The following is a 72,089-nucleotide window of genomic DNA, read 5'->3' as shown; positions in this document are numbered from 1 at the left end:
TACCAACGTGAAACCAAGTTCATCAACTTTAATACCGTTATTATTCTCAACTCAATTACATTTAAACATTGGAACTTGAAAATTGTGATAATCGAGTTCCCAAATTTCTTGTATAACTCCACAAAAAGTCATGTCCGACACAATCGGATTTTTGTCCTTTGCACTAGCAACTTGCATTGTTTTTGCGACTAAGCTTACTCCAGAGTTTTGAACAACTCGTGTATCATCGCTCTCTTTTGTATGATAAGTAACTCCATCAATCAAATAACTAGAGTACTTTAACACTTGATTGCTAGGTCCACGCACTATCCACTTCAATCTTTCTGATATTTGAAAAGTGGAATTGCCTACTGCTCGCACACGATCACGTAACCAGACAATAAATGTCCGGTTATGCTCATCTTGTAACCATTTTTTGGACTTAGCTTTATTAGGAAAGCTTGAGTTCAAAAACTCCATGTGCTCCCTAATGAAATGATCATGAATAAATTAACTATTAGACTACTATTACTTAATTGGTAGAACATAAGAACAATGCAATAAAATATCAATAAGTAAGAGAAATTACTCGATATAAGGGTCAACGTCAACATCATTCTCCAAAACATAAAGATGTGCTTGATGCAACTCATCATGACAAGTTGAGTGTACTACTGAGCTAGAAAGAGGCCTAGTAAGTTGTACTTGTTGATCTCTTGATGGGATCCCAATTGTATGCACACTAGACATGTAATCAGAGCAAAATTCCACAGCCTCTTCAGCAATATAACATTCGGCTATACACCCTTCAGGACGATTGTGATTTCGAACATACCCTTTCAAGATCTTCATGAATCTTTCAAATGGGTACATTTGCTTATACCAAACCGGTCCACACAATTTGACCTCTTGCACAAGATAGACCGTTAAATGAACCATTATATCAAAAAAAGATGGGGAAAAATATTTTTCAAGCAAACACAACAGTGTCACAATCTCTCTTTGCAGATCATTCAACTTCGAGACATCTATCACTTTATTACATAACACGTTGAAGAAGCCACACAACCGAGTGATGGTGTATCTAACATGTTTAGGCAAGATACCACGGATGGCGACTGGAAGCAATTGTTGCATCAAAGTGTGATAGTCGTGTGACTTAAGGCCAACAAATTTCAAGTCTTTCATCGACACCAGATTTTTAACATTGGATGAATAACCTATAGGGACCTTTATTCCAGACAAACAATTGCAAACTTTTTTTTTCTCATCCCTACTTAGTGTATAACAGGCCGCTGGCAAAAAAGTTTTCTTCTCCCCCATCTTTGGTTCCAAATCAATCCTCAAATTCATCTCCACAAGGTCTAGTCTTGCAGCTACTCCATCTTTTGATTTTCCAGGAATGTCAAGCAAAGTACCAATCAGACTCTCACACACATTTTTTTCAATGTGCATCACATCAAGAACATGCCAAACATGTAGATGTTTCCAATACTCAAGTTCAAAGAATATAGATTTCTTTTTCCAGCATGATACAACTTCACCTTGCATTGTTTGCTTCCTACTCGCTTTTCCAGAACAATAATTAATTCTTTCAACTCGCTCCAAAATTTCATGCCCAGTTAAAGGTTTCGGTGCGGGATTAAGCTCAAGTTTCCCATTGAATGCTTTTTTTTGCCTTCGATAAGGATGATTTGTAGGAAGAAATCTTCTATGCCCTGTATAACTAATTTTTCTACTATGCTTTAACCTTGTCGAATATGTTTCTTCACCACAAATAGGACATGCACAATATCCTTTAACAACACAACCTGACAGGTTCCCGTATGCAGGAAAATCATTAATTGTCCATAGCAAGACAGCCCTAAGCAAGAAATTTTCTTCTCGACGTGCATCATATGCATCAACACCTATATCCCATAATTTTTTCAAGTCATCGATCAAAGGTGCTAAGTAAACGTCAATATCATTTCCTGGTTGTTTAGGACCAGAAATCAACAATGTCAGCATCATAAATTTTCTCTTCATACAAAACCATGGAGGAAGGTTGTAAGTGATCATCACAACTGGCCAACAACTATATGCAGAACTCATCAAACTATGAGGATTGATCCCGTCTGCTGATAAGGCCAATCTAAGATTTTTGGGTTCAGCAGCAAAATCTGGCCACTTGTGATCCACTACTTTCCAAGCGGGCGCATCAGCCGGATGACGCAAGTATCCGTCAAGTACTCTTTTATCAGCATGCCAAGTTAACTCCTTACATATCTCCTTATTCCGAAACAATCTTTGAAATCTTGGAATAGGTGGGAAGTACCAAAGGACCTTTGCAAGAACTCCATTTAATGTAGCTTTTTTACCCAACTTCCACCTTGATGTCCCACAAACAGGACAATTAGTCAAATTCTCGTACTCTTTTCGATATAAGATGCAATCATTAGGGCAAGCATGAATTTTCACAAAATTCATCCCTAATGCACATAAGCTTTTCTTTGCATCATACAACGATGAAGGTAATTCATTCTCATTAGGAAGCATTTCTCCAAGCAAACTTAGTAAGTCTGTGAAACTTTTATCACTCTAACTATATCTTGCCTTCAAGTTATACAATTTCACAAGTGCAGATAATTTGGTAAATTTGGAACACGCAGGATATAAAGGTTTATCAGCATCTTCAAGTACCTTATGAAATTGGTTTGGATTCTCTGCATAACTATCAAATGCATCATGTACCTTATCAATAGGTTCCTCGGCAAAAGATTTTTGTTCATCTCTCATTGAGTTATTGATCGTATATCCTTCACCATGCCAAATCCATTTATGGTATGTTAAATCTATACCATTAAAACACAAATGTGCCCTTATAATGTCAACATTTCTCTTCTGCAGATTACCATATCTTGTACATGGGCAAGGTATTTTATTCGGATCAGTAGCGTTCCGCAATGCAAACTGCAAGAAAGACTCTACCCCAACCTCATATTCATGTGACAACCTATTCTTTGACATCCAGTCTTTGTCCATTTTTTAATATCAGCCCAAAACGCATCAAAATCTACCTTCAAAAAATTATACATTAGGCAACAAGTTCAAAACATTGATTTCATTTGGTTCACAACAGAAAGTTCGAAAGTAATATAATGAAATATTATTCAAGTGACTTTTTTAAGTCATTTTATAATGAAATATCATATGAAATTTGACCAGTTAGATAACTAAAATCATGACTAGGGGATGACCATTTTTTTTCTTAATAACATGGTATTGATTAAGTGCATGCAATCTTATTAATTAAATTAAATTATTTAAATGCATCAAATCACATCGAAGGAATTCCTTGGCTGGCTTTCATTGAATTCCCATAAAACTATTATAAAGCAAACTCAAAGTTAGTTCAAGTTAGTAATTTTTTATGTCGACATTTTTTTATTATATTTAGCGTTTTAATGATAAATTAACATTTTATATGACCGAAGCAAGAAAAAATCAAATTCAGTTAACAAAAACAAAATATTAATGAAAACTTCATTAGTTTACAAAAAATCGGAGATAGGAAAGGTTTGTCTACTCTGAACTTGAAAGTGATGTACAAATATATAATAGTTTTGCATTATTTTTTTATGATGATGGCTGTAATATATCATAATTTATTGGACATTGTATGTTGAATGCTTTTGAATATAATTTTCAAAACCAGTGGAACAAAAAAGATTAATTTGTCAATTAATTAGGAACTACTATATGGCCGAAGTTGTTGACCCTGTGGCGTTGGAAACCGTTGACACAAGAAGAAGGATTTATTCAAAGACTCGTCGATCTGTTTGGGCACTTTCACACAAATTAAGTTGGTTCTGAAATAGAAAGAATCAAATCACCATAAACGTTTTGTGTTGGATGGATCAAGAGGAGCTTGAACATTTCGTAGGGATGGAAGAAGACATTAAAAAAACTCGTTTCTCTTTTCGTTTCTGATCAAGAAAGTGGCAGCCATGGAGTTTTTGGTGTATGAGGGATGGGCGACTTTTAAATCAAATGTGACATCAGGAGTTTCACATTCAAATGGGCTAAAGCTTATAAAAGTGAGAAGATATAAAAGCTCATAATGATTAAATAGTAGATACCACTAGCTAGAGACAGTGGTCCATGGAATATATTTCTTAGTCCCACGCTGCACATAAAATAGGCGAACACTTGACTTGTCTATTGCATAGAATAATGGTAGCAAGAAAACAATAGTAAATGGAGGACAAGTCACGGAATCAAAACCATTAGAAATATGTGATTTTCAGTCCCCACTATATAAAATCACACAAGACGATAAAATCCCACAAGATGTGGGTCTAAGCATTAATTCCACTTGAATACAATAATAAAACCAGTAGGTACATGCACCTATCAGGAAATCAGAAAATTCAAACAAGAACAAGTGAAGATCAAACCAAAAAGAAGAATATCTATAAACCCAAAATAGCAGAAAAGAAAACTAACCCGATAAGAGGCAAAAACACTGAGAGAAGGAATCACAATCAAGCGAAGGGAACAATGGGACGACCCATAGCAGTGATTATCTTCAACAGTCCAAAGCCCACTCTTTATGCCTGTAAAGAAAATCGGGAGTACGGAAAAAAAAAGCTTAAACACAACGGACTAAATTGCAGCCACATTCGGGAGTTAGGAAAATCGGGGACTAAACACTACACAAAGATACTTACGGCTGCAATCAGGAGTAAGGAAAATCGGCTCTTCCACTTGGACACACGCTTGGATTTTGAGGAGTAATATCGGCAGCTAGCTGAAGAATACCGACAGCCGAGTACATAAAAGCGTAAGTGTGTCCCGACTAAGCCTCGTGAACCAACCCTTCAACCAATAATGAACGTACTCGTCACTACAGCCTCCTTACAACAGCCTACCATCCAAGCTCAAAGCCAGAGTCTTAACAGGGGAATGCTTTGCGGGAAGGGTTACGGTAACTGAAGATCTACGATCAACCTAATTGGAGCCATTCTTGGATCGATTGATCGATCTAAGAACTAGGGCACGCCATCAAGAGATGAGAGATGAGAGGAGAGAAAGAAGTCGTTGTGGGTCTTTTTTATAATAGAGAAAACACAAGGGATTTATAATCCGTTGTGTTATGTGTTTTTTTTTGTTTTTTTTTTATTTTTTTAAAAAATAAACAACGGTTTAAAAATCCGTTGTCTAATGGTCGGAAGTCCGTTGTCTATTCGATTCCAAGAAACGCACAACGACAACGATTTAAAATTATCGTTTTCTTTAATTTAAAAAAAAAGCGCTCATAGACAACGGTTAATATAATCCGTTGTCGTAGAGCACCAATTACAACAGTTTTCTTAAATCCGTTGTCTTAAACTAAAAAAAACGCACATCCACAATGATTTTAGTACAAACCGTTGTCAAAAGCAAAAAATCAACAGTTTTTCTACAAATCCGTTGTCTTTTTAGTGTTGTTAATTAGCATGTTTGTTGTAGTGACATGAAAAATAAGGTACGATATTCGCTTTAATTTTGCAATGTCTAGATAATTGTATGGAAGATCAAATAATACCACTGTACTAGAAGTTGATTTTAATTGCGACACATCTATTTCATCATATGCAAAATATAGCTCTTGAATGCATGTATAAAAAATAATATAAACTTTTCTTATGTAGTATTTGAGATTGCTTCTAGAAGACATTTGTGAAGGAAATTCTCAAAAACAATTTAAAAAACGATCTCAAACACTACCTTATTGTAAACTAACCGTGGCATCCATAAATTGCATAAAGCAATACGCATGTTTGTGATTCCATATGTTTCATCATTAATTTTCCCTTCAAGTAAAGCTAATAAGCTATAACATCCCAAACGGTAATTAAAGTTGTGCCATCATTTAAATAGACAAGTTTATTTTTAGCCATATTATATATATTCCGTTTGTGACACAAAAATTGTAGCATGAACACTTACGTCGTATTTTTAATAAATTTAATATTTTAATCATATTTTTAATTTTTAATATTTTAAAAGAAACAAAAAAACACCCAAAAAAAATCATATTTTTAATATTCTAAAATATAGCAATGATAATATTCATTAAATTGAAAATATTAAACTAAACAATCTTAATGATGAAAAAAGAAAAAAAGTAAGAAGTAAGTGAAAACAAATTTTTTTTTGAAACTGAGACGAGTGATCAATTTATTTAATTTGGCAATTATATATATATATATATATATATATATATATATATTATATAAATTTCTGTTTTTAATGAGATACCATCCGCTTCATGCTAGTAAGAAGAAAGCCAACAATTAGATTAGATATTATTTTCTTGTATACGTATAGCATTCAAAACTGAAAATTTTACACCATTATGTAATAGATGATGCCCTAAGGCCTCCAACCAAATTGACCAACTAACAAAACTTATGCGTCACAACGTAACCACAAGAAACACAGGTTCCTTTCTCTATGAATGATCCAATTGCCGAATATATCTGTCGTCTCTACTCGAGTGCACCTGATGCTATTTTGAATCATTGTAGAAGATCTGCAAACCAAGTGGCCCATGTTTTAGGCTAGCTTTTAGCTACTAATAGCTAGTTTGTATACCGAAAGAATTAAACATGGTGTTTGTTATTGCGGTCCATAGATTTTTAGGCAAAGTTGTAACCAGTGATTTGGTGTTTTCTAACTAAAATGTTTCTTAACGATAAAAAAATCATGTTGTTCACATGAGCTGTCGAAAGATATCTTCTTGATTTTACTTTCAACTCAAACTACTGAATTTCTCTTGTCCGAACATTATAAGCCGCACAAAGTATTCTTATAACCAAAGAGAAACACTTCCCCACCATCTAACACACCAAAAGGTTTGATTGATTTCAAGCTTTTGAATCGGTCACTCAGAGGTTTCAAATAGGAGCTATGCAACTTCGTCCACTATCCATATTATGGATTCATTTCGATGACTTCCATCAGATATTCGCCTGAGTATTGTGGTTGTGTAGTAATTCAGTCTTATTTTACAAGATTAAATGATTAAAAATAATTAAGGGTTGATTACGGGCTTAATTGGGATTTAAAATATTAATTTTGAATATTTTATCTCGGGTGAGTTCGGAAGGTCTGAACCCAATTCGGAGGGTCCGAACACTTCAGAAGCTAGAATGGAGTTCAGAAGGCTAAGGTGCGATCGAACGATCCAAACCCAAGATCGGAGCGTCTGAACTCCAACATTGAGGTATCTGATGTGTTGTCAACATGAGATTAACACATGGCTAAGATCCGAGCATCCAAATTGTTGATCGGAGCGTCCAAAGATGTGGCACTACAGATGTCGTAGATTTGACACATGGTACTGCATGTGAGAGATCGGAAGATCCGATCCCCTTGTCAGATCATCCGATTAGTGAAACATGCACAAGGCCATGCATTCAGGATCAAAATGTCCAAACTCGAGTTCAGATGTTCCGATCTTCGTCTACAAATAGAGCATCCAAGAATCAGGTTTTCACAGCAATTTGATAGATTCTCTCTCATTTCTTGAGTGTCTTTGTGGATTTTTGAAAGAGTGGGTGCCCGGTTAGCCAACTTGTGGCTAAGGGATTTTGTGACTCTATGTGTAAACAATCTTTGTTTAATATAATTTACACTTTTATATTGGCATTTACTTTATCTTCTATCATATTATTATGTTGTGACGTACTATACGATGTTTAGATAAAGACCTTGAATATACTAGAGTGCATGTAAGATGTGATAGTAGAATTGAATGACTATCATGAAACACATCTTATAATCACTGTATATTCTAAACAGTTCCTAGTCAATTGAGTCGTCCGCTAATAAGGATAAGGATCATTCGAGATTGAGACTAGCATTTGCGATACCTAGTACCACGTTTCATTGATATAGAACATAGAGAAAGGAACCTGATGTTGCTAGCCGCTCTTACCATGATTCGATAGGTAAGTCGAAAATTGTTGTTCCGAGTCACAAGGAGTTGTGAGCCCACGGCTAGCTGTATCCCTGAACCATTGAGGGTTACACAAGTAATGGATTACTAATCCCCGTTGAGATAGTTAAATTTAAAGAGTTAAATTTAGCGAAAGAGAAGTTGGAATTCTTAAGTAAAGGGAGTGGAATTTCCTAAAATGACATAGGGATGGGCATTTTTGGAAATCACTGAATTCGGATTCAGAAAAATTATCTTGGCTTTAAAAGGTGCAAAAATGATTTTTGTGCACATTAGTGAAATCGGTTTATCAATCGGAGTCAAGATGAATTTTATATTAATTTCTATAATAACATGCTTGGCTTGTTGGGCTTAAGTTATGACTAATGGGCCCTAAGGAGTTAGTGTCCTATTAGACATATAATTAATCCAGTACAGAAATTATATATAGTAGATGTAAGGGATTTCGAAAAATACAAATGATTCCAAGTTGGAATTTTCGAAAATACTGCTACACACATATCTACAGTTTTCGGAAAAATCCTAGAACAGTTCTAAGGAGATTTTCAAATTCTCTCTCCCTTTTGAGAGAATTCGGTCTGTGATTTTTCTGAAAAATTACATTTTGAATTGACAGATCAAATTTGTAAATCTCTTCGATAAACATCTGATTGATTTCTAGTGCAATCAATCAGAGGGTTTTTGTTTTCTATTCGTGGACCTAATTCCGGAGTTGATCGAGCAAGTCATCAGTTCCTGGGATTTACAAGAAGAGCAGATTTAATCTGTTGGAGTCCATTAATCAAGTCACAGCTTGAAGAGGTAAAATATTAATTGTTATTATTATTTTACTTGTAGATTTTAATCGTAAGGATTTGATACCCATGATGTGGAATCGTTCCATATCAGAAAAGAAAAATTTTTAAACTTTCGCTGCTCGGGGTATCAGATCTGACTGATCTGAAAACGTGTTCCAACAATTTTTAGTCATAAATATCGAGGGTCGGGAGATAGTGAGGCGCTATCAGAGTTGTAGCAGAACTGTGCCTATGAGTTATATGAAAAAATACTGATGTTTTTTTATCAGGGAAATACTGATTTTTTTTATCAGGGAAAAAAATGTGACAAATGAACATTTCAAATCAGGCAAAGAAGTCACTCAAGGCCATACATCTTCATTTGGAGTGCCCATAATTCTAAGTATTTGTGCAAATGTTTAAATTAGAATACAAAAGAGCTTTGAGAATGTTTTTTATTGCTTTCAACTTGGTGATTTACAAATAAAGGAATCTACTCTTTTATAGTGGTGACTTCCTACAAAGAATGGCTAAGATCTATTCGATCTGACAGTGAAGATTAACTCTCTAAAAGCTTCTAACATCTACACAATTTTAGATGTTTTTTTCTACTTGATTATATACAAGTCTTCTATATAGAAGTCTAGAGTGCTCTATACAAGTTTAGAGCATGAATAATCTAGAGAGTTCTAGAATATATGCAACCTCTACATTGCATCATATTTTAGATAATTTTGGAATGCGAAGGTGTCGATATGTGACATTCTCCCTTACCTATTTGACCCATGCCCTTGTCGCCTCAAATTTGTCGAGTAATTCTTTGAATTGCCTTGGGTCATCTTTTGTTTCCCAAGTTCTTTGACAATTGGGATTCTGACAAGATATTTGTTTTGGACCTAATGAAATAATTCAATCTCATTAAGGTAGATTTACCCACGTCAATCATCTCAATTAATTTTAATGGGTCTAACAGCGTGCAAGAAAGAAGAAATCATGAGTGGTGATCAAAATAAAGAATTGATAGAAGAAAGGTGTTGCAAATGTTATCACTTATATTTACTTCAATCGAGAACTCACTCAGCTACAGATTAGATCTCAATACACTCAACAAGAATTCAAAAATCAGCAATCACTTTAGCTCAATGAAGCTCAAACACACTTTCTGAAACACCTCATGCAATCGAATGAATCACAAAGAACAAATAACATGAAAACTTAATTTACATGATTCGATCAAAATGATCTAAATCCACGGATGAACTGAAACATCCCAAAACTCCTACTGAATATTTTTTTTTAAAACTCTCTAACTATAAAATAATGAATATAAATATATATATATATATATATATATATGCCCATACATATATATATCGTACTTAAAAATAACTTTACTTAATTTAAAATACATATACACAATAAATATAATAAAAGTACACGCATGCAATTAAATACTTAAAATTAATTACTAAATATTCATTTATAAAAATTCCATAATGAAATTTCTAAATAATAATTCTACACCAAAATCCATGCAAACATTAAAATAAATAATTAAATCTAACATCCATGAAAATATTAAAAATCTAAAGTACTAAAATATGTGCGGAAATAAGTGTTCTAAATCTCAACGTAAAAATAATCATAGAGCAATGGTCACGGGTTCTAGCCACCTGGAAACTCATACGCCCTCGCCGCCAGTCGGAAACACATTCTCTTCATTAATAACTTGCTCACATGCACCATTTAAATCTAATGAGCCTAGAGGCTCAACACGTTCTTTCCTTATATAACAAAATGAAACCACACACAGGCACACATCATATAAAATACATGCATAATAATTATACGTGCATGATCTTAAAATAATATGCGTATAAACATGAAATAAAATTATACTGCTTAATCATCATGCTATAACATATATCATCATACTTAATAAATCTCATAAAATGACTTATCATGATTTCTTAGTTCTCAACAGGTCGTATCCATGTCGGTGGCCTCATACTAAGCGATTGATCAATCTTAAAACCAACGTACGTGGCGTGGGATTTCCACCTCTGTGATGCCACTTCACCAGCCCTCTCAGCTGGATCCATAAGCTCATCATAATATAAACATCATTAGGAAGGTCACCGGGCCCAGGTATCCCGGCCTCCAACCACGATGACTTTCCACCTTCACTTCAACATCCATAAAAATATATTTTTCTTAACATGCATTTAAACTTATCATAAAAATTCTTACATGATGCATGAACTTAAAAATTCTCATTTATTTCTTTATTTCATGAAAATTTGTTCGTAAATATATTTAATTTATTTTCTTAAAAATCATGCTTATATATCTAATAAAAATGCATGCATGAATTAAATATATATTTACGGGTATTTATTTTTTTCAAAGACTTGTTCGAGCTGCTGACCACTTAACTTAAACCCATAAATTCCTAGACTGACTCAAAAATCCAAAAACCCAACCTGACTTGGCCCATTAAGTTTCATGGGCCCTGGGCCCATGGAAAACTAATGGGCTCACTTAAAACATAATTTAGGCCCATCAACTTATTAACTTAAAGTTAAATTAATAAAATTATTAACTAATCATTAACTTATAAATTTGACCGATAAAATTACTAAACCCGACACAACTTGGCTCAATAATTCTCATGGATCACACGGGCTCACCTCAATAATTATTAAAGCTTATTAAATTAGTCAAATTAATTAATTTAATCAAGCACAACCCATTAATTTACTATCTTAAACTCTTAATTAATTAAAATAAAATACCCAAGACTAATTAATAAAAATCTAGACCCGGACTAAAATTAATTTGACCCATCAAGACGTGACCCCACCCGGACCCGGACCCAAGACCCAAGCCCGGCCCGCCTAAAAAATCCATAGCCCGAAATAAATAAAAAAGAAACCCAATTCCCAAACCCATCACCTACAGACTTAATTCCCCCCATGTTCTTTCCTCTCGGACATGTAGCAGCAGGCTTTATGGCCTGCTGCTGGCCAGATCCGGTCGTCGACTGGCCAGAGCTCCACCGCCCAGACGTTGCCCACGTCTGGCCGATTCCAACGAACCAAGCCTCGACTTGAACCGATCCCTACACCACCCTAGCGACCCACGATTCGGGAATCTCAAAATTGTCGTAATCTACTTTGCAGGAAGAAGGCTTCGGTCCTAGCCATCTCCAGCCCCTTTCCACCCACCAAACCTGACCCCAAGTGACCCTTCTAGACCCATGAAACATAGTACAGTAGGCTCGAACTCTCCATGGCCAGAAACATGAATCAAATCAATCCAACAAGTGTAAAAACGTGAGTGCATGCATGAACTTGAGTATTTTCATTTCAATTCACATACACATGCATTATCAGATCATTCATGCATAAAAAACTTTGTAATTTGATCTAAATGGTGTTTAAGAATGGAATCAAACGTGCCTTGATGAATATTTGCAAGAAACGACGTCTAAATCGCGGTACAACTTTCCGGGACGAACGGATCTCCAAAACAATAGGAAAAATCTTACAAGTCGGCTATGGGGCTGAGTTCTCTGCTGGGGAACGTGGAGATGGGGAAGAAGGGATGAGGAGGCGGCTAGGTGAATTTACGATAGGTTTAAGGGGTAGGATTAGGTTAAATCTTTAATAAAACAAGCTTAAGATATTAAGTAATTATTAAATAAAATAAAATAAACTTAAAACTCTTAAATAAAAAATAATTAAATCTGATATTTAACTTAAATCCCGAAATATAAAAATAGGGGATTTTTAAAAGTTATTAAAAGTCATTAAAATGACTTATTTTGGATAAAAATGGACACACATATATATATATATCCCCTAGTTATGCATGCGGATTTACCTGACGAATTTCTGGGCGTTCCTCGAAATTTTCTTTAACTTAGTCTTCTAATAACATATGACTAAACTATTTCAAAATAAATTTTCAAACTTAAATCCCAAAAACATAACTTAATTTGCAAATCTAAAATTCAACTTAAATCTCAAAAATTCTAACTTGTCAAACTTAAATATAAAAATCATAACTTAATCTACAAATCTAAATGTCAAACTTACATCTCATAATTATCAACTTAGTTTTCTCTAAACGTATATCATTCTATTCATCCTCGTGTGTAACACGTCTCAGAGGCATAATCTAATTTCCATAAATTACCCCTCGTAATCGCATTGCATAACTAAGTGCTTTTAAGTTTAAGACTGTCATAACTTGAAATTCTCATTTCATAAATCATTAAAACATAAGTCATGTGTTCCATGCACAAAACATAATTTAAATCATTTAAATCTTACAGGCTGGCAGGGCGGCTTTTGAGCTCCGAGAAGCAGGCTATAGTCACCCTTCAAGGACCATGGCTCTGATACCAAATGAAACATCCCAAAACACCTACTGAAATATATTTTTTTTAAAACTCTCTAACTATAAAATAATGAATATAAATATATATATGACCATACATATATATATCGTACTTAAAAATAACTTTACTTAATTTAAAATACATATACACAATAAATACAATAAAAGTACACACATGCAATTAAATAATTAAAATTAATTACTAAATATTCATTTATAAAAATTCCATAATGAAATTTCTAAATAATAATTCTACACCAAAATCTATGCAAACATTAAAATAAATAATTAAATCTAACATCCATGCATATACTAAAAATCTAAAATACTAAAACATGTGCGGAAATAAGTGTTCTAAATCTCAACGTAAAAATAATCATAGAGCAATGGTCACGGGTTTTAGCCGCCTGGAAACTCATATGCCCTCGCCGCCAGTCGGGAACACATTCTCTTCATTAATAACTTTCTCACTTGCACCATTTAAATCTAATGAGCCTAGAGACTCAACATGTTCTATCCTTATATAACAACATGAAATCACACACAGGCACACATCATATAAAATATGTGCATAATAATTATACGTGGATGATCTTAAAATAATATGCGTATAAACATGAAATAAAATTATACTGCTTAATCATCATGCTATAACATATATCATCATACTTAATAAATCTCATAAAATGACTTATCATGATTTCTTAGTTCTCAACAAGTCGTATCCATGTCGGTGGCCTCATACTAAGCGATTGATCAATCTTAAAACCAACGTACGTGGCGTGGGGTTTCCACCTCTGTGCTGCCACTTCACCAACCCTCTCAGTTGGATCCATAAGCTCATCATAACATAAACATCATTAGGAAGGTCACCGGGCCCAGGTATCCCGGCCTCCAACCACATCACTTTCCACCTTCACTTCAACTTTCATAAAAATATTTTTTTCTTAACATGCATTTAAACTTATCATAAAAATTTTTACATGATGCATGAACTTAAAAATTCTCATTTATTTCTTTATTTCATGAAAATTTGTCCGTAAATATATATTTAATTTATTTTCTTAAAAATCATACTTATATATCTATAAAAATGAATGCATGAATTAAATATATATTTACGGACATTTATTTTTTCCAAGGATTTGTTCGAGTTGCTGACCACTTAACTTAAACCCATAAATTCCTAGACTGACTCAAAAACCCAAAAGCCCAACCTGACCTGGCCCATTAAGTTTCATGAGTCCGGGGCCCATGGAAAACTAATGGGCTCACTTAAAACATAATTTAGGTCCATCAACTTATTAACTTAAAGTTAAATTAATAAAATTATTAAATAACTATTAACTTATAAATTTGACCGATAATATTACTAAACCCGACACAACTTGGCTCAATAATTTTCATGGATCACATGGCCCATGACAAATTAGTGAGCTCACCTCAATAATTATTAAAGTCCATTAAATTAGTTCAATCAATTAATTTAATCAAGCTCAACCCATTAATTTACTATCTTAAACTCTTAAATAATTAAAATAAAATACCCAAGACTAATTAATAAAAATCTAGACACGAACTAAAATTAATTTGATCCATCAAGACGTGACCCGACCCGGACCCAAACCCAAGACCCAAGCCCGGCCCGCCTAAAAAATCCATAGCCCAAAATTAAAAAAAAAAAAAAAAAAAAAACCCAATTCCCAAACCCATCACGTACAGACTTAATTCCCCCCATGTTCTTTCCTCTCGGACATGGCAGCAGGCTTTATGGCCTGCTGCCGGCCAGATCTGGCCGCCGACTGGCCGGAGCTCCACCGCCCAAACGTTGCCCACGTCTAGGCGGTTCCAATGAACCAAGCCTCGCCTTGAACCGATCCCTACACCGCCCTAGCGACCCACGATTCGGGAATCTCAAAACTGCCGTAATCTACTTTGCAACCAAGGAAGAAGGCTTCGGTCCTAGCCATCTCCAGCCCCTTTCCACCCACCAAACCTGACCCCAAGTGACCCTTCTAGACCCATGAAAAATAGGACAGCAGGCTCGAACTCTCCATGGGATGCACTCACTTGAGTATTTTCATTTCAATTCACATACACGTGCATTATCATATCATTCATGCATAAAAAACTTTGTAATTTGATCTAAATGATGTTTAAGAATGGAATCAAACGTGCCTTGATGAATTTTTGCAAAAAACGACGTCTAAATTGCGGTACGGCTTTCCGGGACGAACGGACCTCCCAAACAATAGGAAAAATCTTACAAGTCGGCTATGGGGCTGAGTTCTCTGCTAGGGAACGTGGAGATGGGGAATAAGGGATGAGGAGGCGGCTAGGTGAATTTACGGTAGGTTTAAGGGGTAGGATTAGGTTAAATCTTTAATAAAACAAGCTTAAGATATTAAGTAATTATTAAATAAAATAAAATAAACTTAAAACTATTAAATACAAAATAATTAAATCTGATATTTAACTTAAATCCCGAAATATAAAAATAGGGGATTTTTAAAAGTTATTAAAAGTCATTAAAATGACTTATTTTGGATAAAAATGGACACACACACATATATACTAATGAATGCTACAATTTTCATTAAATAATATCTTAAAATAATATTGTAGGGCTCCTAAAAATCTCATAAAATATTTTGGATAAAAAACTAATATTTCGTTCGTCCATGGTCCCGTCTACGCGATCATAAAATAACCTTTCTCAAATAATTTCATAAATTACCACTTAGCGGTTTAAATGCCGCAATAATATATAAAACATGCAAATAAATCACATAATTTACATAATAATTCATAAAAACAATTTAACACATTTTCACATTATTTTAAATTATTAAATCGCCTAGTTATGCATGCAGATTTACGTGACGAATTTCTGGGCGTTACACGAACACCCCACCATTTTTATTGAATCACAATCAGAAAGTTTACATATTACAGAGCTTTGATCTTCAGAAAGTAAAATACAATCTAAGATACTTCAAATCTACAGCACTTATCTCTTGTATCCCTTGATCTCCTTTACTTCCTCTGGTTTCTGATATATCAGCTTCAAGAACAAGATTAGGGAGACCGATATGTATGTGTTTTTCTTATCTGCTCTATGTACTACATCAATCCCTCACTTCCCCCTTTTAAGTAACTAACTTTCTTGCCCTTAGAACAAGTTAATTGGGATTCTTAGTTTAAGCCCAAAGATAATAGATGGCCAGTCCAATATCTCGAGCCCAAGCTGCAAGGTTGAAGGATAGATCCGCCTTTTAGTTTAAAACATATGTTCACAAAAGAAAACAAGTCAACACTATAAAAAAACTTGCAAATTTCAAATTTTTATTTTTCACATCATTGCAGTAGTTTTTTTCTTAGGTTTTTTGCAATTTCATTTCATTTTCCAGCAAAGTTTAGCATTAATTTCATGTTTATTAGGATTTTTCTTGATTTTATATTTACATAAATCACGTTAGGAATTTATCTTCAATTTTCTATATTATTTTCATTATTATATATATTTTTTTCGTGCATATGAGCTTAGGAGAGCTTAATTAATGATCAAATCGGGAATTCATATTCGTTATGTTTTTAGAAATGTCTAACCGACCGAATAACTAAACCATAATAAAATGGTTTGATTCGATTTTGTTTACATGATCTTTAATTTCGTATAGTCTTAAAAACAAATTCAATCGATTCATCATATATTATTCATTTGGTTTTTCAATTTTAGAATCGTATACTTAAATAATTGAGTTGTCTTATTTCAATTTAATTCTATTTAGTAAATTTAAATTAATTTTTTATTGTTGTGCGAATAACGAGAATTATAAATCATATTATTTTAAAATATACATGGATATTTTTGAAACAATTTTATGCAAAATTATAGTTATTTACACAAATTTAAAGAATCAAAAAATATATTAATAGAAATACAATAAGTCGTATTTGAATTAATAAAATTATATATAGTAACTAACAAGTAACAATCTAAACATGAATATGAATAAAATATTTGTTTTATTTAAAAAAAAACGGTTATAATCAGACACTCTAGCTTTAGGCTTCAATTTTAAGCATAGTAAAATTTCATCTGTCAAAAATAGTTTAATTTAATAAAATATTGTTTAATATTTATGTATGTATGCCTCCATTTGCAAAATTGTTCAAGTTGATGAAGTAAATGAACTCTTGGCCAGAGGTCTGTAGTTCAATTTTTCCTACCAACATTTTTTTGGACTAGCCTGTCAGGCTGTCACACAAGGATTTGTCTATTATGCTTTACCTGACTAACGTAGTTGCAGGTTATTGCGCTAGTCCGGTGGTTTACTCAATGTGTACCGAAAGGTAGCGCATGCGGGTTCGTCACGTTATTAAAAAAAGATGAAAAAGAGTGTTTATTTAATCACTTGATTGTAAATATTTTCATATCTCACATAATTGGATTTAGTTTTACATCTATAGAAGTCTCTCCAGATAACTTGTGGACTTATCTTATTCCACATGTCAAATCCCACCACTTGTGTCTGCCTTTGTTCTGGAGAAACATCCAACAAAAAATCGTTATGTTACAAGTTAAAAATGGACTGAATCCAACCAAAGATTATGGGAGGTCGAACTCTCTCTCCAACACTAAATCCATCCTAAAAGATGAAAAAAAATCATAACGAAGTTCCATGAAAACTTACTTGTGATCCGAAGTATTTGGCATGAGTTCGTAGACGATTGTTGCGACCACATTTCTCTTCAGCTGCAAAAAAATGGGAAAGAGAAATGGATATGATATGGACCTTTTTTTTGCATGAAAAAGTACCTGAGTTGCTTCTCCTTTCAATCCAATGTAATGTATTTGAGTTGTATCACCACAAAAAATATCTGGGAAATGTAAAGTGATGTTTCCCACGCCTAGAAATCTTAAATATCTACTTCGATGCATCAATACAACAACGAAAAGTCAAAATTGATGAAAATGATTTTCATTGTACTTTAGGATTATGATTACACACTACAATAGAAATGCAAAAGTTAATGAGTTAGATAAAAAAATATCAACGAGTTGCCCCTGAAAAGCATAAGTAAAATTTACCTTGCCTGATACTATAAAACTCCTTGCAAGTTTTCTGCCAAGTCCCACTCCTAAGGATGAGCAAATAATTAAGTTATTCAAGTAAACTACTATGAGTACATTCCACTCAAAAAAGTAAAATGAAAGCACACCTGCACAGGTTGCATGCTTTGAGCATCTGAAAAATCAATATCATCCCGATTGATAAATCTGCATTTAAAAGAACATTAAGGTGTCAAAAAAGTGGGTCAGGTCCAGGTACATCAATGTGTAAGTGTTAAAAAGTAACTAGTGAAGCCATGATCCCACGATTCTATACTATCGTAGATCATAACATTACTTGGAAGCTCAAGATACTACGTCACATTTATTTATGACTCAAGCAAAAAATTTTGGGTTTATTTTCTGTAAAATAAATCCGATGTTTATGAGACCTCTAAAATATAGAAAGCCATGGTTGAAAATGAGACCAACTTGAAAGTGAAGTGCTTACAGTCTGATAATGGTGAAGAATATGAATGTAGTAACCCGTATCCCAATTAACGAGATTAAATGGTTAAAAATGATTAAGTTATTTAATTGGATAAATCAAGAACTTAATTGAGATCAAGGAATAAATTCTGGACTTCGAGTATTTGGCAAGTTCAGACGATCCAAACCTGAGATCGACCATCTGAACTGCCCGATCGCAAGCTATGTTGGAGTTCGGAGGCAGAGGGAGAGATCAGACAATTCGATCGAGGAATCGGGAAATCCGAGCGTGCCCAGACAGGTGTCCAAGTGTGGTCTTGGATATGTTGCCACGTTGCAGAGATCGGATGATCAAAAGTATGAAATCGGACCGTCCGAAGTGTTGCCAGGACAGATGTCAAGGATTGGTTACACGTGGAGAGCAAGCGAGATCGGACGATCCGAACTCAAAGATTGAACCGTCCGATCGTGGGCTTTATGTAGAGGGTCCGAGAGCTCACTTTGTGCTCACTTCCAATTCCTTTCCCTCCACTTCTCTAGTATTTTTAGGGGTTTTCTAACCACCTAGGTGGAGTCCGGGAGTTGTCGAGGCATCCCAATAGTCGTAGCGGAGTATCCAATAGCTTAGTTAAGGAGTGTCTAATAGCTTAGTTAAAATTTTTAGAGCAATAATAGTAATGTGGTAATTATTGGAATTGTAAGCTTGGAACCTAGAGTGGGACTACTAAGACTGCCTATAAAAAAGTACGTAAGTACTGACTGATATAGCTAACAGATATACATGCTTATATGTTTCATTTATTTGTTGCATGATACATGATTTACTTATGATTCATGTGCATATTCATGTCGAGTCTGTATTTCCTTCGAGATAAGCCCCGTGATTATGGTCGCTCAGCCCTACTTGTTTTGATTTATGTCCATCATCGGGAGACACCGTTTTGAGGGGGACTAACGCTATGGTGAGGTAGACGAGTCTGTGGATATACCCAATGGCTGGAGTCCCATAAGATACTACATACTCATTGACGCCCAGACTAAGCATGATACTTGTATATACCAAGAAGCCAGTCATGTGCATGCATCATCTAGGTTTGTATATTTGTGTTTACTAGACAAATGCACGTGCGTTGCACGTGTGTAAGTATAATTATCCGAAATTTGTGATTTTAATTCCAATAATAATAATAATAATATTTATAAAATTGTCATAATAATTTTTGCAATAGCAATAATAGCTATAATGTTTAATAGACAAGTAACTAATTATTTGGTTTTAAATTAATAGATCACATTTTTTCTTCTTTTATTTTAAGAAGATCTCGAGAGATACTTTTGTATTTGGGATTTTTTTTAGCTCTTTTGTTATAAACATCAATTATTTCTTCATTTTTTATCTCTATTTTATTTCTGTCATCATGGATTTTCTTGTTTTTCTTGACGTTTGATTCAAGTGCTTTTTTTTTTTTACATTAGCTATTTGTGTAGGTTGCTTGAGAATATTTAGATTTTTCCTTTTTTTTTTTTGATATTAACGTTTGCTGTCGTAGAATCTTCAGGCATATCAACAGCTTCTGCTACAATATTTAATACACCCTCCCGTTTTTCCACCAAGTTATCCAACTTGAACAAAAATGTGTGGAGCTTAGAGTTTTGTTTATTTAGCAACTTTTTATATCTGTTGTTTGGTAAATTTTGCATTGAAAATTTTAATATTAGATACTATATTACGATATGTTATTTAGTTAGTTGGAAAAACTCTTGTTTATTTTATTTTATTTATACCTTGTCTTGAAGTTCAATGAAATCTTCAACATAGCATCTTACAAAAGTTGCTACAAATTTCCCAAATAATGTTATTCTTGTTGTCTCGTTTTCGTCTTCAATAATGAATGTTATTCTGTACCTATAAGACAAGAAGTAAAGTTGACAATTCTAGTTTGATTTAAACTTAAATTTGACATGGCCATGGATTTTTTTTCGTATACCTTGGTATGATCGTATTTGGGTATTTGATGCAATCTGGACAATTTGCGTTGTTATCTATCTTTTTAGCTGCTTAATTGGAGGCAATAGTCACATGCTTCGTACCATGGACTATCTTTTTTCTCAATCTTTTTTATCTTGCTTTGTATCAAGTAATAGTTATTCTAAGCACAAACAAAAATAATTTATCATGATCGTTTAGTCTGGTAGGTAAAATATAAATATATAGCATTGGAGAACTAATTTTGTAGTTTTTTCATGTATCATTTATTTTAGTAACCAATACTATTAATATTAAAAAATAGTAAATGAAATACCTCTGTCAATGTAGCTCGTTTGTTTTCCACATCATCTAGTGCCACTTGTTTTGATTCTTTTTATTGTCTTTGCAATCCAAAGCTCATTCAACTTTTCTTGTTTTTGATCTGCATCTAACCTATAAATTTTTTTGAATATTAATATTTCTAAAGCAGTTATTTATTTGAATAAATTAAATGATTTGTTTTGGTTTTTGACATTTTTGATATGAAATAAAAGAACGGTTGCATGGTTGCAATTTTTTTCTAAAAAAATTATTAAGTTCGTAGTATTGTTGTATTCTAAAATAAAGTTCACTCATAGAAGGTATATATAGAAAAAAGATATAGAACTACGTACCATGTTTGTATTCCATTGACTGTATCGCATAGTGGGTTAAGAAATATTGCAGTTGTTGGTTTTGTCTGTAACTATGGTGGATTTGTTTCATTGTTCAAACCAATTCCAAACATAAGTAATTTTGGTTAAATAATATTGATGAAAGAAGAAAAGAAGATTTTGTATTCCAACACACTCATGGAAATTTGGATGTTTAGATTGCAAAATGGCACAGTTGGATGTTTTGATTCAAAGCGTTTCATCAATTGTCCTTCGTGTATTTCCAAGTCATCCCACATAGTGATAGAAATATTTTTATTCTAAACAAAAGTATTTATCTGTTAGAGGTTTATATAAAAAATTCTATGACATTTTGTAGTTTAATTTTACCTTGTGTTGATAAGCATAACCTGTCTCCTTTGACCTTTTGGTTTATCCGGTCTGTTGAAATTGCTCAATGACATGACTTTTTTTAAAACACCGATCATATCTACACACATTTCGTTGTTTTGTTGCAGTTAATATACATATTACAACTATTTTTAAATGGTAAAAAATGATTTATATATGGTGAGACAACTTACTCTGATCTTTTTTTACATTTATAAGATTGGTTGGGATCGCATCAAATTCCTTGAATTCAAATGTTAGCTGTGGCAACTTTAGCAGCTGAGGTAGCTCTTTAACTGTGGTACTCGTTTGCAAATACTACTCATACTTGGGGTTGACATTTGCATATTTGGGTTCTATGCATTTGATGACAGGGTTGTATATTATATAAGTCTTGTTGGTTTCCAATAAGTTGTGAAAAGTTTCATTAACATTTTCTAAAATCAATCCGTGAATCATTGTTTCCTGTTTTTTTTCCAAATGAAAAGTGAGAAAAATTAGTTTAATTCTGAACATATTGATGAAAATTCAAAACGAAATAAGATAAAATAAAAGAAAGATAAATGAGTAAGCGTTAAATTTCAAATTTAAAAACAATAAATTGAACGTAAATTCAATATGTATATTTGAATAATAAACAATAATAATAATAATAATAATAATTATTATTATTATTTAAAGAAACCAAAAATAAAACCCAAAAGACAGTGTATATAAATAAATAATAATATTTATCACGGTGAAAACTTTTTAATCTCTAAAATATAGAATTCAATCTATTAAAAGAAACCTGTAAATTTTTTAAATTAAAAGGTGGATTTTTTTAATTAATAATCATACATAATAAATATAATATATAATTATAATAAAATAATCTATAAAGATAACTGGTTAATCAATAATGCGTTAATTTATTTATTTTTATTTTTTTCCTATTTCAATGTATTAAAATAATACATTCAAATTCAAATAAATAAAAAAGATAACATTAATCTAAAATATTATTCACTAATATTTTGATTGGAAAAGATACTAACATAGATTATTATTGATAATTAATTTTTGTTCATTTATTGTGCTGAATATGAGATTATGAGCTAGTTAACCAGAAGTGTTACATGTTTTTTGTATAATTATGAAGAAAATTTTAAAAATTAATATATGATTGCACAAGAAATAAAAACGACAATGATATCAATAATTTTTTCTCAATTTACAATGATAAATTATGAAAAATAAAGGAGGATGTTGTCGTAATATAACAAATGTAAACGACTTTTAGTTTTGATTTTAATATTTTTTACGAGCGAGTAAATCGAACGAGCAAAATACGTACATGCTCGTCAATGAAAATCAGCTTTCTCATTGTCTTGTTTGCCGTCTTAGTTGGTGCCTCTTCTCCCTGTTGAAGAACAAAAATTTTGACGGCGACGCATCTTATCTTTTTTGTTCGTGCAGATCTCCAATTTGTGTTATTTCCATTTTTCGAACACTTAAGTTAAGATTAAGATTTCAAAAAAAAAAAAAACCACTTAAGTTAATAATTTAAATTATGCGAAGAATGCGGTGAATGGAATATGACATTTGATGCAATATTTATAGAAGTATATTTGTGTCATTATTTTTATGATTGGTAAACGAAAAGTTGGGCAGAAGAGAAAATATTTGAGTCAATAGCTTTAATAGGGATCATTAATTAGCTAATGTTTTTTTCGTATTTAGTATGTATATATATATATATATATATATATATATATATATATATATGTAATGCTTGTTAATATATGTGCCGCATTTTGTATTAAACTAAAAGTTTTTTGAATCAATATCTTTAATGACTTGTTAATTTATGAGCTGCATTTTTATTACATTAAATTAAATTACATTTCATACTTGATATTCGTGAATACAATGTTTTGCTTATTTAATAAATAAACGTAATAATATAATTTAACTATTCGATGTTAGTTTAACTTGAGTTATTTTTTATCGGTTCATTGGCTGTTTTTTGTCTATAACATTTAATTTATATATATATTTAATTTATTTATTTAATTTTTTGTAAATATAAATATTATATAAAATTGAAATGTCATTTAATTGAGTTGTTTTTATTATATGCAGAATTTGGATTGTATGCTTGAGTGGATTGAGATTATTTTTAGACTTATATATAGTTGAATCATGATTGAATTAATTAATTATTTTCGATCAAATGCATGCATCTATTTGGAAGTGTCTGTGCATGCGATGCACATGAATGAGCATTTAATTTAAGTGTAGTCATTATCTTTTGAATTGGTTGCGTAGAGATGATAAGGATAAGAGATTCATTCTTAATTTATTAAATAATCGAAGACGTTTACTAAACTTCATGGAAAAATAATCTAATTATATCTAGCCCAGAAACTCCAGTGGACTTTCTTCCACAGACCATTTTTTTTTTTTTTTTTGTGTAGAAATAAAAGAAAAAGAAAAGGAAGAAAAGTGAAGAAGAAGAAACGATGAAGGAAGTGACGACAGAATTGGGGCAATAGAAAATACATTTGTGAGAGAAAATTGTAGTAAAAAAATAGTAGTCAATAAAGCATAATTAATAATAGTGAAATAGTAGTCAACAAATCATTAATTGATATGGTTTAACAATGAACGATGGTGTGGACGATAATTGGAAAATAATTAATGAAAAGGTTAATTAGAACAAATTACAATTCAAACTCATATATTTATAGGGGTTATAGATATAGATTGTACTAAGCTTAGTCGCTCATTTTTAGTATTTCTATTATTCTTAGATACCCCATTCGAATGGGCAGGTCTCAGGTTAGACCACGCCAGAGGATCGAGGAGGAGTTGAGGCCGGAGCTGCCGAGTGCTGAGAGATACTTGAGGCAGGTCTCAATTTATTTTTCATTATTTGATCTTCGATCTAATTATATAAATATACTTTATTAATAATAATGATATTAAATTAATTAAAAACATTTTTTAAACCGGAAAAATCTATTTAAAAAATATTTCATAAATATTAAAATAATTTATTTAATATTTGAAATGATATTTCTATTCATTTAAATTGATTGATTGATTTATTTTAATTTTAATATGTATATATTACCATTTATTAAAATTTTATAGTTTATGCAACAATATTATAATATCTAGTGATTCTGGAATTTTTTTAAAAAAATTTAAGTTAATCATGATGCACAAAATATTTAGGATGTAAATATATTTTTAAAGAATTTTCTTTTACATTTTATTCAAAATTGGGTTCAAACCTCAACCAAATATCGTTACTGGGCTTTGGAAATTTGTTTTATTGGGCTTCAATACTGGGGACGTTTTATATAAAATCTGCGGCTAGGGTTTCAAAATCTACCGAACAAGTTCGTCCTCTCTGCGGAGTCTTGAGCCAAATTTCTCCTTTGATCAGGTTATTCGCATTTCTCTTCGATTTGTTTGTTTGTTTGTAATAAATAGTATTTCTCGGATGATCTTTGTTGCATACGCTTTAAATTTTACTTGTGCTTGCTGTTTTGATTTATCTCCGTCCATTGAAACCGAATATCATGAGGAAGGGGAGCAAGATAATGTCTGAATCTGATATTGTGTGTGTTTACGCATCAAAGGATTCCTTTTTTCTCTTGCGGTATATTTATAACCTGCTATTTATGCTTTTTTGAGAGTGTGAATAGCTTCAGTGTTTGTTGGCTATTTGTGTACTAATAAATATAACATTGTATGATTTTAGTAAAGTTTTGTTTTTTTTAGAATGCTACATCTGTGGAGAATCGAATTTCTGATTATTGATGAAAAAAATCGTACTGTTGTTGTTTGAGTAAAGAAGTATTGAGCGTCACTAATTACTGGTTATTCAATATTCATTACTCACTTTCAGCACGAATTCAACTCCTTCTTGGCTTCTGAAGAGAAAATGGAATCCCAAATCAAGCATGCCATAGTGGTGAAGGTGATTGGAAGAACCGGCTCCCGTGGGCAAGTGACCCAAGTGAGAGTCAAGTTTATTGATGATCAGAACCGATTTATCATGAGAAATGTCAAGGGACCTGTTAGAGAGGGTGATGTTCTCACTCTCCTCGAGTCTGAAAGAGAAGCTCGCCGGTTGCGTTGAGCACTCTGTTTTTTTTTGGGTTGACATTGTGATGTGATTGAATTTGGATAATGAGATTCTGCTTTCCAACTCTTTTTCATGAAATCTGTTATAGTTTGCATTTGATTTGGGTTTTTCTCCATATCTATGGCTATCTATGTGCACTCCGTATTTCTTTTTCTTACATATCATGTGTATCTGTTTTCTGAAACTTTAAACTGGGAATTGAAGAATCAAGTAACACCATAAAGATTTGTGTCATCTTTCCTGTTTGACTGCTTGCATTTATTATCTAAGTGTATTTTTTTACCCTTGTTGAGAGCTCATTTTTTCGTATAAGTAGCACAAGGATGTGGATAGCTACATGCTGAGTGGACTGGAATTCAATTATATGAAGCACTTGTATCTTTTTCTATATATTAGCGCAACAAAGATCAACTTGTGAAATGGGTTCTGTCCCCAGCACTTTGAATGTTGTAAATAGTGTTCTTAATCATTGAACATCACATCGAAAAAGATAATCGGTCATGTACAATATATAAACTCGTGCTTGAAAGCCGTGAGTTTTGCAAATTACATTACTTGCGGTTGGCCATGTTGAAAATTATCCAACAGAACAAACGTCGAGGGATCCTGCTAGAGTTTGTAGAGTGGATGATTCGCACTGTCCATCATAAGACAAGTAATCCTCAGGTTGTTTACAAATACTTTCCAGCAACGCAAGAAGTTCAGCAGCTGCAGCCAGAGGATCCTGCCGCATGGTCATAGACTCATAGGTACCGTTCCTTCCTGCATCCCCTTGTGAATTTTTCACAGTTATCTACAAAATCATGAAATATAAGCTTCACCGAAAACCAGAAGAAACGACGAAGATGGCTTCAAAAGTATGCCAAGGTTATTCACCTTATGGTTCAAAAGTTTATCAAATGCGACGAAGACTTCACAATCTCCAGTACCCTGTTCACAATTATTAAAATATGGCGTCAAACGGGCAGGCGTCTGCTAAGGCGCAATACTTGGCCTACCTCAATATATCCTCAGACAGATTTTGGGTCATATTTGAGCTGCAAAAAGTTTTCCTGAGTAATCTCAATCGAGTTCTTTCTCAAAGCACCTTGCACTATCACACCTTCAATGCCATTATTGGAGTGCTAATTCCAAATGGATCATCAAACATTCCAGCATCGAGAACTGTATCCCATAAAAGACATAAATATATATACTTCGACTTAACGTCTTTTGGGCCTGCTATGATTTTATCAGAAATAGTTCATATCATACTTATAGAAATGTTAACCAAATGAGAGCTTAACTAGAGTATTTGCGTCTGATTATCCATCATTAACGTGTTCATGCATCTTTTATAATATATATATATATATATATATATATATATATATATGTATATATATATATGCGTGTGTGTGTGTGTGTTAATTAGAGGTCCAAATTGGAGGCCGCCGTCGGGATCGGCGAAGTGAACCCAGCACATGTCAAGGATGCTGAAACAAAGAGCAACAATAATTCTTTCATCATCTAGTAAGTACTTGCAATTGGTGTCGGTTGATCGATCCGTTAATTATATCCGTTTCACTTTTCGATTATATTTTTTTTCATCTGTCTAAACTATATACATCTATATTTTCTAATTCATTTTTATGTTAATTTTCTTACTCTTTTGTTAATTTACATCTATTAAAATACTTTTCTAATTCATTTGTGTGAAAAATTATTAAAATAAAGTGGGTGCATGGTGAAGTTGGTCCGGCCGAACAAGAAATATGGACCATGCATGCAGGGATGACGGATCCATGAATGAGAGTTAGGGTGGGTTCGAGCTTAGCCAACAAATTTATATCATAAAAAAAAAAAAAGTCATTTGTACTACTCACAAAAAATAAAAATAAAAAATTGTGTTTTTGGTCCTATATATTTTTTAGGATTTTGATCATCTATGTTTTCAAATTTCAATTTTAGTTCGTTATCTTTATTTTTTTGACAACTTTCATCTTTCTTTCGACTTGGCTCTGACATGGAAAAAAATGCAGTACTGGTATGACATTAAAATGTATAGTGTCACATCAGCACTTCCAATAACAAAGACTAAACTTACCAAATAAAATTGAGTGCTTAAAACTGAAATTTGATAATATAAAGAATTAAAATCATAAAATGTTAAATTTGCATGAAAAATGCCATTTTCCTCCCAAAAAAATGAAGTTATGCAATAGAATTAAGATGGGTTAGACTTACGGTGTAAAAATTAAGTTTTATTCGATTAAGTAAAAAAACTTGCATATGTAATAAAAAAAAAATTGGAGCATGCTACAACTTAAAACTGACCTAAGCTAAATTCGTCCTTGCATGCATGAATATATGGTCCCTACGTATAAATGAGCCTCACAATTATTAATTTAATGGGGTGCAACGGCAAATTAAACATATGACGTATATCATGCTTATGCTTGTTTAGGTGACTTTGGAATTGATTGAATGGTAGTTAATATTCTGTAGATCAATTTGAATCGACCCAAATTTTAAAAGTTTATTTTTAACGTACTACTACTACTACTACTACTATTATTATTATTATTATTATTATTATTATTATTATTATTATTATTATTATTTATTTTATTTTATTTATTTATTTATTTATTTATTTTTTTTGGGTGATGTGGAAATTAACTCGCAGCCGCTACCTTTCGATGCGCTCTGGATAAACCCTCGGACTAACGCAATAGTCTGCAAACTATAGTCAGGTAAACCACACTGGACAAGTCATGTGTGACAGACTAGTTCAAGAAGATGTTGGCAGGAGGAATCAAACCTCTGACCTTTGGCTAAGCGTTCATCTACTCCACTAACTTGGACACCCCTCGGAACATTATTATTATTATTATTATTATTATTATAGAGAATTCGAAGAAGCAACAGAAACTTTAAAACAATTTTTTAAAAATTTAATCTGTGGCAATTTTACTTTTAAAAATTAAATGTTCTTGTAAACATATTACCTATATTTGTATAAATATCTTTTTAAAAACTGTTTTAAAGTAGAGAAGACAGCCATTAATTATCCACACACATGCAGTACATGATATATACATGTATCTTGGCGTAAATAGGATGTTCAATATTTAGTTAGGCAAAAATAGGTATTAATTAATGAGTAAAATTTAATTTGGTACAAGAAATATTGGTTAAATGTCAAATTGGTACACGAACTTTTATTAATGGCTTAATTGATACATGTCCGCCGAATTCTGATCAATTTTCGGTGACATTTATGTAAAATATCCAATTTGCCCTTTATTACAAAAAAATGCACATTTTATTTTAATTTTAATTAGATATATTTGTATATTATATTGTATACGTAAAAATTGATTTGATTTAAATTTTTATTTGTACTTAATATTTATTATATTATATAGATTATATATTTCAACGAACTGAATTAGATAAATTATATTAAGGCATACAATATCTAAATAATTGTAAATAAATAAATTGATATCATAGAAATTAAATAAATATTTTTAGCTACAATTTTGATTTTTGTATACATAATTTTCTCGATAATATTTTGAAAAAAAATTTAAATAAATAGTGATTGTGATAAAATATTTTTTAATATTTTAACTATGTAAAAATTTATTGAATATATTATTTTAATAAAAATATTACGTAAGTTCTACTAAAAATTAATTTCAAATTTCAAATTATATTTATAAGAAAAACTCATCAAAATATCAATAAAACTCTATCATAACGTGTCATATGTTTTTTAATCAACAAATAAAAAATTGAAAGTTTATTTAAACACAATAATTTTATAAGAGAACATGATTAATAAAAATTTAAAAGTCGTTCTCGGTTTTTTGACGGATAGAAATGATGAAGCTGGTTTTGAAACTAAAATAATATTATTGTTTTAATTAATTTGTATTATCAAAAGATTATTATACCTTTTTATTCATCATAATTTGGTCAAAATCAAGTGGACATGTACCAATAAAGCTATTAACAAAAGTTTGTGTATCAATTTGACATTTAACCAATATATAGTTCATATACCAAGTTAATTTTTACTCATTAATTAATTAATTAGTGCCACAACTTGGGTTCTTTTGTACTTTTACTTATGATTTTTCGTGGGAGTGCTCGCATAGTTCCATAAATAAATAATAGTAAGTAATATATCTAATATTATGTCAAAAAAAGGATTTAAAGTAGCAAGAATTAATGCAACAGACTATTGTGCTAAACTATTATGTAAAACGACAACATAATGAAACCGATCGAGTGAATCACTCACCATATATATATATACAACCCGGAGCCGATGGATGTGGTGAGAAGCTCAATTTGATCGTACGTTCTCATTCCACTTGTCATGAAAATCGGATAATGGGAAGAGATAATCGCCTAAAAACGCCGCCAAATATACGTACAATATAAAGATTATGATTTTCCCATATATTTTGAAAAAAAATTAAACAAAATAATTAATTGATCTTATCAATATATTGCCCATAATCAGATAGTTTTTTTAATTAGTTAAATTTAGATATTTTTGCATTCACACACTTCATTCAAGTTTTGTTTATCTTTCATTCGGAATAACTTTACCCAAATTCTAACATCATTATATAAATCATATGTCATCCGTATATATTCTAATGGAAGTTAGCATCATTACCCAAATATTAATATATCTCCACACAATAAAGAGTGGAATTTCAGGCATGTTATCTTGATTTTCCCATAGTATCGTGATGGTGCATCTAATCGATATTTAATTAATATTAGATGTAGAGTCCATTAAAAAAATCAATTGAGCGATGTAGTGTATATATATATATATATATATATATATATATAATCTGGGTATTGTGTTAATAATAGCATTTCATTATCGGACAAATTGCGTTTTTGGTCCTATATGTTTGTCACTTTGCGATTTCAGTCTTTTATATTTTTAGATTTTAGTTTTAGTCCGTTATCTTTATTTTTTTTTGACAATTTTAGTCCTTTTTCTGATGTGGCGCTGACGTGGCACCAATTTAGTGCTGATGTGGAGCTGACGTGTACAGTGTCACGTAAGCATTTTCGAATAAAAAAGACCAAAATTGCCAAAAATCGAAACATACAAGACTAAAACTGAAATATGAGAACATAAAGAACCAAAATCGTAAAGTGACAAATATATAGGACCAATTTTGCACTTTTCCCTTTCATTATCTCATAGAGAGATAAGCGCTCCCGAATGTAGCATACAAAAATAATTTGTATTCAATACATTTCACACTATTAATCTTCCTTGCCATGTGCAAAAATTATCACCTACAAGGAATATTTTAAATATAAAAATACATTAAATATAAAATAAAATATTGCTTTGTTTAATTTATTCGTTTGGTTGGTCTAATATATATATATATGAATGCGAGTCTAATAATTTTCTAAGTCAGTAATATAATGGATTAATTTGTATTTAATTGATCAAACTAATAACATGTGCATTATCGTAATTAAATCGCAAATCCTTTTAACAAAAGCAACAAATTTACTCATTGATCATTAATTCCTTTTACATAATATAGAGTTTATAATATTGTGTCAATGATATGTACGTATATGATTCAGTAAGCACAAAACAAAACGGAATAAATCAACTTTATTAAAAATTAAAATATAGCAGCTATGCAGTCAATTTTTTTTTTTTAAAGATATATTTAAAGATCATATTTATTTTATATGAATATTTATTTACGGAGAATTAAAACATGCATATTGATAATGTTTAAGAGTGCATCTAGAAATTACATTTCAGCTTTTATTTTAATTTTGAATTTTTATAAAATTTTATAACAGAAAAGCTGAAAAATACTCTCTATAATTTAATCTCTCACAAACATTATCTTAAATTTACTAGTACTAGGAATATATATAGTAACTACTATGCTTGATTTTTTTTAATGTTTTGTTCTTGTCTTGACGACAATACGTACCGATAAATATATTAAAACACTATATAATGGTGTCCCGTGACATTTGCCAAACATAATGGTGCTATCTAATCAGACATGCATCAACATATTTATAAAATGTTTTAATTTAATTAATATGTAAGATGCATGTAGTAAACCTGATTATATTTATTTATATAGATACAAAGGGAACTTTATTTAGCCCACTTTCGAACGATTTATTTTATATGTCATTAAATTTGATTTTTCAATCAAATGCAAGAAAAATATATTTCTGTATGTATTTTTCTTTTAAAAAAATTCATGTTATATCAAGTCATTGTCTAATTAGTAGATCACCTTTTTTTAAAAATAATTAATTATTTTTCATCAAAAGCTCGTATCCGACATCATATTAGAATTTGTGAGAACTGAGAAGTATGTCATTTTCTAATATTATATTAGTATTAATATTCAAATGAGAAAGAAGTAAATGGGAAAGAAGTAAAATTGCAACTTAATGGGTACAAAAAGAAAATAACAATGTTATATATACTAGTGAAAAATGCACACGTCTTGTGTGTGTTAAAAGATGAGTTTTTTTTATGTGAAAGGTGGAGTGAGAGGTTTTTAACTTTTTATTGGGGTTGTGGGTAAAAAATGTAATTATGAACTAGTAAAATGATGCACACGCATTGCGTGTGTACAATAACAATCAACATGATTTTATAAGATAAATTATATTTTAGATGAGAGAAATTATAGTGGGGAGTGAGGAGTGGTAGTGGGAAGTGGGGAGTGGGGAGCCTATATGTGAAAGAAGAAATGAAAAAGGAGGGGTAAAATAGGAAAGAAAAAATGGTGTCCTCAAAAAACAGTTTCTCTAACATGCTCAAATATTATATAATTGTAGAGATAACAACAAAAAAAAAAAAGCGAAGGAGTGGCAAAAATGGAAACAAAAAATGGTGTCAACACATAAGCGGTTTTTCTAGGTGTCTAAACTATTATAATATAGTATATATATATATATATATACATATATAAAATTATAAAATTATTATTCTAGAAATTTTAAAAGAATAATTTCATATATAAAAGTCTAATGGTAGCCCCGAAATTGAAGAGTGGCTGCCAATGCCATTACCGCAAAATCCATCTTCTTTCTTTGGGCACCTTAAACTTGAACATGGCGGACCTGCGATTTTGCGTGATTGATGATATAACATACATTGTTCATTGCTTTAGCTCAAAAATATTTTTGTAGAGAGTGCTCACATATCATGGTCCTTGCAATCTCTACAAGTATCATATTTTTCCTCTCAACGACACCGTTTTGTTGAGGAGTCCTAGGACAAGAAAAATTGTGACCGATGCGTTTTTCTTCACAAAAATTTGTAAAATTTTCATTTTGAAATTCAGTTTCGTGGTCACTACAGATCTGTTTTATTGAAAGGTTTTCTCATTTTCAACACGTTTGACAAAAGTTTTGAAATAATCAAAGACATCATTTTTATGGGCTAAAAACAATGTTCACGTGAAACGTGAGAAATCATCCACAATGACAAATGCATAAAGTTTTCCTCCTAGACTAGCATTCTTTGAGGGACCACATAGATCTAGATGGAGAAGTTCAAGGGGCATAGAAGTTGATACCAAATTTTTTGCTTTTAAAAGATTCTTGTGCGTTTGTCAAGCTGACACGCACACAAACATAATCTAATTTCAAATTGAGTTTTGACATATCGACAACTAGATCAAGTTTAAAAAGCTTTTCAATGATACTAGGACTAACATGACCTAATCGTCTATGCCAAAGAATGTTGTCATCAACATTCAAGGATACAAGGCTTTTTATATTTGACAAAGCTAAATTATTAAAGAAATCTTGTAAACATTTTCACTTCTATATCCTTTGAAATTTATGGACTTGTCAGTTGTGAGTGATATAGTACAGTGTTGGAGAGTGAATTTGACTTCATAACTTCTATCGCACAATTGAATTATGCTTAGTAGATTATGCTTAAGTTCTTTCACTAGGAGTACATAATCAATCAAGCAGGATTTAGATATACCTATTGAGCCGAATCCTTCAATTACTCCTTTGTTGTTGTCTCCAAAGGTGACAGTTCCTTTCTCATTTGGTTTAACCAATTGGAGTAACTCTTTGTTTCCCGTCATATGTCTAGAACATCCACTGTCTAGATACAAAATACTAGGAAGAACATTTTTCCTATTTCCCTGCAAGAATTATTTTTGGTACCCTTTAGTTATTTTGGGTCCACAGAAGTTAAAAAATAGAAATATAAAATAGATTTTAAAAGTTCAGTCTCTCATCGCAACATCATCGACACTTTTCAAGAGTGCTCCCAGTAGATAGGTAGGGCTAAGGCCACTTTAAAAACCTATTTTCTAGACATAGAAACGTTCATTAGGGAGACCAGTCGCAAGTCAAGGCATTTTAAACCGGTCTATGAAGAACTCCCTTAGATCATGTTCCCATAATGCTAACTCATGAGTTGTTAAGAACTCTTAGGACTCCATTTCATATAGCTCTTTTTATCATATTGAAATTTAAGAGATCTACATTTATTTCTACCATGGCCAATTTTACAGCAGTATGTGCATGCAGGGGGTGATATCATTTTACCTTTGGCTATGAGACTAGAAAAATCAATAGATTTACTTCCATATCTTAAGCAACCTTTATCAAAGCTACAACCTTGCATGCATAAAAGATTATTTAATTTGCTACTACTAACATTAAATTTATCAAAAGATTTTTCTAGTTGAGCAACAACATTCCTTAGTCTAAGGTTTTCATGCTCCTTAATATCTAATTCATTTTTCAGATTTTTCTTTTCTTTCTTAAGTGATTTAGCTATATCAAACATATGTTTATATGCATGTAATAACTCATCATAAGAAGGTACCTCATCATCGTCGTCGGAGACAATGTCATCATCCTTTGTCAGGAGGCAGATGTTGGCTTCCTCCTCATCATCGTCACTATCGCTCCACGTAGCTATTAGGGCTTTCTTTTTCCCTTTGTAAATCTTCTTTTTGAGAGGACACTCATTTGCATAGTGTCCTTGTTGTTGAGAATTGTAGCACGTCACTTCCTTTTCAATCTTCTTGTCCCTTTTTAAGTTGTTACCTCGCATGAATCTCTTGAATTTTCTTGCGAATAGAGCCATATCATCATCATCATCATCTTCTTTGATTTGAGTGGTCAGGGTTATTCCTTTGGCTTTGATCTTATCATCTTCTTTCTTGTTTTCCCTTCTTGTAGCTTCTTCTAATTCATGGGTTTTTAATGTCCCATGAAGCTGATCGATATCTGACAAGAGTCATTTTATGTGTTTTATTGCATCGTTTTGCATTTGTTTTGCATTCATTTTGAATGATTTCATTTTGTTAAGGTCATTCATGTTTAGTTTTTGCATATTTGTTTTATTTGGATGACTCCTCATGATTTTTGGTTGGTTGTAGGCAAAATATGGAGAAAAGGAAGAGTTTGAGCACGGAGAAGTGACACGAGTAGGAATCACAAAATATTAATGGTCCAAAATTTATTTTTGACCTTAGATTGATTCAAATCCAATCTCCACCGTTCAGATTGTATTTTAGGATGTTTTAAAGATGCTGTCAAAATTTTAGCTCAATCCGACGGTTAGAACTCAAGCAATGAATTTTACAAAATTGTTGCGCGCTGGAAAAAACAGGGCCGCGCGCGGGCGGCCATTTATTACCGCGCTGTCGCACCTGTATTTGAAATTTTATTCCAGAACAGAAACCCAGCGCGTGAGCTGAACTTTTTTACTGCTCGAGCGCCCTCGCAAAGTTGGAAATTTTATTTTCTCGGGTGTTTTGCATGGAAGGAACTCTTGGGCACTATAAATAGGTAAAATTATGACGTTTTAAGGGTTCAAAACATCACACGCAGTCAAGAAAAAGAGGCGGCCATCAAGAGAGCAGAAAAGGGAGAAGAACGTGAAGAACTCAAGAACCGCAAACACTAGTTTTCTCTTTTCCTTTTTTTTTATTTGTTGGGATTTAGGAGACCCTACCCCCAAAACTATGTTTTGATTTATTCTTGAAGATTGAATTTGGTTTTTAAGCGTTCTTGATTATATTATTGTGTTTATTAAAATTTTGGAGATTGATCATCTTCTTATTGATTTTATATGTTATAATTGATACCGAGAGGAGATTTTATGACATGATAGGGTAATATAATCTATGGATCTACAACTTGCATAGAGATATGAGGTTGGATACATGTTGATAGTCATAGTCCACCAGGGTGAAAGCTAGAGGATTCCACAAATCGTTAATGCAATTGCAGTTGTTAAATAACACAAGGAGACTTGGTTATTACAATTCGTTAATTAGATTAATATAGCTCGAGAGAGTATATTGATAGATTAGGGAATTCCGTCAAAAGCATGACTTGAAAATTAATATTCAATCATTAGAGAAGAAAAGGGGTAGGTGAACCGAGATCCTAACAATCGTTTATTTATTTTCTGAACTTATTTTTTTTTCTCTTTTGTTTCATCCTTTTATTTTAGTTTATTAATTTTTTTTCTCTTTATCGTTATAATTAACTAAGAATATACTTGAGTAATTTTGTCATAAATCAATCTCTGTGGGACGATACTCGTACTTTCGTGCACTTGCGATTTATTCGAGCTTAATTGATAGACATATTTGAGTTGATTTTCTGTGATAGTATTTGCTCGATCAATATCATAGGAGGCGGCATCACCTTTATTGGATTCTATGATTGTTGTTCTTTTGGCATCCCACTCCTTCGGTAGTGCATGGAGTTCTCTCCTCCAAACTTTCTTAGATGGATATTGCTCCCCGAGTTGAGCTAGCTTATTGATGATTTGAGTGAGACTATGGAACATTGTATCAACATCTTCTTTAGACTCCATCTAAAATGTCTCATATTTGAGTTGCAAGAGACGATCTTTGTCTCCTTGACTTGGTTGGTGCCCTCGTGGAATATTTCGAATTTGTCCCAAATCTCTTTTGTGGAGGAGCACATAGAGATCCATGTGTACTCGTTCATATATAAGGCACAATGCAAAATATTCATAACTTTAGCATTTTGAGAGATTAATCGCATGTCCTCTTTTGAAAATTCATCAATTCCTTTCGTAACTTCATTCACATCCACTATTTTCATAGGTGTATAGGGACCTTTCACCTTTACTTTCCAAAGTTCGTAATCTATGGATTGGATGTATAGAGACATTCTATTTTTTCAATATCCATAGTTTATACCGTTGAAGATAGGAGGACGATTGGTTGATTGCCCTTGAGCATAATCACTCGCTAGATTTTCTATAGATCCTTTTGAAAAAATTTTAAAAACATGGCTCTGATACCACTTGTTAGAACCTAATGGGAAGATATTTAGGTTCTATTGGAAACTTTAGCAATTTAAAGAAATTTTGCAAGTACGCAAGCGGAAGACTTAAAGAAATAAAAAAATAAATGCAGTAAATAAATGCGATAAGCAAATAAAGCAGTAATAAGATAGGATATGTTTATGGAAGTTCGATGATAAATCGTCTACGTCTCCCCTTCTAGGTTAAGGTCGATTAATCAAGGATCCACTTGCACTTCAAACGTCTTGGCCTTGATGGCTCCAAGGATAGCCCTACAACAATAACACGATCACCGTGTCTCTTGGCTTTATGGGTGGGTTTTTGGTATACCGTATAAAAAATATTGCTATGAAAAAATTCATATCGGTACCGATATGGAAATTCTGAAATTTTTGTATAGAAAAAATTCATACTCATACCGTATAGATACCGAAAAAAATTTTGATATACCGAAAAAATATCTATATATCGAAAAATTTTTGGTACGGTATCCCAAAAAGTTGGTATTTTGGTTTGGTATCCCAGCCCTACTTGGCCTTTAGGTCTCCAAGGATAGCCTTACAACTTGAAACAACTCGGGTTTTTCACTCGAGTAAATACAACAACAATTTTCAAGCACTTATACAACTCGATACAAATGTAGATTGAGGAACTTGAAATTTAAGCTTGAATGCTTGAGAAATTGCTTTGAAAGGATGAGAGACTCGAGTGGATTGGGATACACCAAATGGCCTCGGAATGCCTCTATTTATAGTTGCAAATTTGGGTGAGATCGTTGCATCCATTTGGCCTTCGTTGCTTCCTTTTTGCACTTTTCAAATTTGAATTATTTCTGTGCCAGTGCAGATCGTTGCGTCCGTTTCAGAGATCGTTGCGTCCGTTCGGCGTAATACACTTTTGGTCGGATTAATTTCTTCCTTAATTTTTGGATCTTGTAACTGGAAATGAACGTTGCGTCCGTTTGTGAGTTGGTTGCGTCCGTTCGGCATCTTACTCACTTTGTCGAACTGATTCCTTCCGTGATTTCTGTAATTTGTTTAGGTACAAACGTTGCGTCCGAACTTGACTTTGTTGCATCTGTTCTTTAAGTATTAGGAGACTTCAGAAACTCATTCTTAGCTACGAAATAAGTTTCAAGATTTTATTTGTCAATGAAAAACTAATCTTCAAAGTCTCATTGAAAATGATTATTAATAATAACCTAGTTTTGTAATTATCAAAACAAGATAAGTTATCGCATTAAAAACATTAATCTCATCTCCGAGATTTGTATGCGTTTAAGGCGTAACATTTTTAATCTTGCTGAGTTTTTGGACTCACTATACTTGAATGGTGCAGTTGGATTAGCAGTTTTGATTTAAAAGAATTGATAGATTGGCTGAAGATTCCAAGATGCGATAACGTTGCATGGCACTGCAGTTCCATAGCTCTGACGTTTTAAAGAATAGGAGATTTTCATATGTTTATTATGATTATGCTGTTAAATTTTTTATGTTAAGTCATTCAAGATCCAGATTTTTGTATTTTCATTGTCAGTATTTTAAATGTTGAGTTTTGAGGATTTCAAATGTTTAGTCTTTTAAGTGTTCATTTCAGTTTGATATTTTTGTGAGGATTCCTCGATTATTTTCGAATGTATTTTATGTAAGTAGTTTGTTTATTTTAGCTCACATTTCCGATCCTCTTAAGATGTTAATAGTAGTTTTTGACGTGCCGTATTTTAGTTCTTCTTGACGGTAGGGTTGCATCCGTGTTTCAACTATTTTGTGCGTGATAGAGTCACTAAATTATATTGTTATTATTTAAATTTTGAATTTCTTTTCGAGTTAGCGTGATGCACTTTATGAATTGTTTAAACTTTTGAAAAATTTTCCCACATTTTTTCGCATCTAATTTTGAAAATGTTGAAATACGGGACCTCACGGTTGTTATCAGAGCGATTGGCTCAGGGTGTTAGTTCGTGCATGCAATCCTTGGGAAGGAATGATTTATTGTTCGGATGTATTGACTGAGATTGATATTATTTTCCTGTTTGGGTTAATAGGATGGCTTTACTTTACTGAAACTAGGTGATTTTTTTTTGAGATATAAGTCAATCTGCTTTGGATTATATTAATCTGGTTAATGAGATTCCGGGTTAGCATAGAATTGTTTGATGAGATTTTTACCTATGCGTATTAGGACTAAGACGATTTTTTTTTTTTTTTTTGGAGAATTCACTTACATTATATGGAATGTAGTAGGATGGTTGATTGTCCTCTTGAATTCCTTGGTTGTATGAGATTTGTACGTCGATAAATATTTTTTTTGGTTTTGTTGCTCTAAAATCTATGAAGAATGATTAAGAATGATTGTGGAATTAGTTTAGATAAGGAACAAAGTTGATATGTGTTGTTATTTTTTAGGTTCACATGGTTAAGTTTGCTAAGTTAAGTTTATTATAGGAGTTGATGTTTTAATTTCTATGCTTAATCGGAAAAAAAAATTGGGAAAATAAGGTTGGCTTGCGGATGTTTGAGGATAGATAAGTGGAGTGTATAATCATATTTAATCAGTCAAGTTGTGGTATAATGCGATTTTTGTATTTGGAGAGATAAACATTAGAGTTCATTTTATGTATAAATTGGTGTAAGCATGTGGTTTTGCATTCATTATAGTACTAAGAACTGTATAAAAATGTCAAATTTGGTTACAGTGGGACATAAGTAACTTATAATAATTCTCTTTACGAAGTGTTTAGCAACGAAAGTTTATAAATGTAGGATTGATTGAGATGAAAAAGACATGTGTGAAGGATAAATATTTTGTTTTATCAGAGTGCGCAACAGAAACATGACTTTTGGGATACTGAAAATTTGGGAACTAGATGTATACACATGATTTTAGTATATTATATTTTTGAAAGACTTCGTTATTAGAGTTTGATCAGTCAAATTTTGAGGACGAAATTATTCTTAAGGAGGGTAGATTGTAACGCTTGGAAATTCCATAAATTCAGTCGAAGTATTATTAGGATTTTTTAAATTAAATTTAAATGATTTTATTTTATTTATTTATGATTTAAAGGTTATTTTTAATTAAATGTCATTAGGTGATGTTTTAATGATTTAAAAGTTTGTGGCTGCAAATAATGGACCGACTTCAAAGCTCATTAGAAACAAATTATTTGAGCGTGTAACTATTATTTCTCCAAAGAATTTCTTCTCACCCTAGTCACCGCCTCTCCCTCTCCTCTTCTCAATCTCCATCTCCGTCTTACCTCACTTTGTGCAGCTTTCGTATTTTGCTCATATCTCCTTCGTCCGGAATCCAAACTTTGATTCGTTTGATGGGTTTCTACCATGAATCATGAATCACTTTTTTTGGTGAAATTTTCTACCTAGATCGAAGCCTTTTTGTAAGTTTTTTATGCACTTGTTTCCTATTGCATTTCTTCCTTTATTTTTGCCTTCGATTTTTGGTGTTTCCTCACCATGTAAAGGTGTTATTTTGAGCTTAGGAACAACTGAACAATTTTTGGGATTTCGTCTTCCTTCGACTGTCTTTTATCATGTCTCAATTCCGTTTGAGTGAGGCTAGATCTCTACAAGTCCAAATTGATTTTCATTCTTCGAAGAACAAAGGCAAGTGCAAGTTTTTAATATTTTATAACCCGTTCAAGAGTATAAATATTTTGATATGAAAATATATGTTGATGTGCATGTTTTAATGATTTTATGATTTTGAAAAAGCATAAAATTATGAGTATGAAGTTATGAATTTTTGTAACCGTGAAAAGTGGATTGTTCTTGACAAGTCTTGAATAATGGTTTGAGAAGTCTAATATTTTGAAGTTTTGATGTGTTCTTGAAGTATTGATGAAAGTTTATTCAAGTTTTGTAACATGAAAAGTATGAGTTTTTAGATTTTTACAGAGTTGAGTTAGTGTTGAGGTATTTTTGGATTGATTTGATTTGAAGCAAAGTTGTTCAAATTGTAGCATTTCTATTGATCCAAATCTTTGTAAAACTTGATTTTTTTGAAGTGTTCAATCAAGTTTTAAAGTTTGTAATTGAAGGATGAGTTTTGAATGAGTTTAGAGTAAAGTTTCTTTCATTTTCGCAGAAAAATATTGCAGGACGCGGACCCTAGAAGGCCCTCCGGGTCAAGGTCTGTGTGCCTTCGACTTTTGAGACTTATTGCACGGACCAAGGCACGGAGGTGGCACATGGTCCGTGTCGAGGTCCGGATAAGGGTTTTTGTGGTAGTCTGGGTGGTTTTAACAAATTTCTACACTGACATAGTTTAGTAGAACAAGCATAACATTTTACTGAAAAATTCAATTGGGGTAAAACTAGCATAATTTTAAAGCCAAAACAAATATCTACAACTTTCATGTTTATCATTGTTCCAAATTCAGGACGAAAAATATAGTTTGAGAGCGTGCAAATGGCCACATCTGCGCAGGAATAGCGCGCCCGCGTCTGAGAAGTGATGCCCCGAGCATTACCTTCAAATTTAAGTTTTTAAAATGTTATTTTAGTCCTAAATTTATGGTTATGATCTATTAAGACTTCTATAAGTTATTTAAGAGTTTCTATGCAAAAAGTTTCAAATTTTACGTCAAGAACGTAAAGAACTATTTGCGTGGACCGATTACGTTATTTGATGCATGTACATGTCTAAGTTTCATTCATGAAACCTATGTTCAATGTGAAAGTATGATTTTATTATCTATGATATGCATGAAGTTATCGAGTAAAGATTTATGTTAATAAATGAAAATTTAAGACGAAAATTACGATGTTTCAATGATGCTTCATAATGACTAGCGATCGGGGCACACGCGCTGCATGTGTGAAATGATTAAAGTTTAATATATATTTTAATATAACAGGATGAGGTATTTATTAAAATACTGTGTGTGATATCTATTCATATTAAATATACTCATTGGTGTACTACACAATATTTTTGTATACAATAATTGTATTAAAGTCAATATCATCATCAATATGGAAACTTAGAGAAGTCATAAATGATTTAAATGGAATATCTACCACTATTTTTTAAAAAAATATATAGAAAGAATAAAGCATTCACCTACACCTTCACATTGAAGCATGTTTCCTTTACCTAATTTCACTTATTTTTAAAAACTAAATATACATCTTTTACATGTATTATGTATCTCATTAGAAACATGAGTTATAATTATTTGAATCAACTGGTCCTAACTTGAATTCTTACTTGCGACGTTTGTAAAACTGCAAGAATAACATTTATAAACTGAGAAAATATTCTATTACATTAAAGAAATATTCAGTAAGAATATGGCAGGTCTGATTTTTTCCTATAATATGAAACATAAATAAGATTAAAAATGAGATGAAGAAGTATAAAGTTAAATAAAATATCAAGTGCATTTGAAGGGTTCAGTTCAATCTAGCACATGCGTATTACCACAATGATAGATCAAATATCTCATGATTTGACACGTCAATAATATATAATTAATTACGCCTATGTGTAAAAATAGGCGCCATTGGATATATGATTTGGGTATTACCCATGTGCTAGGATCTCATTATCCCATTTGAAATTTAAATTTTGAAATTAACGGATGAGAATCGCAAGAGATAAGAACAAATTTGGTCACAAAATATGGGAAAACAATATGCAAATTGATAATGACAAAAATGTAAATATTTTGCAAAATAAAACATAAATTATATCCATGATTTAAAATTTAAACCGATTGATAAATCAAAATAGATTTGTTCCTACTCTTATGATTCTCACTCCTAATTTTAAATTTGAAGTAATTTTAAAATTTTAAACCTCAAACAGATTGAGTGAGAGTCTAAAATGGAAAAAAAAAAATCTATAACATACAAATTTTTTGGGAAAAAAATTTAAAATACTAAACATTTTTTTAAATGGTTGAAACAAAAAAGAATTGTTACTGGAGAAAAATAGATATGCAATTGAAAATGCGCAAATTGAAAAATTAATGTAGTTAGTGTGAATAACATGTGATTATTATAGATTTGTTCCGATTTATTATGATTCTCACTCTTAACTTTCAAATTTTAAACCTGAAACGCATATTAAGTAGAAGTCTAAAATAAAAATTAAATAATAATCATAATCATAAAAAATTATAATAATAACTAATGAAAATTTTGAAAAGATCAATTTAAAACATTAAATATTTGTCTAAAAGCTTGAAAAAAAATGAATTTAACGAACAGAATAGCTACGTGGAAAGTATGAATGAGCATATTAAAATCATTTCACTAAATTAAATGAATTTGAAGAACAAAATATAGATAACACTTGTGAGTTAAAATTTAAACTGTTTGCGAAAGAATCGGAATAGATTTGAAACGACATTGATTTCTAGGCATTCCAATATTTTATATTTTATTTTGGACTTTGATTTATTTATTTATCTTATTATCATGAAAACAACCGAATGAAATGCAATAGAAGTTCTGATCTCTGAAAAAACTGAGTATCGCATAAAGACGAATTGAATAATTAAAATACAATGCCTAAAAAATTTAGTCTAATGAACAAATCCCATGAAAAGAATCCCAGAATAAGCAATCACCATTATCATTTTCAGAAAAAACGAAACATGCACAACATAACATTGGGATCATATCAAACATTAGATGGAGAATAATTTTTTTTAAAAAAACAATATACACCAAAGAATGGGGCAATTGCAAACACGATAAGGAGAATAATTTTGATTTCAGCTTAAGAACACGTAAGAAATAAAATATTTATAAAATAAGATGTAATATTTAATCATCTTCTGCTACTTTTCTAATGATATATAGGGCAAGGGCAAAGAGATTTAAATATAATAAATAAGAAAATCATAAAGTATTTGCTAACCGATTTTTCAATGGCTCGTTTGTGCATAGGTTCCTAAGATAGCTAGCGTATAGTTTGAAGATTCTGCATCAAGCGCCCCATAAAGCAAGACAATTCCTGGAGAAGAAAAAATGAGCTATTTTTTAACTTTTAAAACTGAATCACTTTAAAATAGTATAGATTTAGTATTAGTATCGCATCAACCTTATAACAAATACTTGCTAAGACATAAAAAAAATTCACTGTGAAAAACAAATCTCATCGACCTCATAACAAACACTTGGCAGCACATATTTACTCCAACAAACGCACAATAAAGACAGAATAAATCAAAACTCTCAGCACAATGAATTAACATCATCAACCTTGTTCTAATAAACCTCATCAACCTCATTCATAGAATGTATTAAATCCAACAATCGCACGATTAAAAAAGAGCGAATAAATTCTTGGCACGATGAAAACAGAACAAATCAGAACTTGTGGTACCACATATTGAATCAACACTTTCATTTTCCACCAAATCTGAGATAAAAACAATCTATAATCTTTGAAACTGCACAAAAATATTAGAAATCTGGCGTTAACTTACTTTGTTTCGTTTGATTAATAGTCATAGTGATTTGAATACTTGGTAAAGCACATCAACATGTCATGCGATCAGGATTCATAAGAAAAACAGTTATGGTGGCTTAAACAACAATTTGGTCAATTCACGGCACTACATTTCGAGAACTTAAATGAAAAAACCAATCCAACTTAAAAATCAGTACATAAAAACATATATTTCGAGTAATGCAAAAAACCATCCAACATAAAAATCAGTTACATTTCGAGCACCTAAATTCAAAAACCCATCCAATATAAAACTCAGTTTAAAAAATATATGGAAGAACCGATTGAGCAAAAATTTCAAACAAACGAATTGGGGTGAAAAAGAGGCAAAAAATAATGTATTAATTACCAGGTCCTTCATTCATTTGCATCGGCCACCATAGCTCATGATTACTAATTCCAGATCACGGACAACGCTGATGAGGGATGGAAGATGGAATATTAGAAGACATTTAATCAAAACAACAACTATAGAATTGATAAGAAGAAAAAATACCAATTTCAGTACAAACCCTCGGTTAATTTGAAGGTCGCGGGCAGAAGAATGAAATTGGAAGAAACATGGAGAATCAAAGCATGGAGAAGTGTGGAGAAGAAACTCTCGATGTATATTAAGGTATCTGGAGAGAACGTGAGAAAGTTGGAGTGAGAAGAGTGCGGATAAAAAAACAGATATTTTGGAGGAAAACTGTAAAATGTAGAAGAACTGTGAAGGAGGGGGTAAAAATGGAAACAAAAATGGTGTCCTCAAATAAACGGTTTCTATAGGTGTAAAAATGGAAACAAAAATGGTGTCCTCAAATAAACGGTTTCTATAGGTATCTCAACTATTATAATATAATAGAGATAATAGAGATATGATGAAATGATAAGTTATGATGAAATGAAAGATAATGAAGCATACCTTCAAAAAAAAAGATAATTAAGCATGAATGAATAATGTTTTAATGAAACATGATGATATGATACGATACATGAAAAATATTTTTGATGATTTATGCGTTTTGTTGTGATTATACGGGGTATACACTTCGGGATGAGCTCCGGAGCGGCTATCCAAACATGGCTCAGGGGATGGTTATACGGGGTATACACTTCGGGATGAGCTTCGGAGCGACTATCCAAAAAATGAAAGTTTATGAGCGTAATGTTATATGCTTGTTGTACGTACAACATGAAATTATGAATGACTCATTATGAAGGTTACCACAATACACATATTTCATCACCCCAAAATGATAAGTTTTTATGTCATGTTCATTTTAAGATGTCATTTCAAGTCTCATGATTTTCATATGATTTTGATTGCATATATTTCATCAAGGAATGGAGTAGTTGTAGAGATCCAACCCGGATCCACTACCTAATCAGAGTTAGAGCCAAATTTAAGCATGCAATTAAAACTTAATCAAAAAATCGCTGCGAAAAACTTAAATAAATGCTAACCGGAAGAATACAATCGGTTAAACAAATTTGATTATACAACTCAATCGAATAAATAACCTACAGCTAAACTCGTTGCCTTCACTGTTTGCTGGCTTCTCCAAGCAACGGCACAACACCTATCCTGCACCTGCCCCGTCGAATGGGGTGTCCAGACATACAGAAAATACTGGACATGAGCGACAACACTCAATATAGAAGAAGTGATATATAAAATATATGCAGCACATAAATGACTTTAAAACATAGGTAAAATAGTCTACTCAGGGAGTCATGAATATACAGCACCTAGCCAGATATCTAGTCCACAGGGGTACTCGTATATTCACCTATCAACTATAGTGTCTACCTCACCGTCGTGGTCGCTCCTAGTGATAGCAAAACCAGGGGCTGAGCCTCCCCAAACCTGACCCGAACCCAAAATAGGATACAAGGCTCATATGGAAACTGTCACAAGTGACTCGAGTCCATGATGAGGCACAAGCTCCCTATGGAAACTTTCAATGACTCACCTCTAACGAGATGCAGTCCAGTATGTAAAAACATGCATGTGCTAAAGCAGTAAAATATGGAAATCACATAGCACATACACATGCAACACATATATCATATATCATACTGGCCATCTCAGACAGTACTTACGTACCTTACTAAAGGAAGTCCTAGCAGTCCCACTCTAGGTTCCAAGCCTACCAATATCTCTACAATGCAAATTACTCATGCATCAATAATTAAGCTCTAAAAGCCTTAACTAAGCTATTGCATACTCCTAAATATTTTTAGGAAACAAAAGCTATATCTGCATCCGTCGTCAGCCCTCTGATAGCGACTAACCCGCAACTAGGGGCACACCCCTGTTGCAGCTCCACAACCATGAGCACAGCTCCGCTACTCGGACACCGCTCCGCTACTATGTCAGACACTGTCTGACTATACTAAAATATACTTCCTACTCCAACTCTAAAATAAGAGTACCCAAAGCCCTAAAATAGGACCGCGCGGGCGAAGGAGAGGAAATGGTGCAGTTTGAAATGAGGCCCTCACACCTATATTTATAGACACCGATCGGAACTTCCGATCCGATCGAAACGTCCGATCCTGCACTTCCGATCCCTCACAGCCAACCACGTGTCAAACACTGGCTGGTGGCCGATAGTCTGATCGGAGCTTCCGATCCTTGTGATGTCATCAATGACATAATATTTCAGACAGCTGGCCTGGGACCTGATCGGAACTTTCGATCCTAGTTCGGAGCTTCCGATTCAAACAGAGCTTCTGAACCTTCATTCAGAGCTTCCGATCACTTCGAAGCCCAAACTCCTATCGAACCATTTTTGAGTGTCCTGAATCCATTTTTGAACTCCTTAGATCCATTTGGAAACCCATTAATCATGTTTCACTTAATCTAAATATTATCATATGATTAATTACCATTTAATCATAAATTCAGGGTACAGGTCACTACATTCCCCCCTTAAAAAATTTCGTCCTCGAAATCTAAGGTAATCCTGAGAACGTATTAGATACCCTAACTGTACACATATTCGAATACCTTTCGACAACTCAGACTCTGGTAGCCACCCAAAAGTCTATTGTTCCGCCTCGTATTAGAATTTTCAAACTCAACGGTAACTTCTCGTAGAAACTGGAGACCGCTGAGTAATGCTTTAAAGATCCTTCGGTCGAACTCTTTCTTGTCCATCCACATCTCAAACTAGAACTGTTTCTAACGTAGCATTGGTTTTCTCGTCGTATCCCGACAATGACATATCAAAAGAGTACGCATCAGGATAAGCTATCTCGAAGACTCAAACCCATCGACAGTGTCTTGGAAAACACGGTGTCCTTCTTTTACTTGATTTTCATTCACTTCCTAAGTGAAAACTTATACAAACGAACCTTTCGCTGAACTTGCCTCACGTACGACTCTTGTCGAATCACTAACTAAATTTCTCCATCTAGTGGTTTCCAAAAGTTCTCAGTGCAGAATATCCATTCCCACACCGTACCAAATCACGCATTTCTTACAAGAGAATCCTGCTGAATTTAAGTCATACCTCAACGTAACTGCTTGCACAATTACCAAACTGGTTACCCTTCTCATTCTCTCTTGAAACCACACTAGCTTCAAAAGCAATGCTGGGAACTTGATTTAACACATCTAGTACCATTCACAGTCCGTGTTTCTTAGTATAACTCAACTCTACATCCTGAGGAAATCTATCCTCACTTCGACAATCAAGTCGTCAGGTAAATCCTCAACGATGGATATGTTATGCACACGTATGCACTATAGTAGAAGTCATCATATCCTTGATGAACCACAACGCCTCGGTCATAGGTCACCCATATATGACTCATGGTCAAGGATTAGTCAAAACTTCTCGACACTATCCCAATACCCAAATCAACTCCATAGGATTCGACTATCTTCAAATCTCCTTCTGGCAGACATACCACTTGCAATAACTGTACACACATCGAGACTAAGGCTAGCTTTCTCCACAATGCCCGTCCGAAAAAATCCATTCTCAGCATGCCGGCATCTGGAAATGCTCCCAGTTCCGTCTCAAAACTTGACAGTCCTTTGCACTTTGGTATAACTCATCTCGAAGTCTCTGATGAAAACATCACCATTACTCACAACCTAGTAAGGTCAACCCTAACAAATCTTAAGGAAAACTAGTCCCAAAAAATTCTTCAACCTAGCCAACTTGTGTCCTTGCTGAACGCATTATTCTTGACAACGAATCGAAATGACTATAATTCCTGGCGAACACGTCATCTCCGGCACTAACGCCAGCCACCAATTACCAAGTCACTCTTTAGGAATACTCCATACTGAAAGTAACTTGCTACACATCAAATATCTGACTATTGTGTAGTGCTGAAATGCAATTAACCTTGACAATCAGTCTGCACTGATGTGACCCATCCTTAGACAAGAAGCATTGTCCTTCATACTGGATTATGACAATCACCCTTGATCCATCCTAATATTCCCATGGCACAGCACATCAGAAACTCGTGGATTGTTGGCAACAATCGTACTAGATCCCGAAAACCAGATCGTAGCTATCGTCGCATCACACAATCAAACAACTGATGCTCATTGGCTAATGCCCATTAGAATCCCCAATTCTTGTTGGACTTCACACTCAACAGCATTCTTAGATGTCATCGCTGGAACACTTTTAACAAATGTTCGGTTGACATTCTTCAAGTATTGTCATCTATGAATGACATGAAGCAACTACTTGCTCCCTTCTCTACTCGAACTGAGTATACTATTGCTAATACTAAGCAATCGCTTAGATCAAATCAGTCTCTCCCCAACAGGAAGACAACATTCCTGGAAAACTTACCAATTCCTTTACTCATCCTTACTACTGATAACCAAGTTATCATCCAACTTGACCACGAGTCAAATTTGCGATCATCCACTATCAGTAGAAACTCGAGAAATTTCTATCTCTGCCATTCTTAGAGATCCTAAACATACCCAAATCACTTACAGCTTTGAGATTGTACTAAGTACCCATCTCCTAAGCACATAGACTCACAGTACTGTCCCAAGGACTTTTCGATCCACATATCCAAATCATTCCTGATTGGACATACTTACCGACCCCATCGATCTACTGCGGTTTGCACTTGACCTGTCAGTGAAAATCAAATCCAAGCAATTCACTGATTATCGAAGACTTACATGGCTCGATCAATAACCTTGACCCAATTGCCACAAGTCTACTATTCTCAAACACTTGGAATAACAAATCACACTGGATTCAACACGCCTATCCTCCACAGCGTCAGACAATAGCTAAGAGTAGTCACTGGCACTCATCTTGCGCCATTTTGAAAACTACTAACCGCTGTCTTGTTTACCCAAAAAAAAAACCACCAAAGCGAACAAAACCCAAGGGAACACTCCCGATCTAACAACCTAGATCATTTCCTTTACAAGGAAAAATTCCTATGCTTCATCCCTGAAGACATCAGACGAAACTCTGTGTCATCACTTGGTAGAAAGCCACCTACCTACTAGATCTACTCGTCTGGCAATATCTTAAGAGTTAAAAACCCAACTGCTCAGAGCACTCATTCGTCAAGAAAACCTTCCAAGACCGACCCTGACAGTAGAGATCTCAAATCAAAATATCTGACAGAAATCCAGAAGATAAATAACCCACTGATACCAAGCTCGGTATTTATACACACCAAGGTCATACCCTGTCGTGACTGCTACCATGTCCCTAGACTGAGTAGCCTTCCCACCGCCATCTACTGAAGCACAAAGGCTTCCAGGAAACCTCTGAAGCACATCAAGTATTCCATAGTAACACTGGCATAGGGTCGCGCCGCCTCACGTATAATCCTGGTAATAATCCACAACTCTTGGTATATACTCGACCTGGTTCCCTGATGAAAACTCATCATCAAAACCCAAGAAGGTCAAACAAATACTGTTCTAAGAAAACAACCTAGAACAAAGCTCATGCCTCTGAGGACTCACCCCACCGTTGGCACTAACTTAGTCCACCGAATAACTAGGTCATCCTAGGAAAGCACCTAGAACTAATCAGACCGAAACATGCTAAACCCTTATCAAAACACTGCAATCGAACACTATGCAACCAAGCATTGGATCAAAATCAAGATTCCCAAAGAAATACAACAGTATCATTGCTTCAAGTTATGTACGATTTCTTTATTACAATCAAATGTAATACAATTTCAGAATCCGAAATACAATGAAAATTGTACAATCAATAACTAGAAATGATACAATCAGTGTATGATGATTCATTACTTACAACTAAAATACAGTAATAAAATCATCGTACAGTCTTGATTTCTTGAGCATGAAGCTTCTCATCGGCACACGCATCTATAACAGCATACTTATGGCCAAATCTCTCGTTCGAACTCATGAAAAGGAACTCCGGAGAAATGGTGCGTGGTTACTAACCAGCTATGCTCTGCATCACTGCACGTCAGCGGACCTCTTCTTCTCACGATCTAATCTAGGGGCTCTTCTTGCACCCATCACATGATTTTGAACATGAAGTTTCTCGTTTGCCTACCGTAATCATCAATGTAGGCATACATGCAAAGTCATGTCCCATGTGAGTTTAATGACCTTACGCTCGAAAACGGTCATGCCTTGACTACTCGAGGCATTCACTGGTAAGGGTCTTTATAACAATCTCTCCAACTACGAGTGGAGAATCCTTACTGGTTAAAATTGAATGGGTAGCGATGCACCATCCGCTCTAACCAATCTTTCGAGGAATCTGAATTAATATCTTCTAAATTCTCTTCCAGTCGAGTCTCGCTGGAATCTTCATAAGACGAATCTTCGATAGTAACCACAGAAATGACGATCTTGAGAATCCCTAAGAATCTCGTATTTCCAAAGTCACTCGCTGCTCTTTTATCGAATCTGGTCATTACCTGCACGGTAACCCAATAACTCAGCACTATATCCCAAAAATATTTGCATGTGCTCTGATACTAAAAAATCTAGCGATCCAACCCGGATCCACTATCTAATCAGAGTTAGAGCCAAATTTAAGCATGCAATTAAAACTTAATCAAAAAATCACAGCGGAAAATTTAAATAAATGCTGACCGGCAGAATACAACCGGTTAAACAAATTCGATTATACAACTCAATCAAATAAATAACCTACAGCTAAACTCGATGTCTTCACTGGTCGCTGGCTTCTCCAAGCTACGGCACAACACCTATCCTGCACCTGCCCCGTCGAATAAGGTGTCCAAAAATACAAAAAATACTGGGCGTGAGCGACATCTCTCAATACGGAAGCAATGATATATAAAATATATGCAGTACATAAATGACTTTAAAATATAGGTAAAATAGTCTACTCAGGGCGCCATGAATATACAGCACCTTGCTAGATAGCTAGTCCGCGGGGGTACTCGTATATTCACGTATCAACTATAGCGTCTACCCCACCATCGTGGTCGCTCCTAGTGATAGCAAAACCAGGGGCTGAGCCTCCCCAAACCTGACCCAAATCCAAAATAGGATACAAGGCTCATATGAAAACTGTCACACCTGACTCGAGTCCATGATGAGGCACAAGCTCCCTATGGAAACTTTCAATGACTCACCTCTCACGAGATGCAGTCCAGTATGTAAAAACATGCATGTGATAAAGCAGTAAAACATGGAAATCACATAGCACATACACATGCAACACATATATCATATATCATATTGGTCATCTCAGTCAGTACTTACGTACCTTACTAAAGGCAGTCCTAGCAGTTCCACTCTAGGTTCCAAGCCTACCAACAGCTCTACAATGCAAATTACTCATGCATCAATAATGAAGCTCTAAAAGACTTAACTAAACTATTGCATACTCCTAAATATTTTTAGGAAGCAAAAGCTATACATGCGTTCGTCGTCAGCCCTCTGATGACGACTAACCCGCAACTAGGGGCACACCCCTGTTGCAGCACCTCAACCACGAGCACAGCTCCGCTACTCTGACACCGCTCCACTACTATGTCAGACACTGTCTGACTATACTAAAATATACTTCCTACTCCAACTTTAAAATAAGAGAACCCAAAGCCCTAAAATAGGACCGCGCGGGTGAAGGAGAGGAAATGGTGCGGTTTGAAATGAGGCCCTCACACCTATATTTATAGACGGTGATCGGAACTTCCGATCCTGCGCTTCCGATCCCTCACAGGCAACCACGTGTCAAACACTGGCTGGTGGCCGACAGTCTGATCGGAGCTTCCGATCCTACATCGGAGCTTCCGATCCCTGTGATGTCATCAATGACATAATATTTCAGACAGCTGGTCCGGGACTTGATCGGAGCTTCCGATCCAAACAGAGCTTCCGAACCTTTATTCGGAGCTTTCGATCACTTCGAAGCCCAAACTCCTACCGGACCATTTTCGAGTGTCCTGGGTTCATTTTTGAACTCCTTAGATCCATTTGGAAATCCCTTAATCATGTTTCACTTAATCTAAACATGATTAGATAATTAATTATCATTTAATAATAAATTCAGGGTACGGGTCACTATAGTAGTAATGTTATGTAATAATGCATGAAGATTATTTTCAAGTTCTTTATGTTAAGTATGAAGATTTATATGTTTAAGTTCTTCGCATTTCATAGAGTTTTGAAGATCATGTTCAAGGTTTTTAAGTTTAAAGTATCATTGTATGTATGTTCAAGCCATTTTAAGTATAATGTATTTTGAAGCTATTACGTTTTTGTTATGCATGTTTTTAATCTTTTTGAATCTTTAGACTCACTATACTTTAATGGTGCAGTTGGATTAGCAGTTTTGATTTAAAGGAATTGATAGATTGGCTGAAGAGTCCAAGAGGCGATGACGTTGCATGGCACTGCAGTTCCAATGCTGTAACGTTTTAAAGAATATGAAATTTTCATATGTTTGTTATGATTATGTTGTTAAATTTTAAAGTATAGTGATGTTTAAGTTTTCAAGTTTAAAGTATCATTGTATGTATGTTCAAATCATTTTAAGTATAATGTATTTTGAAGCTATTACGTTTTTGTTATGCATGTTTTTAATCTTGTTGAATCATTAGACTCACTATACTTGAATGGTACAGTTGGATTAGCAGTTTTGATTTAAAGGAATTGATAGATTGGTTGAAGAGTCCAAGAGGCGATGACGTTGCATGGCACTGCAGTTCCTATGCTCTGACTTTTTAAAGAATAGGAGATTTTCATATGTTTATTATGATTATGTTGTTAAATTTTTTATGTTAAGTTTTTAAAGATCCATATTTTTGTATTTTCATTGTTAGTATTTTAAATGTTGAGTTTTGAGAATTTCAAATGTTTAGTCTTTTAAATGTTCATTTCAGTTTGATATTGTTGTGAGGATTCCTCGATTATTTTCAAATGTATTTTATGTAAGTAGTTTATTTATTTTAGCTCACATTCCCCGATCCTCTTAAGATGTTAGTAGTAGTTTTTGACGTGCCGTATTTTAGTTCTTCTTGACTGTAGGGTTGTATCTGTGTTTCAACTATTTTGTGCGTGATAGCGTCACGAAATTATATATATTGTTATTATTTAAATTTTGAATTTCTTTTCGAGTTAGCCTAATGCACTATCTGAATTGTTTAAAGTTTTGAAAAATTTTCCCACCTTTTTTCCGTATCTAGTCTAGTTTTATAAATGTTGAAAAATACGAGACGTCACATTCACGCTCCATCAACCTCATAGTACCTTCACCATAAATCATAAAATTATTTTACCCTTTTCTTTTCCTCAAAATTCAACACAAAAAATACACACTAGGTCACGCTCCCAACACACACTCATACTGTCATACACAAAAACACCGACACTCATACACAAAAACACACACACAATCAAACACATACAAATAAAAAATATATACACAAAATTCCATAAACCATCTTATCTCGTCTCGATCGTTAAAAGCATCCTCAAATCTCTTTTAAAAAATATATGGCGTCATCGATAGTTCAAAAAAACAAAACGGATTATACTTGCCTTAGACCATAGAAAGGATGATCCGGAGATGATTTTGCGATCGAAAAGTGCCCAGAACACGATCGAAAAATGATAAGAATCAACGATGAAAAACCCCAGCCGCCTTTTTATTTCTCTCTCTCTCGTTTAGCCTCTATGCATTTCTCTTCTTTTTTTTTCGATCTATTACTTTTCTTTTTCTTTTCTTTTCTATGTTTTTTTCTTTTTCCTTTCTTTTAATTTGTGCGCTAAATCTCCTCTAATTTAAATAAATTTAATACTATAATATTCTACTTCTAAGGAGCCCAAAAAAATACATATATACTAATAATTATTCTGATTATCTATATATATATATATATCTCCAATTAAATACCTCAAAATCCCAAAAACTAAATAATATAATTTCTTATACCTTTTATTGTGTCCGGGTATCTTTTCACCAGAATGCCTCCAAACATCGTCCTCTAAAGTTTCAAAAAAATCTCAAAATGGCGTTAAATGTTAGAAATAAAATAATTTAAATCTAGCACGCAAAATTTTGACTTTAAAATTCTACAAGCAAGAAAATCAAATATTTTTATATCATGCATATGGTCAGGTCGGTCACTTGAATTTCGAGACGTTACACTAACGTTTTATATAATAATGCATCAAGAGTAATTCTCTTGATGTGAAAAAAATGAATCTATTCAATTTCTTGCATGTGTTATATGAAATGATACAAGACTTTTGTGAAATAAGAAGATATTTTAAAATATGAATGTTAATAAAAATTAACAGTGTGTTTATTTTTATGTAATTTTGGTTCTTGTTGTGAAAGTTGTTTTTAATAATAGGATTATTCCAAAGTTTAGTTTGACGTAGAAAAAAAAGAGAAGGAATCTATTATTCTGCATCTCATGTGAACAACAGGATTTGGTACAAATGAGGATGGTCATAAAATAAGCTATTGTCCAAAATGATGTCTATGTTTCAAGTTATTACGAGAAATTAATTAAATTAATTAATTAGTTGTAAAAAAAAAAGAAGAATCCGCAATATATTTTTCATAATCAATTGGAATGAAAAAAAAACATTGAAAACAAAGCAGCTCCACTGCATTATGATGTATGGACCATCAAGATATATATATATATATATATATATATATATATATATAGATATAGATATAGATATGAGTGGGAGTAACCTTAATGATGGATACGGTAGATAGAAATTATATTAAAATTGTGTTTACATACATATGAGTAAGGGTGGGTTTTCGATATACCGTATAAAAAAATATTGTTATGAAAAAAATTCATATCGGAATCAATATCGAAATTCCGAAATTTTGGTACGGAAAAAATTCATACTGATACCGTAGAGATACCGAAAAAAAATTCGATATACCAAAAAAATGTTTATATATCGAAAAAATTTCGGTACGGTATACCGAAAAGTCGGTATTGTGATTCGATATCCCATCCCTACATATGAGTGTAAAAATTTACTAAAATAAATACTGTGTAACAAATACATGACTTCAAGTCCAATTAGCCGACCAATCCAAATTCATGAGAGATTGTGATTGTTATATTTTCATCGATCCTTCAATAATTGATTTATGAATGTGATTGATTCATTACCAATTAATAAGTGAACTCACATTAATTAAGATTTCTTTTTTTTTTTTTTTTTAAAAAGAAGGATGATGATATATAATATAATATGCAATCGATTTTTTTTTTAAAAAAATACATTAAAAAGTAAACCCAAACAAAAAGAATAATAATCTTTGCAAGTTAAAATTCTCCAATTATTGAAAAACTTTTTTTTCCTTCACCACAAATAATAATAACTAATCTATGAAGCCCATCAAAAAAGCTCAACCCAATTCCAACCCCCTATCTGGGAAGCCCATCAAAAAGCTCAACCCAACCCAGTTCCAACTCTATAAATCGTCCCTTCCATCTTAGCCCGCTCGATCTCCTTTCGCCGTCAATCATTTTTGATGATGTCGAAATTTTCTTCCGGGTTCGGTCTGGTAGAGCGAATCTCCAAATCCTTCACAAAGCGGGTCGGGTTGGGTTTCACGTGCACTGCACAAACAGAAGCTAAAATTAGGGGGCGCCGAAGGTGTTTCGGCGTGACCCCTCCGATGCCTAAGTCAGTGCTCAGAAAATAAAGAACGAGAATAAAGTGAGTGAATATGTGAATAGAAGAAGTGAATCAAAGAGATGAATGTGTAAAACCATAAGAAATACCTGTATTTATAGGGGCTTGGAGGGAAAGGTATAACATGTGTTAGAGTAGGACTCTAATTGATGAGTCTGAAATCATATCAAATCTTCGATTCATAAGATATTGTCCTTATCTGTTGCAGATCTTCATCTATCCGAGAGTACTGGAAGGTTCTAGATATTAGGCCCTTTCTGGGCTCGGGTCGGGCTCCAACCATACCAGTTAGGGCTCAAGCCCATGAATTTATGATTATGACCATATTCCCTGTAGTGACCCTGCATGATATCACCTACTAACTGGCAACTAATAGCATGCATTAAACTTAATACAGCAAAATAACTTAACAGAGTAAGACATGCGGAAACAAAACCATAATTTACATATCAGCTTAGTAATATAATTCAGGCTTAATACTGTAATGATACAACCAATTCGAAATCTTAAACAGTAAACATTATACAGTTATATCGAATCCTGTGTATAATAAAATCCTCAAGGCTCCTGCTCCCTAGTCCTGCCTTGAACTACCAGCTCCGTCCATCCTGCGACCTGCCCCATGGAATAGGGTGTCCAAGATAACAACTAGGACGTGAGCGCTACGCCCAGTACATAGACATGAGTAAACATATGTATATAATGCATGCAACATGATGACTGGTAAAAAATCATCTGAAAAGTCATGCTCAGAACCGGCGCCATATGAGTGCTGTCACCGCACGGATCAACCTCTGGGTGCAACCACACTCGTCTAGTACACCAGAGTAGACAGACATAAATGCCCCCGCCGTCGCGGTACTCTCAGTGACAGACTATCGAGTATAGAGCTGAGCGGCTCTATAATCAGGTATAACAAGGTATAGGCTCAACGTGTATATGCACATGACATATGAGTATAGAAGACGGTAAAGCATACATCATGCCATATAATAATGTCAAACAAATGCAACATATAAACATGTATACTCGCTGGCAATCTCAATCAATGTGTACGTACCTCTAGGCTAGTTCAAGTATAATAGGATCCTAGGTTCCAAGCCTATATTCAAAAGTTTACCGTATCACTACATAAATTCTATAAGCCTTAACTAAGCTAATAAGTACTCCCAAAACTTAAATAGATTCCCGAACCATACCTTTGTCCGTAGTTAGCCCTTTGGAGTCGCTAGTCCCGGATGACTATAACCACACCTTGGTTATTCAAAAACCTCTATTATAACCGATAGGGCCCTCAAGTGTATATCTCACACTATATAACTGAAGAAGGAAACTCGGGAATTCGTAATTGAAAATGAACTCTGAACGGCCCTATTTATAGCCAAATTTCTCGGCCAGGATCGGAACTTCCGATTTCGGAATCGGAGCTTACTATCTAGGATCGGAGCTTACTATCCGACCCAAAATTAAAAAGCCCAAATTTTACTTCTGAAGTCCAATAACACTCCGAAATTGGTTAAATACCAACCCTTAATCATGTTTAACATATTATTATCTTAAAATGGTATCTGGGTTACTACATTCTCCCCACCTTTAGATATTTCGTCCGCGAAATAACATCTAAAGACAAATCAAGATAACAATATGAAACATCAAACCATGTCTTATTACAACAACGGTAATTACATCTTACATGGTAATCAAAAATACAAAGCAAACAACTCAGGATATTCTGCTCGCATACGACTCTCAGTTTCCCAAGTTGCTTCTTCAACGCCTCGGTGCTGCCACTGTACCATCACAAGTGGTATAGTCTTGTTCCGAAGAACTTTTTCCTTCCTGTCTAGGATACAGATTGGTCGTTCAACAAAAGACAGATCTGGCTCTAGCTGAATATCAGTAGACTGAATCACATGAGATTCATCAGCTATGTACTGTCGAAGCAACGACACATGAAAAATATTGTGTATACTGGAAAGAGATGGCGGTAAAGCCAAACGATAAGCAACATCTCCGATCTTATCCAGTATCTGGAAAGGCCCAATGAAACGAGGAGACAACTTGCCTTTCACACCGAATCTCATCACCTTCCTGAAAGGTGATACTCGCAGAAAAACATATTCACCAGGCTCAAACTGAAGTGGCCTACGGCGAATATTCGCATAACTGGCTTGTCTATCTTGAGCAACTTTGATCCTATGCTTGATCAAATCTACCTTGTCTACAATCTGCTGCACCAATTCAGGACCCTCGACTTGCCGTTCCCCGACTTCATCCCAGAATAACGGAGTACGACACCGTCGACCATACAATGCCTCGAAAGGTGCCATATCAATACTACGATGATAACTGTTATTGTAGGCAAATTCAATCAAAGGTAACTGATCCTGCCAAGATAAACCAAAGTCCATGACAGAAGAACGTAGAATATCCTCCAGCGTACGAATAGTGCGCTCTGACTGCCCGTCAGTCTCCGGATGATACGCCGTACTCAAACTCAGAGTGGTACCCAACGCTTGCTGAAAACTACCCCAAAAACGTGAAGTAAATCGTGGATCTCTATCACTGACAATACTCACTGGAATCCCATGTAATCGCACAATCTCCTGGATATATAAGCGTGCCATGCGATCATAAGAATACTCCCGGTTATAAGGAATGAAATGTGCTGATTTTGTCAAACGGTCAACGACAACCCAGATAGCATCATACTGACGTGAAGTCATAGGCAAGTGGGTAACAAAATCCATAGTCACGTGCTCCCACTTCCATTCGGGAATCTCAAGATTCTGCAGTAATCCACCTGGTCGTCGATGTTCAGCCTTGACCTGTTGACAAACCAAACATCTCGAAACAAATTGATACACACTTCGCTTCATCCCCTTCCACCAGAATCTAGTTCGCAAGTCCTTATACATTTTCATACTTCCAGGATGAACTGATAATCGACTCCTGTGAGCTTGAGATAGAATATCATTCCTGAGCTCCGCAACATTAGGTACATCCACTCTATTGGATAGGCACAATAAACCATCTGCCTGAAAATGGAATCCAGATGTATTAACTCCATTGGCTAGACGTGCCAATCGCTGAGTCTTAACATCAGATATCTGAGCATCTCTGACCCGAGAATACAATGTTGGCTCAGATAGAATAGTATACAAACGAATCTCATTCCTCCCTTTCTTGTGCTTGAGCGTAAAACTCAATGAACAGCACTCTTGAATCATATGAGATATTTCATTAGTCTGAAGTGCAGACAGTCTCACCTGCCGACTCAAGGCATCAGCAGTAAGATTAGAAGAACCTGGATGATATTTGATTTCACAATCATAATCCTTCAGGAGATCCATCCAGCGTCTCTGTCGCATATTCAACTCTGCCTGAGTGAATAAATACTTCAAACTCTTGTGATCCGTAAATATCTCAAATTTCTCGCCATAAAGAAAATGTCTCCAAATCTTGAGCGCAAATACAATGGCGGCTAACTCGAGATCATGCACTGGATAGTTAGTCTCATGCGTCTTCAACTGTCGAGAAGCATAGGCAATAACATGTTCATGCTGTGTCAGAACACATCCTAACCCCTGACCAGAGGCATCAGTATAAACAACATAACCTCCTGATCCAGAAGGTAGAGCTAGCACAGGTGCAGTAGTAAGACGTCTACGCAGCTCGTGAAACGACTCCTCACAATTCGAGGACCAAATGAAGGTAACATCTTTCCTAGTAAGCTGAGTCAAAGGCCTTGCCAATTGTGCAAAATTCTCGATGAACCGACGGTAATATCCTGCTAGACCCAAGAAACTACGAATCTCAGCAACCGTCGTCGGACGAGACCAGTTCAGCACTGCCTCTATCTTACTAGGATCAACAGATATCCCTTCACTTGAAATCACATGACCGAGAAATACTACCCGATCAAGCCAGAATTCACACTTGCTCAATTTCGCATATAGCTGCTTATCTCGTAACGTCTGTAGAACAATCCTCAAATGTTGTGCATGCTCATCCTTGTCATGAGAATAAACAAGAATATCATCTATGAAGACAATGACAAATCTATCCAGATATTCTCGAAATACCTGATTCATCAGATTCATAAAGACTGCCGGTGCATTCGTCAAACCGAATGGCATCACCAGAAACTCATAATGCCCGTATCTGGTCCTGAAAGCAGTCGTAGATATATCTGAGTCTCGTACCCGCATCTGATGGTATCCAGATCTCAGATCTATCTTCGAATAAACAGAAGTACCCTGTAGTTGATCGAACAGATCATCAATCCGCGGCAAAGGATACTTATTCTTAATGGTGACACGATTCAACTGCCTGTAATCAATACATAATCGCATCGATCCATCCTTTTTCTTGACAAACAAAACAGGTGCTCCCCACGGAGAAACACTCGGACGAATATATCCCTTATCAAGCAGATCTTGCAACTTCTGTTTCAATTCCCTCATCTCTGACAGTGCCAGACGATAAGGTGCTCGGGATATAGGCGTAGTTCCTGGTACTAGATCAATACCAAATTCAACCTCTCGAACCGGAGGAAAACCAGGAATCTCATCAGGGAATACGTCAGGAAACTCGCTGACAACCGGTAGCTGATCAATACCCGGACTACTCGCAGACATATCAACCGCATAGATGAGGTAGCCCTCCCCACCTGACTCCAAGACATGACATGCCTTCAGAGCCGAAACAAGTGGCATCGGAGGTCGCGCACCCTCAACATAAAAGTACCAGCTATCACCCTCAACGGAATGAAACTGTACCAGACGCTGATAACAATCCATAGTAGCGTGATACAAAGTCAGCATATCTATTCCCAAAATACAATCAAAATCCATCATCGCTAATATCATCAAATTAGCCGATAACACATTACCCTCAAATTCCAGAAGGCAACCCATCACTAGACGCTTAGTTACTACCTCCTGCTCTAACGGAGTAGATACAACTAAATCCATATCTAATGATACGTAAGGTAATCTATGTCTCTTAACGAAGCGACTAGAAATAAAGGAATGCGATGCTCCAGTATCAATTAATACAAGTGCAGGAATACCACATAACAAGAAGTTACCTACCAACATGCGATCGCTTCCTTCCGTAGCCTGCTCCTGAGACAGAGCAAACACCTGCCCTTGAGTCTGGGGACGAAAACCAAAAAGAACTCTGTGGTGCTGGCTGCTGACGTGGAAAAGTAGAAGCCTGAGATCCAACCTGGGATCCCGATCCACTAGCAGAACCCATGCACTGAGGACAATCTCTCCGCAGATGTCTCTGCTGACCACAAATATAACAAGCCCCAATAGCTCTCCGACATGAAGCTGCAGGATGCTTCCCTCCACAATGGCTACAAAACTCCTCTTTCTTCTTCTTCTTCCCAAAATGGAACATACCTCGTGAACCACGAGAACCAGACGAAGTAGTAGGAGTAGAAGAAGACGTAGGTACAAATGGCACAACAGATTGAGCTCGAGGCTCAATAAATCCACTAGGCTGTGCTGGCATCATCAACTATCCACGCCTGTTGCTGGTCTCCACAAGACGGCAACGGTTCACCAAAGTCTCATAAGACACCGGGTCATCACAGACGACAACCTGAGAGTAGATATCTTGGTTCAAACCTTGTAAAAAGATATCATATTTCGACGTATCACTCTCATTGATATGGGGACTGAAAGGTAGCAGATCAAGAAATCGTTGCTGATATTGATCAATAGTCATTGATCCTTGCCTCAAAGTAAGCAACTCCATAGATCGTGCTTGGCGAACAGCCGGAGGAAAATATAATTTCTGAAACTCCCGACAAAAATCCCCCCAAGTCACCTGTCCTCTCTCAGTACGTGCCTGAGCAACCTTGGCATCCCACCAAAAACGTGCTCTATCCTCTAGAACGAATTCTAGAACTTTCAGTTTCTGCTCCTCAGTACACTCGAAAGCTCGGAACGTGCTCTCAAGTTTAGACATCCAGCTTCTAGCTTGTTCAGGATTCTCGCCTCCCACTAAGGGTTTCGGTCCTACCTGCATGAACTTATTAATAGTATAGCGACGTCGACCCTCATGAGGACGATGTTGATCATCCTGATGATGATGGCGACGATGATGATGACCACCTCCCTGGCCAACACTACCGTGACTTTCGTCAGCCATATCCTGAAAAGAATTGCACATTAAAATCCCAAATGCGCAAGAATTACTCTAACTAATTCTAAATCCCAAGTACTAATCCCAAAATCTAAGCATGCTCTGATACCAAAAATGTAGTAACCCTGCATGGTATCACCTACTAACTGGCAACTAATAGCATACATTAAACTTAATACAGCAAAATAACTTAACAAAGTAAGACATGCGGAAACAAAACCATAATTTACATATCAGCTTAGTAATATAATTCAGGCTTAATACTGTAATGATACAACCAATTCGAAATCTTAAACAGTAAACATTATACATTTATATCGAATCCTGCTGTATAATAAAATCCTCAAGGCTCCTTCTCCCTAGTCCTGCCTTGAACTACCAGCTCCGTCCATCCTGCGACCTGCCCCATGGAATAGGGTGTCCAAGATAACAACTAGGACGTGAGCGCTACGCCCAGTACATAGACATGAGTAAACATATGTATATAATGCATGCAACATGATGACTGGTAAAAAATCATCTGAAAAGTCATGCTCAGAACCGGCGCCATATGAGTGCTGCCACCGCACGGATCAACCTCTGGGTGCAATCACACTCGTCTAGTACACCAGAGTAGACAGACATAAATGCCCCCGCCGTCGCGGTACTCTCAGTGACAGACTATCGAGTATAGAGTTGAGCGGCTCTATAATCAGGTATAACAAGGTATAGGCTCAACGTGTATATGCACATGACATATGAGTATAGAAGACGGTAAAGCATACATCATGTCATATAATAATGCCAAACAAATGCAACATATAAACATGTATACTCGCTGGTAATCTCAATCAATGTGTACGTACCTCTAGGCTAGTTCAAGTATAATAGGATCCTAGGTTCCAAGCCTATATTCAAAAGTTCACCGTATCACTACATAAATTCTATAAGCCTTAACTAAGCTAATAAGTACTCCCAAAACTTAAATAGATTCCCGAACCATACCTTCGTCCGTAGTTAGCCCTTTGGAGTCGCTAGTCCCGGATGACTATAACCACACCTTGGTTATTCAAGAACCTCTATTATAACCGATAGGGCCCTCAAGTGTATATCTCACACTATATAACTGAATAAGGAAACTCGGGAATTCGTAATTGAAAATGAACTCTGAACGACCCTATTTATAGCCAAATTTCTCGGCCAGGATCGGAACTTCCGATTTCGGAATCGGAGCTTACTATCTAGGATCGGAGCTTACTATCCGGGATCGGAGCTTACTATCCGGCCCAAAATTAAAAAGCCCAAATTTTACTTCTGAAGTCCAATAACACTCCGAAATTGGTTAAATACCAACCCTTAATCATGTTTAACATATTATTATCTTAAAATGGTATCTGGGTTACTACATTCCCTAACAGGGCTATCCCAGACTGGGATTCTCATAAAATAAGACTAGATGAGCCTCAAAGTATCTTTTTCGGACATGGTTTATCGGGTTCGGGTCGGACCAGACCCACATATTTTTAGGGACATCAATAGTACCTCCCCCTTCTGGTTTAAAGAAAGTATGAAGTTTAGACCATGTGGTGTGGTCGGATCCCGAGCCCAAGTAAGAACTCTTATATTAACCAAGTACAAGTAACATTCCCGAACCGGATGGGCTTTTGATGGAGGCAACGAGTGGCGTGGTAGGTGCCGAGCTGGTTGGGCTTTGAATTTGACCACGAAGTGCGTGGTAGGTGTCGAGCTTGGTCGAGATTTTGAGATAACTACGAGTGGCGTGGGTTTACATATTTCCGAGTTGTTCGGGCTTTTGAGATAATCACGAGTGGCTTGGATTTAGATCGTGCCGAGCTGGTCGGGCTTTTGATTTGACCACGAATGGCGTGGTGAGTGCCGAGCTGGTCGGGCTTTGATTTTACCACGAATGGCGTGGTGAGTGCCGAGCTGGTCGGGCTTTGATTTGACCAGAAATGGCGTGGTGAGTGCCGAGCTGGTCGGGCTTTGATTTGACCACCGGAGTGGGTTTGGGTTTAGCACCCCCGAAGAGGATTTTGGTTTAACACCCCCGGAGAGGATTTTGATTTAATACCCCGGAGAGGATTTTGGTTTTGCACCCCCGGAGAGGATTTTGGTTAAGCACCACCGGAGTGGATTTATGATGTCGGACCTGCCCGGACTTATAAAGTGTTGAGCCATGGATTGGGCCTTATTGCTAGATTGCACGCCCGATGCGTAAAAGAGACCTAAACAAAAAATACAAAGCAATAGAAGTCCAATACAATATTGGGTTAATTAAATACATGACTCCACATAAAAAATTTATTACGAGATATCTTAAAATTTGTCACAATAAGAATAGTTTGCTAAAAATAATAACACTTAAATAACTTATCTTTATTTCTCGACTTGCTGATTCCGATATTAAAAAACACAATAAGTTACAAAATAATAATGCATGATATTCGAAATAAATGGTACACCATAAGAAATTGGTTATAGAATTTATTTGTTCAGATGGTGATAAAATCCTAAAGATGTGAAACGACTCCTCGTACGAGGTTGTTTCAATTATTAATTTAGAGTTGAATCAGATGGAAACACAATAATTAATATAATCCTAGCCCAAGTAAAATGCACAAAGCGTACTTTAATATATTTTGTACGAGCACAAAGTATTATAATAAAATTCGAAGAGAGACAGAGGCCACCAAATATATCTTACTCACAAAACTATACAGATAAAATAAAAAATAATAATAAGGGCACGAACAGAGCAAATAATGAAGTCCCCAGTATTAGGGACCATTCTTGATCTGCAACTCATAGTATGTATTCCAAGTAAACCAATTTATGACATATATGTTTTGTGAGTCAAACCCATCATCAACTACCAAATTTAATTAAGTCCCACGAGGCAAACTTTACGAATTTAATGTAATATTTGCATTCTCCCATATCCTAGTGATATGCTTCTGTAGCATTGTCTATAAATATGAGCCAAGAATTTATGCACATGGGAAAGTGATTGAGGTATTTACATCCAATTAATTATTATTCTCTATTTCAATTATTCATGTTGAAATGCACAAGAAGAAAAAACAAGATTAAGCCACATATTAAAATTATATCCCCATATTTCTCGGGATAATGACATGCGCCGATTCGATGGATTCACGTAATGGTTACCAAATCAAATCTTTTGTGTTCACTAGAAACGTTGAGAGACTCGACTTGTTACGCTCAGGTGCAGACCTAGAAAATTTGGTCAAGGGGGGCACAATTACGAACGAAACTATGTGTTGTTCCGCCCGGGTAGTCGCTTAGGCGACCTAAATTTTTTCCTATTTATTATACATTAAATTTAGTCAACTTTATCAATATTCCCGTGAACAATTTTAAAAATAAAAAGATAAAACCTCAACACATAAAAAATAGAGAACTTAAAAAATTTTAGTTTAGATAGAGATAAAAATCTGGCTCCGTTATTGGATACAATTCATAAAACAATCATGCATGTGCATTTTATATCAACTAAAAGACGACCAGTACATTTAAAACATTATAATCAATTCATAATAATTTATTATACAATTATTTGATGAGTTATTAAACATATTTTTTTTGAAATATATTACATCAATATTATTTAAAATTAACATGTATCATATTTTATTTTATTAAAAAATTAATATAAGTATACACTAATAATTTTTAAAAAAATTTGAGGGGAGAACCATGCCCCCCCGGAGCCTACATGGGTCCGCCCCTGGTGGTTACGCTTGTCATGTTTCGAGTCCGATATGACAAAGATAACAATAATAAATTGATAACTCCAGCATATTAATCACCTAATGAATTAAATCAAGGAGTCAAAAATAAGAAACTTCCCTGGCTGGTAGAGTGCGAAATATCCAGGCTCTTGACTGAACCAATGACCGACATGGTCTATAAACCATCAACTGCAAGGGGATCGAGCCAAGAAGGAAGATGAACGAGCCTACCACGAATGGTGAGGAGTAACCGAAGGCAAAGCGTCCGCTGCTCATCAATTCATCGAACACTTAAAGTGCATTAAAACAAGACTAATGTGTCCAAAGCATGGGAACGATCGAGCCCAATCAGAACACAAACCAAATTGACGACTGAGCTTGAACCAACAAGTCACACATACAATTCAACCATAAGCATGACCGAACAAAATATAGTAAAGGAATCAAGATAATAATTCCCAAGAGAAATAGATGCGATTAAGCGCTTATAATAATCAACAATAGTATAATAAATCACAATGAAGAATCTAGACTTATCTTTATTCGTCGATTATGAAGGCCGATCGTCAAAGGATCGGCGGTGGTGCTGTGCTCCAGAGAGCAGCGATCTACGATTATCACTGGGACAGGAAACATGCGACCGAGCAAACCTGACAGGAGGTGTGTTTGATCGTTGGTGTCGGCTGAGAGATGGTGGGACCATTGGGTTGCGACCAAGATGAATACCATTGATCGAAATTCATGGGCCAAAGTTTGTCTGCCGATCTTTGTTCATCAATTATGAAGGCCAATTCATCAAAGAATCGTAAATCTGCTTAGCCTTAGTCTCTCCGATTTTTTCATTAACGGCAGGGCTTCTGCGACCTGATAAATAGCCCGATGAGAGAACGGGAGGTCTAGAAGTGAAGCGATGCGCAGACTTCTAGAACCGACGGGGGCATGGATGCGGTTGTAGCGAGAACCCCATACAAAGGTTGTGGGGTGTGCGGTGTAACACTTGGAAGCAGCAACAGAGCAACGTAGGGCAGACATGATTTTGTTCAGAAGAGTCTGCTTTCTTTTGTTTTTGTATTTGGAAATCTTTAATGGAAGACACTGCAGCACATGGGTGCAGCAATTAATCCCTGGCCCCCCGTGGCTGGTTCACGACAACAGATTATGATGGAGGGTGATTGACAACTCTTTTCTTGTTAATAAAGATTTTTTCCCCCTTCTATAGCTCGATTCTCATCGTTTTAACTTTTTTTTTTCAAATTTTCACAGACGGCGCTAATTGATGATGTCGAAATTTTCTTTCGGGTTCGATCTGGTAGAGCGAATCTCCAAATCCTCCATAGTCGGGTCGGGTTTCACGTGCACTGCACAGACAGAAGCTAAAATTAGGGGCACCGAAGGTGTTTCGACGTGACCCCTCCGATGCCTAAGTCAGTGCTCAGAAAATAAATAACGAGAACAAAGTGAGTGAATATGTGAATAGAAGAAGTGAATCAAAGAGATGAATGTGTAAAACCATAAGAAATATCTGTATTTATAGGGGCTTGGAGGGGTAGGCTAGTAGAACATGTGTTAGAGTAGGACTCTAATTGATGAGTCTGAAATCATATCAAATCTTGGATTCATAAGATATTGTCCTTATCTGTTGCAGATCTTTATGTGTCCGAGAGTACTGTTCTAGATATTAGGCCCTTATTGGGCCCGGGTCGGGCTCCAACTATACTAGTTAGGGATCAAGCCCATGAATTTATGATTATGACCATATTCCCTAACAGGGCTATCCCAGACTGGGCTTCTCATAAAATAAGACTAGATGAACCTCAAAGTATCTTTTTCGGACATGGGTTATCGGGTTCGGGTCGAACCAGACCCACATATTTTTAGGGACATCAACTTTCATCTTATACATTCCTCAATTTTGACTTTAAAATTCTACAAGCAAGAAAATCAAATATTTTTATATCATGTATGTGGTCAGAAACTCACGCACAATCAAACACATAAAAATATAGAATATATACACAAAATTCATATACGTATGCATAAACCATCATATCTCGTTTAAATCGTTAAAAGCATTTTCAAATCTCTTTTAACAAAAATATATGGCTTTATCGATATTTAAAAAAAAAGACGGATTATACTTGTCTTAGACCATAAAAGGGATGATCCCTAGATGATTTTACGATCGAAACGTGTCCGAAACAGGATCGAAAGCAACAAGAATTAAAGATGAAAAACCCCAGCCGCCTTTTTATTTCTCACTCTCTCGTTTAGCCTCTATGCATTTCTCTTTTTTTTTTCGATCTATTAATTTTCTTTTTCTTTTCTACTTTTCTTTTTCTTTTTCCTTTCTTTTTAATTTGTACGCTAAATCTCCTCTAATTTAAATAAATTCACAAGCCCGATCCAAATATAGAACTTAATACTATTAAATATTGTACTTCTAAAGATCCCAATAAAAATACGTATATGCTAATATTATTCTGATTATATATATATCCCATTAAATAGCTAAAAAGCCAAAAACTAAATAAAATAATTTCTTATACTTTTTATTGTGTCCGGCATTTCTTCACCAGAATGCCTCCAAACATCGTCCTCTAAAGTTTCAAAAAAATAATCTCAAAATGAATTTAAATGTTAGAAATAAAATAATTTAAATCTAATACACACAATTTTGACTTTAAAATTCTACAAGCAAGAAAATCAAACATTTTTATATCATGTATGTGGTCAGGTCTGCCAATTGAATTTCAAGACGTTAAACAAACATTTTATATAAAAATGCATCGAGAGTAATTCTCTTGATGTGAAATAAAATGAATCTATTCAATCTCTTGTGTTATATGAAATGATACAAGACTCTCGTGAATTAACAAGATATTTTAAATATATGAATGTTAATACAAATTAATGGTGTATGTTTATTTTTATGTATTTTTTGTTTTTATTGTTGTGAAAGTTGTTTTTAATACATACAGACAAAAGAAAATAACACACCCCTCCCCTGAGTTTTCCTAATGCTTCCCTTGAATTTGATCGTCTTAACACTCAGTGTTGTTCATCGTGGTGGCAACACATGATCACAATACCTAATCAATCAAACCAACAATTATTATTATATTGTATTAAATCATACTTTAGATAACTTAAGATAAGGGGATAAGAGCAAGGACATATCAAAACAATATATTAAAACTTAATAAAAAAAATCTAGAGAGAAAATTAAACATTGTGTAAATATTTAAAGACAATACGAATAGAGATTAATTGAGTAAACTTCTAAATGACTATAGATTCGTTTTGTCACAAATACCCAGGGCGTAACTAGGAAATTTTTATCTAGTGGGTGAAATAGGATTTGTAGTCTGAATGTTAAATCTAATTAATAATACAGTTTCAATTATATCAAACCTAAAATATCTAATATTAATTTTAAATTATTCTTTCAGAAATAAACTAAAACTCATATTAAATTTGTCCTAATAGTTTTATACTTTAATTTATAAATAATAATAAATGTGAAAAAATATAAACAACATGTTAAAAATTAAATATAACCAATTTATACAGAAAATACATTTAAAAATTGAACTAATACACACACACACATATATAATATTTATAGAACAAAGACACATCAGATTTTATTTATTCTTGTGAGAATTTCTTCTACAATTCATATTAAATAGATATTATCCTTCACATTTAACTATTTTTCTTCAATAAAAATAAAAATAGCATATAAAATTTGAGTAAAAAATATCATACAAAAATGTTTGTAAATTTGTAAATTTAATTTGTATAGTAAGCAGTCGGTAAGGACACCGGACATGACCAGGACAATAACGATAATATAATTTTTTGTGAGTCAAATATACATGTGAAGTGAAATTCACACACATTGGGCCATAAGTTTTTATAGTGTGGGCTGGACATGTAAAATATTTTGAGATAATTTTGTTGGAACGCGGTGTTCTCCGGATCGAAAAAGAAAGTGATACTCAGCGCGGCGGAAATTTTAAAATTTTATATGGAACGATTTCATATGGGTATCAAATTTCTACGATTAAAATTGATAACATAAAATTTAAACAATATAAATTTTACCTTAAAATCTCGAAGCGAAATTATGGACACCAACAGATTAAACTGCTCTTGTTGTATATCCCAGGAACTGATGAACGAACGTTTCTTCAATCAGGTCCACGAACAGAAATTTAATCCCTCTGATAGACTGCACTAGAAAATCTATCAGAAGTTTCTAAGAAGAGAAAATTAACAAATTTGATCCGTTAAACCAGACTGCAAATTCGAAATTCACAGGCTGGATTTTTCGAACAGAGAGAGGAGAGGGGGCGGCCACACCTAGAGAGAAAAACTAGGGTTTTCGAAAATTTTGTGACCAGTTGTGTGTAATTTCTGTACTGCAATAACTTATTTATAATGTGGGCTGCTAACAGCTTAGGGCCCATTAGTCATAAGTTCAAGCCTGACAAGCAAAGCCCGCATGTTCAAAAATTAATATAAAATTCATCGTGACTCAGATTGATAAACCAATTTCACCAATGTGCACAGAAACCATTTCTGCATCTTTTAAAGTCAAGATAAATTTTCTGAATCCGAATTCAGTGGTTTTCAAAAATGTCCATCACTATGTCATTTTAGGAAATATTACTCCCTCTACTTTTAAATAAGAAGTCCCACTTCTTTATTCACTAAATTTAACTCTTTAAATTTAATTATCTCAACGGAGATTAAAAATTCATTACTTGTGTGACCTGAAAGAGTGGGTGCCCGGATAGCCAACTTGTGGCTAAGGGCTTTTATGACTCTTTGTGTAAACAATCTTTGTTTAATATAATTTACATTTTATTAATGGCAATGACTTTATCTTTCTTCATATTGTTATATTGTGATATACTATTGTTGTTTTGATAAAGACCTTGAATATACTATAGTGTATGTAAGATGTGGTAGTACATGGGGATGACTATCATGAAACACATCTTATAGTCACTGTATATTCTAAACAGTTCCTAGTCGATTGAGCCGTCCGAAAATAAGGATAAGTATCGCTCGAGTTTGAGACTAGCATTTGCGATGCAGAGTACCACGTTTCATTGGTAGGAAACATATAGATGTTCGAAGCATGCAAATGGATATTCATATGATGAATGATCGAACTACCCTATTCGGACTTTCCAAGTGGTTATCACTTATCGAGTGGATAAAGTCCGCGTTTTTGGTTGTACACCATTAGTCCTTATTACTTGAAACATCATTGAGACTCTATATGCTAGTACTGTGCTTTGACTCGTTTACCGACTCTATGGAGGTCATCAGGTGTCGGGATTGGGTACAGTTAC

General features: G+C 34.2%; 3 protein-coding genes, 1 long non-coding RNA gene and 1 pseudogene across 7 annotated transcripts in view; 1 reads left to right on the top strand and 4 right to left on the bottom strand.

Annotated features, from left to right (window-relative positions):
* The window catches only part of LOC140861316 (uncharacterized), a 2,985-nt gene extending 468 nt beyond the window's left edge, over positions 1-2,517 (bottom strand). The window contains exons 1-2 of the mRNA XM_073264325.1: positions 569-2,517; positions 68-466 (exon numbers count right to left, since the gene is read on the bottom strand). Coding sequence (XP_073120426.1) covers positions 68-466; positions 569-2,517 — 2,348 coding nt within the window. The remainder of the gene's footprint in view (positions 1-67; positions 467-568) is intronic.
* A 15,144-nt stretch (positions 2,518-17,661) lies between these two features.
* LOC140861315 (uncharacterized) lies at positions 17,662-18,893 on the bottom strand (annotated as a pseudogene).
* A 6,188-nt stretch (positions 18,894-25,081) lies between these two features.
* Positions 25,082-25,953, top strand: LOC140866923 (small ribosomal subunit protein eS28x). Of its 2 annotated transcripts, none has more exons than XM_073271987.1 (2): positions 25,082-25,139; positions 25,605-25,953. In XM_073271987.1, exon 2 carries the CDS (start codon positions 25,641-25,643, stop codon positions 25,836-25,838), a length of 198 nt encoding a protein of 65 aa, XP_073128088.1. In that variant the 5' UTR covers positions 25,082-25,139; positions 25,605-25,640; the 3' UTR covers positions 25,839-25,953. The 2 variants fall into 2 exon arrangements, with proteins under 2 accessions (XP_073128088.1, XP_073128089.1); XM_073271988.1 differs by having other exon boundaries at positions 25,109-25,139; positions 25,636-25,953.
* A 6,907-nt stretch (positions 25,954-32,860) lies between these two features.
* LOC140860291 (uncharacterized) lies at positions 32,861-45,349 on the bottom strand. 3 transcript variants are annotated; one of them, XM_073263232.1, is made up of 6 exons: positions 45,173-45,349; positions 45,026-45,092; positions 44,083-44,178; positions 34,726-38,276; positions 33,868-34,033; positions 32,861-32,990 (listed from the first exon to the last, which is right to left on the bottom strand). In XM_073263232.1, exons 4-6 carry the CDS (start codon positions 34,987-34,989, stop codon positions 32,881-32,883), a joined length of 540 nt encoding a protein of 179 aa, XP_073119333.1. In that variant the 5' UTR covers positions 34,990-38,276; positions 44,083-44,178; positions 45,026-45,092; positions 45,173-45,349; the 3' UTR covers positions 32,861-32,880. The 3 variants fall into 3 exon arrangements, 1 of the variants encoding a protein (XP_073119333.1); XR_012143669.1 differs by lacking the exons at positions 32,861-32,990; positions 33,868-34,033; positions 34,726-38,276 and adding an exon at positions 38,298-41,683; XR_012143668.1 differs by lacking the exons at positions 32,861-32,990; positions 33,868-34,033; positions 34,726-38,276 and adding an exon at positions 41,691-42,440.
* A 5,575-nt stretch (positions 45,350-50,924) lies between these two features.
* On the bottom strand, positions 50,925-55,686 carry LOC140867603 (uncharacterized). Its single transcript, XR_012145200.1, has 3 exons — positions 55,068-55,686; positions 51,816-51,881; positions 50,925-51,576 (listed from the first exon to the last, which is right to left on the bottom strand). It is a non-coding gene; the product is annotated as an uncharacterized lncRNA (long non-coding RNA).
* Between the last annotated feature and the right edge of the window lie 16,403 nt (positions 55,687-72,089).

Source organism: Henckelia pumila, chromosome 4 (assembly GCF_033568475.1).
Source record: "Henckelia pumila isolate YLH828 chromosome 4, ASM3356847v2, whole genome shotgun sequence".
Taxonomy (NCBI): Eukaryota; Viridiplantae; Streptophyta; class Magnoliopsida; order Lamiales; family Gesneriaceae; genus Henckelia; species Henckelia pumila.
Note: the sequence above shows the minus strand (reverse complement) of the source record. Positions and strands in the feature narration are given on the sequence as shown.

What these genes read in the sequence shown, in the direction of transcription:
- LOC140866923 (XM_073271987.1), top strand. Translation starts at nt 25,641, where the DNA reads ATGGAATCCCAAATCAAGCATGCCATAGTGGTGAAGGTGATTGGAAGA.
- LOC140860291 (XM_073263232.1), bottom strand. Translation starts at nt 34,989, where the DNA reads ATGGCTCTATTCGCAAGAAAATTCAAGAGATTCATGCGAGGTAACAAC. An exon ending in TCTCCGACGACGATGATGAG is followed by an intron (nt 34,034 to 34,725) that starts GTACCTTCTTAT and finishes TAATTCTTGCAG; the next exon opens with GGAAATAGGAAAAATGTTCT. An exon ending in TGAAGGATTCGGCTCAATAG is followed by an intron (nt 32,991 to 33,867) that starts GTATATCTAAAT and finishes GCAAAATCGCAG; the next exon opens with GTCCGCCATGTTCAAGTTTA.